Raw genomic sequence first — 70,858 nt, forward strand, 5'->3', positions numbered from 1 at the left:
ATCACAAACGACATTATAAAGATGCATCCATGACAAAACCTCTCTGTAAACAAGAAAAGCATTTAAAACTGATAGAAGGATCTGCAAACGACCTACAGCTAACATCACACCTAACAGAGAAGGGCAAGGGTAGCGTCAGGAGCACCGCAAGGATGTTGGTGCCCGCCAGTCCTACTTCATGTAGCGCTATTGCAATAGGTCCAGGGCGGGGGCGGGGGTGGGGGGGGGAGAGGCATCTTCACTGGAAAGGAAAAAACAAGACTGTCAGTATTCATAGATTCCATGAGTATCTACACACAAAAAATCCGCCAAAGAATCTAGGAAAAAATTACTAGAACTAAAAAGAGAGTTTGGTGAGGTCTTAGGATACAATGCCCACATGCAAAAATTAACTGTTTTGATATGCTAGCCATGAACAACTGGAAATTGAAATATTTTGAGGTGTCATTTACAATAGCACCAAGCCCATGAATAATTAGTTACGAATCACACAAAATACATGCAAAGTCCATATGCTGAAAAGCAAAACACGGTAATAAATCAAAGACCTCAAGAAATGGAGAAATACGTCGTCTTGACGGACGGGGAGAAAACATGAAGATGCCAATTCTTCTAAAACGAATTTCTGGAGTCAACACAACGCCAATCAAACAATTCTCCACGCTTTAGAATCGACCTGTTGATTTCTTAGCCAAAGCCCAAGTCCCCGCTCCACTCCCGGGAGGGGCTCTCCCACCCCGCCCGCAACAAGCACCTGTTGAATGAATGACTGAAGGATGAGTAGACTGTGGTCTTCCTGGGTGTGCTTTTCTGCCTCTTACAATTTTCTTCCTACCATGGAATAGGAATATACTATACAGCGGAATTAGAGAAAAAATTTTAAAAGAGAGAGAGAGAGAGAAGAAACCTGTACCCTGGGAGACCAGAAGTTGTGGGGTGTCAGTTTCTCCTGCTCAAAAACCACACTTTGCTTCTCATTTCCCTCCAGGGAACTTGAACGTTTTCTGGATGAACACTCTGAGTCCAGAGGGAGACAGGGACTCGTGGAGGTCACTCTGGGGGTGAGTGGTTTGTCTGGGCTGGAGCCAGAACTCCCGATTCCGCATGTCCTGCCTCCTCCTGCTCGTTGTCATCGTCAAGGTCACCATCAACACCATCCAAGCACCAAACCCCACGGTTGTGGCTTGACCCGCATCTTCTCACATAGTCAGAATAGCCCCTGGAGACGGCGCAGTGTGGTCCAACAAAACGTGTGTCTCCAACACCAGAAGCACGCTTGTGATGGGGCCCAGCCCCCACGAGCAGAGGCCCATGGGACCTGCGTGCCACCATGTCCACAGTGGGGCAGAGCTCCCCCCATTTACATGTTTTTAGTGTACAGACCATTGAAACCCACCATACTCTCTACTTCCCAGTAAAGCACACAGCCTGCAGACAAAGCAGGAACCGATGGACTTAGGTGGGGCAGGAGCGGGCCCCTGGGATAGGGGACCAGCTTCCACGGAAAGGCCCGCTGGCCCTGGGCGTCTGCAAGGGGTCAGTCAGAGAGGGCAGATGCCCCGCAGTCCCCCTTCTTTCTCTTCACTGGTTCATCCTCCGCTTCCTACGGCATCCATAGGAGGGCCAGGACCACTCACAGATCTCATCCAGAGCCTAAGATTTGGGAGTTCCTGTTGTGGCACAGTGGAAACGAATCTGACTAGTATCCATGAGGATGAGGGTTTGATCCCTGGCTTCGCTCAGTGGCTTAAGGATCCAGCATTGCTGTCAGCTATGGTGTAGGTGGCAGACATGGCTTGGATCCCGCGTTGCCATGGCTGTGGTGTAGACCGGCAGCTGTTGCTCTGATGTGACGCCTAGCCTGGGAACCACCACAGGCCACAGGTTCGGCTTTTAAAAAGCAAACAAAAAAGCAGATGCGATTCCTTTGGTGGGACCTCTGGTTTTCATTTGCTGAAACTGTTTGCTAAAACTAATAATAGCATGCGTCTTAATTTCCTGCAGTTTTGGGGAAACGGGCAAAAAAAAAAAAAATTGGCTTCTGATTCATTTTCTCTCCACCTTCTGTAAATGAAAGAGAAGACGGAATGAATGGTGGAGCTGATGAATAAGAGCGGATGAAACCAAAGCCGCACGTCCCCCTCCGTGACATGGGACTGCACAGCTCCCCAGAGACCTGGAAGCCGGGCTCCTTTCAACAGCGTTCAACATGAGACCCCACCAGCCCCAAGGCACAAGCCACGCCAGCCACATCGGACCCAGGCGCTCACCACCTTGACACTCGGGGGTGAGATTCTCAGGGTGGGGGCGGGGCGGGGGAGGCGCACCCTCACCCCGAGTCCCGGTCACCGTGGCCCTGCACAATCGGGACGCGCTGCTGCGCACTCTCTGAATTCTTTTTCAAGCTACCTTGAGCCCAATGGAACAGGTAAGCTGCCCAGACCTGTTGAAAAAGGCGCATAAATAACACCCCACTGCTTTTATCCCATCCACGCGGCCACAGAGCCGCAAGTGCATGAAAGAGGCGAGACGCAGGCCCTCGTTGCCATCGCATGAAGCCCACTCGATATTAGGAAAGAAAATACCTTCCCATCTTGGGTCTGGTTTAAACTATCAGAGAACAGATTAGAGTTAATTAATGCCATGAACTCGGAAACCGCCAGCCGGGAGGCTCCTGGCGGAATCCGCACCTGAAACGGACCCGATTTCAGGAACTCGAAGGAGACACTGGCGGGCCCTCCCCTCCTCCCGCGTCCCCCGTGCTGGAACCCTAGGTGCCTCATCTGTAATTCCCGAATCTGGATCAAGAGATAAGTCCCACCCCTGAGACAGGGAGTCAGCGGACCCCAACCAGAAAGCGTGCGAAGATCTCTCCAGGGGTTCCAGGCCGCAGGGCGAGACTGCAAAGTTCCTTCTGGCAAGTGGGAAGGCGCTTATCAATTATTCATGCAAGTGGATAAGCAGGGATTGTATCTTGTAGCATGAATCAAGCGATAAAAATTCCATTTCAAGAGGGAGGGTGGAGACTGAATTCTGAATGTTAATTGTAAACTGGGGGGAAAAAAAAACAAGGAAAGAAAAAGTAAGATTTTCTATTGCGGTTGTGCCCTGAGCCACTGTAAGCCTCCCCCATCCCCAAGTTTCTGTCTGTTCCCCTGGCCTGGAGCTCACCCCCACCTGCCGAAGATGCACCGAATTGCTTCTATTGATGTAAGAAACCAGCCATAAAGACCCCATTTGGCAGCTGATAGCAAGGCCCCTATGAATGGATTTTTTTAACCCCTAAACACCACCACCTTCGAGGTATTTCTATTTAAAATCAATTTGCTGCTTCTGGACTGAAATCAGAAGCAGAGGGAAGTTTAGAAAGGCTCCAACAAAACAAAAATAAGAGCAAAGCCAACATTCAGGATACGTGAGCCAGAAAAATATGACTTTGCTTTCTGTCCCCTCATCTCTCCTCACCCACCCCCCACCTTGGCCCCGTGGCCTTGCAGCTGACAGTTCCTTAAAAACTGGAAAATTCAGCCAAAAGATGAAGTTGGGGAATTAGTGGTTTATTTAGACATTCAAATTATTTGATTTGACCACAGGTGGGAAAAAAGATATATAAATGGAGAGGAAAGTCACACTTCCCAACGCCAGCCAGGCTTGTCCTCGCTGTGGTCAGACGTCCAGTGCCTCTCATCTTTATTCTTCCTACTTTGTATTTTCCAAAAAACATACTAGGAACGCTTCTGATGTTATCATGGGAGAGAGAGAATAAAATCTGTCTTTTAAATGCTATGTTGGTGTGGATATTGATTTCTCTAACTGGAGGCCAACCATAAACTATTTTTTTTTTTTCTTTTTAGGGCCGCACCCATGGCATACAGGAGTTCCCAGGCTAGGGGTCGAATCAGAGCTGCAGCTGCCAGCCTACACCACAGGATCCAAGCCTCATCTGTGATCTACACCACAGCTCACGGCAACACTGGCTCCTTAACCCCCTGAGCGAGGCCAGGAATCGAACCTACATCCTCATGGATACTCGTGGGATTCGTTAACCACTGAGACATGATGGGAACTCCAACAACCATAAACTTTATTGTTAAAAAAATATATATATTTTCCCCTTCCAACAAAAGCCACTCAAAACAGAGGAATTGTCACAATAGGTGTGCCTTCTTGCCACCCCGTTGGTAGGTGGCAGGCGGGCCGACAGCTGTGGAAAGACGAGGCTTTGCTCTGGGCAGCTGTCTGCAAACACCTGTCCAGCAGGTGGTCTGAGTAGAGAGGTGCAGGGGGTGGGGCGGGGGTGGGGGGGGGACCACTGAGACCCTCCTCCCTCACTGAGCTGCCGCTGCCTCTCACATTCCGTGGTTTCCTCTCTCATTTGCTCATCTTACTTTCCGCACTCTGAGCAGAAGGTTGCCGTAACATGGCTGGGTTCGTGGCGGGCCAAGAGCCTGGGTCAGTATGAGGACGTGTGTTCGCTGTATTTTATCATTTTTTCCCTCCCCTTCCCCCATCTCCATATCCACCCACCTCCTCTCCTTCCTAAAGGCAGCCTCTCGAATCTGTTGGACGTATTGCCTCACACACACACACACACACACACACAAACACACACACAAACACACACGAAGACCTGTGGCTGCAGGTCTGTGTCTGGAGTGACATGAATGAGCCCATCTGCTTCCGATTTCTTTCCTGAGACACAACGTTTTCTAGATCTCTCTGTGTGGCCGTGTGTGTACCCCAGGGGTTTTGCCGACAGCATCAAGGACCCCCCCTCCCCGACGCAGTCCCCGTGTTTGACAGATACCTGGGGGCCACCACGTTCCCCCACCTCCCCACCCCACAAAGACACCAGGGTGAGGCCGAGGCAGCCTGGGCTGGGCAGCGGGAAAGCCACCTCCCAGGCTCTCCTCCCAAGGATACCCCCAAGGAACCAGTTGAAAATGAGGGAACTGGTTCACCTCCTGAGGCCCTCCCAGCTTCAATGCCCTGAGTACTGAGCCCAGCACGGGTCCCAGGCACACGGGCGTCACGTGTCTCCATGTTCAGGGGACTCGCCATCTCGCCAAGGACCGACAACCCGGCAGGGCCCAGGCTGACAGCTTTACGGGCATCACCTCCCAGGACCCTCCCCAGAGCCTCTGAGGAGTCTCACTCTTCAGATGAGCAGAAGGGCTTAGAGAGGTTGCCCAAGGCCACGCACCAAGCCCTGAACTCCACCAGACGCCAAAGCCAGCCTTCTCCCCTGGGCCAGGCAGCCTCGCCTTAAGGCGGCATCCACAGAAGCCCCCTCTCACACCGAATTTTCGTGCTCCTGGGGTAAAGTGGACTGAACCCACTCGTCTCGCCTCAGTCTGCCTGCGAGCCCCGGTGTGTCCAAATAGCTCCAAAGTGTCCATCAACCCCATCGACAGTGGTAACTGACCCTCGGCGTGTTGTGTTAATTGGCTGCTGGCTGCCCATCTGGTCACTCCACAGCCAACCATGAGCAGCCCTGGCATCAATCAGAGACGCTGGGCTGGGCTGGGGACCCAGAGATTTGAAAAGAAAACCAACCCCACACCTCCCAGGCAAGCAAGCCTGGTGACCTAAGAACGAGTGTTTGCTCCTCACTCAGGAAAGCGTGTAAGCACGACCCCCTATGCTGGCTCTGTGGCTACTCAGGGGGGACATCTGGCCCCACCTGTGTGAATGAGAACAGTTGAGTGCAGGGACTATGATGTGTCACCACAGTTTGGGGACTGGCAATCCAGGGGCGAGTTAGTATATTAGTGAATTATTACTAATAAATTAATAAATTGTGAGTATAAAATCAACAAACCATTCAGCTTGGGTACCACCCAGAACAACAATCATGACAACTGTAATGCTAGTCATTCTGCTCATCCATCCATCCACCCATCCATCCATCCACCCATACGTACACCTGCTCATCCATCCACCCATCCACCCATCCATCCATCCACCCATACGTACACCTGCTCATCCATCCACCCATCCACCCATCCATCCATCCACCCATACGTACACCTGCTCATCCATCCACCCATCCATACACCTGTAATGCTAGTCATTCTGCTCATCCATCCATCCACCCATACATACACCTGCTCATCCATCCACCCATCCATCCATCCACACATCCACCCATACGTACACCTGCTCATCCATCCACCCATCCATACACCTGTAATGCTAGTCATTCTGCTCATCCATCCATCCACCCATACGTACACCTGCTCATCCATCCACCCATCCATCCATCCACACATCCACCCATCCATACACCTGCTCACCCATCCACCCATCTACTCATCCATCCATCCATCCTTCTATCCAAAATATGTCCACCGAACCCCTATGTGTCAGGTGCTGGGTTGAGCCCTCCAGTGCCCGGCTACCCCCACTATCGCCTGATGGGGCAAGAAGACTGAGACTGGTGTGAGGGCTGGTGGAGGAAATTCCTGGGCACCTCAGAGCATGCTCACAATCTGCCTCTTCTTGGGGCAGGTGAACCAAAAGTTATCCGAGACCCAGGCAGTGTAGGGTCAGGCTCAGGAGTAAGACTTTCAAGCCACAGAGCAGGTTCCCATCCAGGCTCCATTGCACACCAGCTGTGTGACCTTTGACTTCCCTCCAGGGGGTCTCAGAGCCTGAGAAGACTGGATCCTGCCCCCAATGCCCACTTTGGCAGACACTGTCTTCCTAGTCCCACAGGCCACCATGGCCCTTATCCCCATTTCACAGAGGAGGACACTGAGACAGCGTGAGATGCAGGGCTGGGACTCTAGGAGGCGAGTGATGTGTCCAGGGCTCAAGATGTGAGGAAGCACTCGCTCGCAGGCCCCCCGCCCTGCACCTCCATAGCCTGAGAGCCCCCCCGCCCCAGCACTGCAGCCTTTGTGCCCCAGCCCTGGGGAGTGGCTACATGGTAGCATTAAGATTTGACATCAAGTCTCCTGAGATGAACCCAGTGCTCATTCTGTGCCAATTCTCTTAATCATTCATTCATTCAACAAAATATAGCAAAGTCCCGTGACACACAAGGCATGAGAGAGGCACGGTGGGCAGGGAAGTGCAGGCACCAGCGCAAAGGGGACAAGACCAACTCCATGGCAATCACCGGAGGGGACAAAAGAGTGTCATTGCCCTCTGGCCGTGGGCTCTCCCAGAGGGAGGGCAAGACCTGGGCTCCATGCCTCCACGTCCCCATCTGGACCACAGGGGTGGTAGGGAGCGTCTAGGTGACTCCAGGCCCAGCCGACGTGATGCTCTGTAGGCAGGAATGGGCTCCATGGGGAATTCAGCCTGCTCTGATCTGTCCCCCGCTTCATCCAGAGCAGCCCCCGCCTGCCTTTCCCAGCCAGAGCGGCCGACCTGGATGTTTATTTGGTTATTAGATAACCAGGCCTGGGCACCACTTCTTTGATCAGACACCCCTGATAACCAGCAGAGGAAACAGACCCTTTTACAGCAAGATTTCACGGGAGATCTTATCTTCCCGTGGTGTTTTAATGGGGCCAAGGATGAGGAAGTAGGTGTTTGGTGGGGAGGGAAAAAGAAGCCCGTTCTGCAATGCGTTCCTAGCAGCCCACCCCGAGACTTTGATTCAGGGGGGAGGGTGGGGCGGGAGAGAAACACAGAGCACGGGAGACTGCCCCCCCCCCCCATCTTGGACCTCGGCCTTGCACAGCCCCAGAAAAGCCCACCCTGGTCCCCACCCTCACTCCCCTCTGCAGCTCTGACTATCGGGAAGGCCCTCGAGGCTAACAACCCAGAAAAGCCCAGCTCCAGAGGCCTAAATGCGGTAATGCCCGTGGACAGGCCTCCTGGCCAGCAGAGCCGGGGCTCAAGAAATAATTTGCTTCTCCCCCAAACAATCTTATAATTACCTCCATTTCAACTGTTCTCAGATGACGGTTCTGTAGGTAAGAAAGAGGTCAGGAATCGTGCCTATACCACCCTCCCTCCAACAAAATGCTAGGTCTGAACAATATAACTTTTTAGCTTTGAAATAGAAATATCTGCGTGGAGTTCCCTGGTGGCCATGGGGGCTAAGGGCCTGGTGTCACTGGTATCACTGCAGCAGCTGGGGTCACTGCTATGACCCAGGAACTTCCATATGCTGCAGGAGCAGCCTAAAGAAATAAATATCTACGTCTGAAGCCAAATAAGTCTTAGCTTTGGTTCCTTCTCCCTCTCTTGTTTACTCTCCTTGTGGCCAGAGGGGAGTCTTGTTCCAACGCAATTTGTTCCTTTTCTTTGCTTTTTCATTGTTTTGGCGTAAAATCTCTACTAAACAGGGAGCTTATCTGCCCCGTGTTTCCATTTTCTCACCTGTAAAACCAGGACAGGACCAGTTGGCCTCCAGGGCCCTTTCCAGCTCCCCCGACACCCCACCCCACCCCGCCCCCGTCCCGCCTCAAGCACCAGAAGCCATCAGCGTGCGGATGGGCGGGCACAGGTCCCACCAGCAACTCGCAGTCTCGGCAGTGGGTTTAGCTAAGACTTAGCACTTTGCACATGCTTTCCTGTCACTCCCAAGCCTCTTGGAAGAAAGGCCGTTATTACAGGACAGGCGTTTCCAGTTAGGGCCTCCAGATTCAGAATGGAGCCAACAGCGCCAGCAGACCCCATGGAGACACGGAGCACCCCAGGCACAAGCAGGGATGCAGGGGGAGCCACCTTCCTGCTGTGTGGCCTTGGGGCAGTGGCCCAACCTCTCTGAACTCAGTTTCCCCATTCTCTGAAACGCGGCCAACAATACTTGCTACTTCTCACCAGGCTGTCCGGATAAAAAGGATATGCATCTAAGGCACCCAGCCCACACCAAGGCCTCTGTAATAATCAGAAATTCCTCTTATTTACAAATAAGCCAGAACAACAGTTCATACACGAGTGTGCCAATGCTCTGAGGTGAGGTTCCCACTTCTAAGAGCAATACAGTTACGTTCTGAAAGTACCGCACCATAGCCCTACCTGAGACTTCAATGTAACGCCCAAGCCATGAAAACTCAACCCCCATCGGCGACCTGGGGCGGCAAAACGCCCACATTCAGAAGCCCAGAGGGTGCAGCCGCTGACAGTCCTGGACAGAAGAAGATGCAGTTTTTCAAACTATCCATAATTGTAAATTTTGAAAATTCAAAGAAACATAATTGCCACACATAATCACAATTATGCCATTATAAATAATCACCCCTCGCAACCCTCCTCCTGCCCCCAAGACACGCCTTTCACAGAAACTTAATATGTGGCACGCGTCTGCCAGGGAGCTGACATCTCAGCTTCAGCAAGGCCACCTCGCGTCTCACGCTGTTCTCAGCAATCCATAGAGACCAGGAAAAAAATGTCATTTTCAGGAAAGGAATTGATCGTTTCTCTCACATTTCCATTTGTGTAAGATCACGCTGTGGCCTCATTCTGCACTTTCTGCTACTCTGGTCTCAGGAGACGAGGAAAGCTGAGGACAGCCTGGGCGGTCCCCGGTCGGGGGCCTCGGGTTGAGGTTCAAGTCTCAGGGCTCCGGAGGCCCCTGGGAGCCTCACCCAAGCTTCTGGGAAGGAACCAAAAGGTGGGTGCTGCCACCGAGCAGCCCACAGACGTGGACGGGTGGGTCGGGGAGCCCTTTGGAGGTCTGGACCTGCACCTGTCCCCAGGTGTCCACCACCCCAAGGGGACAACCTCCAGCTCTCCGCTCCCCCCCCCATTCTTTGATTCCTCCTCTCTTTCCCATCCTCCCCTCTGTCTCTCTCCTCTCCTCATTTCTTTGGTTTTGCCTTTCGCTCGCCCCTTCCCTCCTTCGCTGGCTCGTCCCCCCAGCCTTTCCCATTAATTCTCTCTCTCTCTCTTCTTGGCTCTATCCCCTCTCTCTCTGTCTCTGTCTCTCCCTAAGATAAGGACACCACAATGAAAAGGGCCCCTCCATCTCCGCTTCTCAGCCCCCACCCCCGGCTTTACTCCAGTTGTCCCGACGGTCCAGGCACACGGGGACAGTCCAGCTCAGCGTCTGCAACCTGCGCGTGATTCTCCACCTCTTCTCCATTCACAAATCCGGTGGCTTGGGAGGTCTTCCTGCCCACAGGCTAACTCCTCTTCTCCATGGCCTGCCTGCCCCTCGGGAGCTGCCTGGGGAGGCCCAGGGCCTGGGGACAGGGAGCCAGAGGTGATGGGTTTGGGGGCATCCCGGCCGGTTGGCCGGCCCCCTCCTTCTCCTCCCAGCCGCCTGGCCTCTGAGCTGCTACCCTAAACTGACTCACTCAGATGGAGATTGGGGGGTGGGGGCAGGAGGAGGAGGAGTTGGGGGTGGGGGAAGCCACCCTGGTCGGCTCTGCACAGTTTGCCCAGATGCTCTCTGCAGTGGCAACGAGCTAATTACAGAAAGCGACTGTGGGCTGCTGGGCGCCCCAGACTGCCCACTTTCACTGCGCTCCTGCAGCCCTGGCTCCAAGTTGACACAACTTTTCCAGGAGTATCTGGAAGGCCTGAATAGAAGCCTTGAGGGTCTGAGAGCTGGCGGGGCACAGAAGAGCTTCCCGACTCCCTTGTCCTCCTAGGGAACAGCCTGGATAGGGGTGCACTTTGGCGGGCGGAGCGCACAGAATCGTCTGGCTTGGCCGAGACAGGAGTTTGAAGGAGATCTCCTAGCTCCCTGCAAATATTGGTGTGGGGGTGGGGGCTCAGAACCTGGGCACGGAGAGGGGGTCAGCTGGGGGTTCTGAATGGCAGGAGGAGCTGCGCCAGAGGGCTGGGCGCACGGGGCGCTGGTGTGCGAGCAACGCCGGGCGCTGTCTCCACCTCTTCTGGCAAGTTGGACCTATGAGTGCGCAGCTCGACTTACAACTCTCAACAGCCCAGGAGGGTGAGCGCGTGCGAGCGCCGAGGGGGGCGCCGGACCCTTGCAACTTCTTCGCAGAACCCCAGCCGGACCGCGGGCAGACGCCGCCTGAGAGCCCCGCGCCGGCGCCTCCTGTCCGCGCAGCGCGGAGGCGCCTTGGGGACCGTCCCGCCGCCCCGCCGGGATGCCCGCGGCCATGCTCCCCTACGCTTGCGTCCTGGTGCTTTTGGGAGGTAGGTGCCACCCTGCCCCCACCGGCTGGCCGCCTGACGCCGGAGGGGAGGGAACTGCCGTCTGAGGTTCCTCGGGGCTTTTTGGGGATTTTGCTGGATGGGCCTCTGCACTAGGCCAGCGGTCCTGCGCGCTCTGTGCGCTCTTCTCCAGGCTTACCTGGCCGGCACCTGCCGCTCCTCCTGCTCCTCCCAGGCCCTGTGGGAAGGGCAGGGAGCAGGGGCCTGTGTGCGCGCCTGACTACCAGCTACTTGGACGGAGCCCCACGGATGCCAGCTTCTGGGGTGGCTGGGACCTGCAAAAAGATGCAGGACCATCCCGGGCCCATTGAGACCCTCTTGGCAACGGCCACATTCCAGGTCACTCAGACCAAGGCTGCAGAATCTGGTCCTGCCCACGCAATCCTAGACCTGTTGGTCCTCAGAGCTGGTGTTCCGAGCCCTCCCCTAACTTCTGGTGCCCTAACTGCTGCAGCAGGCCTGGGGCAGGGAGTCAAGGAACCAGGGATCCCCTGGGAGAGGAGCCAGTGCCGCCTCCAGGACTAACTCTTCTTAGGGGTGGGTATGGACAAAACTCTCCACAAAGACAGGCGATTACTCTGTGACACTGCTGGCAAAAATGACAATAAGAGCCACAGTGGTGGAAGTGTGCCCAGCCCCGGACCCAGCCCCAAGCACCCTCACGTGTAAAGGGTGACACATCCTGGCCCTGAAGTCAGACCACGGGCTCAGAAGCCCAGATCAGCTTCCCCACAGCCCGGGTGGCCTTGGCCAAGCATGTCCATCAGCTCCCTTGGCCTCAACTTCCTCATCTGTCAGATGGGCTCGCCTGCTCCCCACCTCTGTCTGAGGATTACAAGGAGAGCAGGAGAAGCCAGCGTGCTGCCCAGGCCCTGCCAGGCACGCTCCGTGAACGGGTCTACCTACAGATGCTCTTCAACCACCCTCTTCCCCACGAGCCCAAATTTCAAAGCAATTTGTGTGGGGAAGAGATGAACGGGGTTGTAGGGAGGTCGAGGGAGGGTGTGTTAGTTGCTTGAAAGGCCGCAGAGACATCCGCCAAGAGGGGCATCTGTCTCAGGGCTCGGGTGAGAGGTCGCTTGGTGGGGCACTGCCCAGGGGGCCTCCCTCAGGGCCCAGATTGGCCACAGCATCCTTGCCCGTGGTGAGAGGGGCCAGTAAGAGTGTAAGGAAAGGGGTGGTGGTGGCTGAGCAACAAGTCTGTGCACTTTCCCTGGGGGGCACGGTGCTGGGAAGGGGAGAAAGAGGGCGCTGTCCCCACCCCTCCTCACCGGTCCACCCTGCGGGGCTGGGGCAGCCCAGGGCAGTAAAAACATCACCCCGAAAGCTGCAGGCTCGGGCCCAGCGTGGAGCTGTTGTCCTTGGCAGGCCCCACGGCCCTCGTCCTGCCAGTAAAATCACTGCAAGGGCAGCCTCAGGCTCACTCTCCAGAGCCCTGCCGCTTCACCCAGGAGACCTCAGGAGAGAAGCCAGGATTGGGTCCAGGCGTGGGGGCCTCATTCAGACACACTCTCCTCGGGGTGACAGCCCGTTCCGGCTGCCAGAGAGGTCCCGCTCTAAGCCGGGCACCATGTCCCTGGAACCTTTTGTCAAAAGTCCTTTTCACCCTGGGCTGCATCACCAGGCAGCAAGATCCCGTCGCTTTAAAGAAGGAACAGAATCCTGATAGTCCGGCAGATCCTGAGATCACGTAGGCAGCCGAGCCCAGGCAGGCCTGGACTCCGTGTCTCCAGGTCCAGGAAACGTCAGCATAGAAGGCACACCAGTGGCTCCACCACGACACACACACACACACACACACACACACACACACCCCAGGCCTTTCAGCCTCAGTGCGGTGGATGTTGTGGTCCAGATCCTTCTCGGCCAGGGGGCTGCGCGGGGCTCTGTGGGATGTTTCACAGCTCCCCTGGCCTCCCCCACCACGTGCCAGTATCAACACCACCTCCCAGTTACAACGGTCCCAAATGTCTCCGGGTTCCTGCCAGATCTCCCCCTCGAGGTCCACGGGTGTGGACAGATCCTATTCAACTGGTAGCTTTTCTGATGCATCCGTCAAAACCACCAGGTCTAGAGGGATTTTGCTATTCATGCTCTGAGCCCTCAGGAAATCAAAGGCATGGTGGTGCCCCAAGAAAAGCAGCTCAGTTGGGGTAGTTTCCAATTTGGACGCTGATCTTTCCTATTTTGTCCTCCTTCCCTCTTGCCTCGGAAAATGTCCCTTTGGGGGTGACAGGAGCCAGGCGGGGGGTGAGCGCGGTTAGCTTCCTGTGGCAGCGAACCCTCCAGCGCCAGCTGTGTCTTGCGCCAGTGTGGCGGCTTCCAGCTTTGGTTTGCTCCACAGCAATTTCTGGCTTTTAAAAATCTCCTTACTCAACAATTTATGCTTGAGGGGGAAAATGAGAAACCACGGCTTCTTTTTTTTTCCCCTCTCTCTCTCATTTGTATTTTTTTTTTCTAATTTCAGTCCTGCTTTTATCTCGAGCCATATACTTTGCAACGGCAAGTTACCATTTAGCGACAGATTAACTAGGACAAAATCACAGGCCATTCCATGATAAATGAGTTGTTGATGTGGGGCTCTGTTTCAAAACTGAGGCTAAAAACTGGGGAGAAAATTAACTTAAGTACACTCATCTGGAAATCAAATGTGAGTAGAGCTCAGTAATTGTATTAGTTATTTTCTTTTTTAAAAAATTGCTCAATGAATTTTATTACATTTATAGTTGTACAACAATCATCACAACCCAATTTTATAGCATCTTCATCCCAAACCCTCCATGCATCGCCCCAGCCCCCAACCTGTCTCATTTGGAAACCCTAAGTTTTTCAAAGTCTGTGAGTCAGGATCTGTTCTGCAAAGAAGTTCATTGTATTTGTTAGTTTAAAACAAAGAAAATTTTGAACAGAAACAACTCGCCGCTTGGCGAGGCACCTGTTGTCGACGGATCCTCGTGACCAGCTGTTCCTCTTATGTTCTAAATGCGGCTGTAAGCGCCACATTCAAAATAACCGGCTCATAACCTTGATTTCAAAACCATCTGGATGGCAAACCAGTAAGAAGCAGCTACACGTGAAGAGCCATGTGGGCGTGGCTTGCAGGTTCACTATGTTCATGGAAGCTGTAAGCCAGAATGAGCCCCCGGTAAGACTTCCTCGACTGAGTCCTTCGCTGCCCAAGTCAGTCTGGAAAATGAAGATCAACCCCCCAGGGCAGAGGAAGGGAGGCCACCGAGCCAATTTGAACTTGAGGACCACGAAGCTGAGCTGGGGGACCCCAGGGAAGCGACTGACTTTGAAGTTGGCGCTGGCGGTGGCCATGAGAAGGGGCGGTGGCAGGGGTGATTGTTCCTCCAACAAGAATGGGTTTCACAAGCTCTTTGGGCAAAGCCAGCCCCTGAGCATATTGAGTGTCTTAAGAGACTCTGATAAGGGAAAGTGGGTGAAACCTGAGAGCACAACCGAGCGGGGAGTGCAGGCGCCACGGTGAACGGGATGTCCCAGAGAACGGCAGTCCTCCCAGCGGGAAGGGCAGCCAGTGGTCCCCTGGGCACCCGGACAAGGGGGAGCAGGGCTGATGCCCAGCCAGGACCTCCACCTGTGCGCCGGGAGGTCAGCTGGGCTTGGCTGCATCCAGAACAGGTTTGGGATGCTGCAGAGGGCTTGAAGCATCATCTTAGGAACTGAGCAGATCCGGGTCCCATCCTAGCCCTGCCACCTTCTTGTTCACTCGCCGTCCTTCTGAACGGGTTGCCCCGGTCACCACCCCCACGCACGGCCTAGGAGAGCAATGGTTTCCTATATCCTCGCGAACCCTCGTCGTTATCATTCTTTTAAAACCTTGGCAACACTGCGTTGTTTAGATTTGCATTCTTTTAATTATCGGCAAAGAGGAACTTCTATTTGTAATCCTCCTTTCATTGATTTTCCTGTGAAGTGTCTGGTCATATCTTTTGCCCATTTTTATGTTGGACTTTTTACCAAATCTTTTCTTCTTACTGATTCATTAGTGCTCTTTGTATAGACAGAAGGAGCTGTCTCCTGGTTACACTGCAGATTTTCCCAGCTTGCTGTTTGTTCACCCAAACTTCCTAAAAAAGGATTTACTGGAATTCCTGTTGTGGCACAGAGGAAACGAATCTGACTAGGAACCATGAGATTGCAGGTTCGATCCCTGGCCTCCCCGGGTTAAGGATCTGGTGTTGCTGTGGCTTGTGGTGTAGGCCAGCAACTGTGGCTCCGAATGGACTGCTGGCCTGGGAAATTCCATATGCCATGGTTGTGACCCTAAAAATTAAAAAAGGGGGGGGGTTACTAATTTTTCCTTGTCTCCCTCACACTTATTCTGTGGAAACATTTGCTATGAGTTTTAAGCTAATGTGCATTTTTTCACCCAAGAGGAGCCCAGGTGGCTGGATATTCTCACCACAAATGACCACATATGGGGTCCAAATGTGAGAGAGACGCAGCCCAAGCGCTGTGCCAAACACATCATCCGGGAAACGCCTTTTGATTCCGGCGACTACCTAGGTGATGGGCACCCTTTTTAGAAGGCAACACCACACACCCGAGGGTGGCCAGCCCGCAGGCCCAGGGGCTGAGATTTGTGGGCCCCCCAGGCCTCATGCCTCGAGTGCCCCATCAGGAAAGCCCTCCCTGCCCTGCTGCCTGTTTGAAGGAAGTGGGGTTTAGAGCAGGGCCTGGGCATCTTGCAAGGAAGATACAGTGCCGGGACCTCAGACCTGCCAACAAGAAGAGCTGTTTTGGCCCCCAGCTAAATGTCAATCTGCAAACTCTTGAGGAGAGAGGCTCTAATAGTTCATCTGCAAAGACTGCAGGGCTGGCCAGGGCTCCGGAATTCCGCTTCCCACATTCAAATTCCAGCTGCTCCGCTGCTCTGCAAGCATTGATTCCTTCCCTGCCTCAGTTTCCTCCTCTGTGAAACGAGCCCCAGGGGGCTGCTGTGAGAAGCAGGTATTACTGTCCCTGTGGGAAGTTCAGCACAGCACCAGGCGTGTCACAAGGGTCTGGTGATGTCACCCACAATGTCACTAAGGCAACAGGACACAACCCTGAGGGTCCAATCTTGGGAGGATGCTCCTTGGGGGCGGGGGAGGCTGCAGGGCATTCTGGGACATCAGGAATGTGGCTGGGGAGGAAGGGTCAGAAGGGGCGGTTGCACAGAGTCAGTGGTCGGAGGGGAGGCAGAGGCCCGGGTTCCTGCCGGCAAAGGCCTGTGGGACCTTGGGCTGCCTCTGCCTGGCCGCGTATCCAAAGGGCCCATCTGGAGGGTGGGCGGTGCCTGCATTTCAGGCAGTAGGGCTTGGGGACGCCTGCATTTGTTTCCCAGGCCTATTGTACAAGGTACCACCAACCAGGTGCCTTCAGACAGCAGAAAGCTACCATCCCACGGTTCTAGAAATCAGAAATCGAGGTGTCAACAGGGCCGTGCTTTCTCTGAAGCCTGTAGCGGACAAGCTTCCTTGCCTCCTGTAGCTTCTGGCGTTTGCTGACAGTCCACGCGTTCCTTAACTTTCAATGCATCGCCGCCGTCTCTGCCTCTTGTCACGTGGCCGTCTTCTCCTCTTCTTATAAGGTGACTGGACATCTTGGAGTAGGGCCCACTCTATTCCACTACAACCTCATTTTAACTGTTTACACCTGTAACGCGCCTACTTCTAAAAAAGGCTCAGGCTCTAAGGTACGGGGCGGGGGGCAGGGGGGTTAGGACTTGAGCATATCTTTCTGGACGATGCAGCTGAGCCCATAACACCTACCGCTGTATCTGAAGGGCCCACTCTGGCGGGTGGGATCCATTCCATCCGGGGCTGGGGATTCCAAGGAATGGGGCTGGGTCTGCAGTCTCCAGATTTGCACTCCCCCAGGCTTACTAGGATCTCAGCAGGAGAGGCTGCTTGGAGAAGTCATGGAGGCTGGGGCTGGGTTGCAGGGTTGGGTTCTGGTGTCAAAAGTGGGATCGGCCCCCCAAAGGCACCATCTCTCCTGGGCAGCAGAGATGTGCTTAGGCCAGCTGGTGTTCCTGGGTATTGATTTGAGGAATAACAGTGTCCCAGCCGTTCAGATCTTTAGACAGGGTCCTGCACCCTCCCTACTACAACGAGAAGGGGATGCCCAAGGTGCCCTGTCTCCAGTCAAGCAGGCCAGACTTGAGAAGAGGGAACTGGAGTCCTAATAGCTGAAGCCAGACCCACAGCTGTGGCTGGCTTGATACCAGCCATAGCCAACGTCCTCCGGAAACCTGCTTTTGTTAAGCACCATAGGGGCATGATGTTATTTCTTTACAATTGCCTTGTGATTTGGGTACTGCTGTTATTGCCGTTTCACACCCGAGGACATGGAGGCCACCGAACCAGGATGCTTCTGAAGCGGCAGAGGCCTGGGAGGGTGCACCCTGGTGGGCTCTTGTCTGCTCAGCATGCGAGATATTGGGCCTAGTAAGCCCAGAACGCACAGCTCCTGGGGACCCTAACATACCAAGAGTCTCTCCACATGAGCCCAGGGGCCCGGAGACCCTCTGCCCATCACATGGAGGGACTGGGGAGGGTGGATCCTTCACCATTGCCAGGGAACTTCACTGTGCCACCTGTTGGTCCCATTAGCAGGGGAGCCTCTGCCCTGAGGAATCCCTGCCCCCCCCACCCCCTTCTCAAGTCCTCTTTGGCTTGAAGCAAGACTTCCATGGACGGTTCTGGGCTTGCCCTCCTAGGCTCCATGCGCCCTTTCTCTGCAAACAGCAAAGTTTCCCTTATTGACTCTCATCCTGGAGCACTTGTTAATCAGGTGCCTCCCCTCCACCTGGGGCGTGAATCTCAGGCCAGGCAAATAGCTGTACCCCCAGTGCTCAACGGGCATTATAAAATCTGAGTGGCCCTCCCCCAGCCTCAATATCAAATTATACAGAAAAGAGGAAGCAAAGCATTAAGTCACACCCAACCCTCCCCTTTCCCCCAAATACATGCAAAAACAGAGAGCAAGACATAGACCTATTTAGCTTGGAATTACCAGGGACCACAGCAAAATGAAAATACTTGTTCCTTAAAATGTACAATTAGAGTGGTTTTCACATGTGTTCTTCGTGGTTGGGTGTGGTTTCTAGATAGTTTGAAACTTAAGTCTACTGTTTGGCCCATCAGCTTTAACCAAATTCTGATGGGCTCTGGTTTCCCGAACAGCAGCCCGCAGTTACTGAGAGGAAAACCAACCTGCCAGGAAGTGAGAGCACATAGGCCTTTACAGCTAATGTTTGGACTTGTGTTTTTTCTCCTACGCTCTTGTGATACTGTTGCATTTCATCTGCCTTTTGGGGGGGGGGCATCAACCAAAAGGAGCCATTGAAATCTCAGAGACGTTTACAAGCTTGTGACTAACTGGCTGCATTTCCCTAGTAACCCATCCCACACTTTCAGGGGCTGTAAACACCTGTTGGAGGCAATTCAGGAATTTATTAGCCATCTCTGCCACCAGTGGTGGTTAGGGGAGGTCCAACTTCCAGCAAAGTCTGAGTGCCAGGTTAGACATGACGAGCTAAGCTCAGGCCCATCCTGGGCATCCGTTATCCCTGCAGACAGGAGCCCCGGGGGAGAGGAGAGGCTAGGATCCTGCGCTTCCAGCATCCAGGAAGGGCTTCAACAGGGGACCACTTGGGATTTGCATATTCACCACCAGAGTGCTTCTCAGAGTGTTTGGGGCCAGAGCTGCTGGAGTTGGTGATTAAGAGGGTGAACAGACGCCCTGTTTACATAGCTGATTTGCTCAGTACATTCTTTTCTTCTTTTACCACTTAAATATAAACTTCGCGCTCTCGCCTCCAAATTCTAATTTGGAAGAATGAAATGAATGAGCAGGCGTTGACTGTGTTTTCAGATAACTCCATACCATTTCAGCTCAATGATGGAAATATTTCTCCATTCAAGTACCCAATTCTTGGAGGGGTGGTCCGTGGGTGCCCACGATGTGCCAGGCGCTGTGCCACATCCCGGGGACATCGTAAGGACCAAGATGCGCCTGGCCTGGCCCTCGTGGGGCTTGTATTCCAGTTGGGTGGTAGAGTTGGGGGGGGGGGCAGAGACAAATAAGAAACAAGTAAATAAATGAGAAAACGACTGGTAGCTAGAGCGCTGTGAGGTGAAGAGTGACTGGGGAGGTGGGGTGGCCAGATGAGATGTCCCTAGAGATGTCACCCCCCCCCCCGCCCCGGGAAGGTGACACTGATGCTTGCATGTAAACGATGGAAAGGCGCCAGCCACGTGACGATCTGGGGTGACAGGGACCTGAGCAGGGGCTCGGCGGGCATGCGGACCCTAAGACAGAAGCCGCTTTGAGGAAAGTGGAGGAAAAGCAGGATGTCTGGTGCAGAAGATGGTCAGAGAGGCCGGCAGAGGAGGGAGCTCTCTCGTGGAGAGCTCGGAGGAGGCTGTGGTCAAGTCTGAGGGCTCTGGGGAGCCAGGGGCCGGCTCAGGGTTCAGAGAGGCTCTCTGGCTGCTGGATGGAGCATGGGTCATAGGGAGGCAGCAAGGAAAGCTGGGTGGCACTGGTGGGGCTGGAGCGAGGGGGCACTCTTTCCAGATATGCCTGGAGGCAGAAGGGTCAGGACCTGTCAGTGGGCTGGACGTGGGGCTGCAGGGGTCTCCGGTGGCTGCCATACAAAACGCCACAAAATGGGGGGCTTAAAACAGCAGAAATGTATTCTTTCATAGTCCTGGAAGCCGCAAGGCCAATCAATGTACGGGCGCCTCCAAGGCTCCACCAGAGCTGCCTGCCTCTTCCAGCCTCTGGTGGCTCCAGGTATCCTTGGCCTGTGGCCACATCCCTCCAGCCTCTGACTCCATCTTTACACGGCATCTTCCCTGTGTCCCCTGTGTCTGTGTCCAAGTTTCTCCCTTCTTCTAAGGACCCCGTCATGAGATGGGGGCCCACCTTCACCGTATGACCTCGTCTCAACTCGATGACCTCTGTCAAACCCATTTCCAAGATCACACTCACAGGCACCAGGAGTTAGGACTTGACGGTATATTTAGGGAGGACACAGTTCACCTCACCACAGGGGACAGAGAGATGACTCCTGCAGGCGTGGTCTGACATTAGGGAGAGACGGGACCTGGGCGGGGGTGGAGACCGGCGGGTCATGTCACCATGTACCGTTGGGTAGGTTGTTCACTCCACAAGAGACAAATGCTATCCGTGCTCCGCGAGGCTGAGTAAGAGGTCGACAGATGGACAAGGGCACGTGGCCTCCAGCCTGGCCCTGAGCCTGGGCTCTGTCCTGAAGCCAGTGGGGAGCTTGGAGGCCAGCCCAGGAGGGACACGCTTGGATCCACGTCACACCAAGATCCCTCTGGCAGCCTGCAAGGACCACGTGTTGGTGGGGCCGGGGGTTGTGTTTGTCGCTGTTTTCTAACTAGGCGCCATCTTTATTTAAAAGCTAAAATATTAGATTTTTTTAAAAAATGTTGGTGTGAGATGGAAATGATGGGTCCATAGTAGCAAGACATGTGTTGAAAGGATAGATGGGGAATTGAGGTCTAGCCAGTTGGCAGTGGGAGGCTGGGAGAGCGAGTCGAGATGGCTTGGCTATTTCAGAGAAGGCCAGAGAAAGGGAGCCGGAGAAGGTACCAGAGAAGCAGAGAGGGGATGGAACTTGGGAGAGGAGCTAGCGGCGGCGGGGTGGGGGGTGGGGGTTTCTGGGCCAGGGGAGGGGTGCCCTGGAGCCTAAAGGGACCCCACGCACCCGGGTCGTGTATGCTGACAAGGTGGGGGCCCACTGTCTCAGTGATGGAGGAGGCAGGGCTGGGCTGTCACCCCCGGAGCGGGAGAGGTTGGGGCCGGGCCAGCGAAGGCTCAGCAGGGATACCCAGGAGGAGGGAACCCAGCTTGTCCAGGGGCAGAGCTGGTCCCCATGCATGTCTGGGGACTTGCCTCTAGCAGTTCGCAAGGTCAAGGCAGGCGGGCCCGGCAACGGACCCTTAAGAAGCCAAATTGCCGAGGTCTAGCCTCCTGGAAGGCTGGCAGCACGACAGACAGACGGAGGAAGCAGAGGGCCGGGGCTTTTGCGGGAGAAAAGCCCTCCAGACAGTGGTGGCGGGTGTGGCCAGGCTGTGGTCAGCCAGGACACCTCCCAGTCCTCATCTCCCTCCTCTCGGTTCCAGAACCCTTACCCTCCCCTAGGCGCGTGGCCGTGCCAGGACGGCACAGCCTCCCCCAGCTTCCCCGGCAGCTGGCGTGGCCCCCCGGCTTGGGAGCAGAAGTGATGTGTGACTTTCAGAAAGGGCACGCCTGCCCCTCCCTCCCTGGCAGAAAGGCAGGCCCACCTGAGCTGTATAGACAGAGCTCGCAGCCGAGGCGGGGGCCGAGCCACCAGGCACCAGGCCCGGGCCTGGGGGACTCTGCCGCGCAGGGCAGACATCCCGGCCCAAACCGCGGGAGACAAACAAACATCCTCCTGGCCTTGGTGACCAGCACCCAAAAGTGGTCCTGACCAGTCAAGCAGATGGAGGAAATGAGGGGTCGAGGGCTCTGCAGCCGAGGGGGGCCCGGCCTCCCCAGTGGACAGTTGATGAAGAGGAGACCCCCCCCCAAAAGGGACAGACTTGTGAGATGGGACACAGCCTCAGCCAGGACAGGGCCACGGCCGCTGGCTGGAGGCGACCATCCAGCAGGAGGCGACAGGTGTGTGGGGAGGCGCCCAGGAACAAGGGCTTCAGCCTGGGGGGAGGCATGATCTAAAAGCAGCACCAGCTTAGGACCTGCCACCAGCGAGGCTACATGCAGGTGGAGGTCAAGTCCACCCCGGGGGCAGAAGGTGGGCGTGGCCGGTCTCCACACCCAGACGGAACTCGGGGGCCCCGTTCAGCCGCACCCCCTTAAAATCCCTCCATCTCCATCCCTGCTGGCCCCTCGAGGCCCTCTTCCTGGTCACGTGTGTCCTGTCAGCCCCCACTAGACCAGAGGCCGGTCCTCTTCCACAAGGGCTGATGCAGGATAACCAAGGATATTAACGGAGTCCTTTTTCCCTTCGAGAAATTACATCCTTGGTAATCAGGAACGCAATATCTGAAGCCGCACTTAAGCATCCTCTAATAGGGCCCCAATTACCGAAGGGGTTCATTTCAGGGGCTGAAATTTCAGCAGCGCCACCCCCAGCCTACACGAGGCCTGATGATCATGCGGCCCCGAACAAATTTCATTACTGAGCTGCACACTTTGCAGGCCGGGTTCCATTGTCTCTGCTTGGCTGGTTTTGGACACTATTGAACTGGAAAATGCGGTTGGTGTTGTAAGGCCTCTTAATAATGAATTTTTTTTTTTTTTTTGAAACAAGGGACTTTTCCATTGCAGATGAGACAAAGGACACCATATTAGCACAAAGGCCGCCTCTATTTCGAAACATCATGTTCATTAGCTGCGTTTGTCACCATAAAGGGGACTTAACATTTTATTTTAAAAACCATCCGCCCCCCCCGCCACCACCACCAACACGTATTTATGTATATTCCACCAATTAAAAAAAAAAAGTCTGGAAAGACAGCACAGACTGATAGTAAGGGTGGCTGCTGAGAAGGGGGAAGGGTTGGAGCGTGGCCCAAAGGGGAATTTGCTCCCCTGAATTATTTCTTGCTATTGAGAATATATTAATAGAGGTTGGACAGGGCTCTGCCTCTGCCAGCGATGTGAGCTTGGGCAGGTTTTGGGGTTTTGTTTTTTTTTTTTTGTCTTGGTTTTTTTTTTGAGGAGATGCCTCGTGGCATCTGGAGCTCCCGGGCCAGGGATCGGATCAGAGCCACAGTCGCGACCTAAGCCACAGCTGTGGCAACACCAGATTCCTAACCCACTGAGCAGGGCTAGGGATCAAACCCACGTCCCAGGGGCTCCCAAGACGACACTGATCCGATTGTGCCACAGCAGGAGCTCCGGCATGTTAAAGTTAAATGGGATCCCCCCCACCCCCCAAAAATTCATACGATGCAGGCATAACCCCCAGAACCTTGAAATGTGACCTTATTGGTAGAAAAAGGGTCTTTACAGAGAGATGGCATTAAGATGGGGTCACTGGGGGGATCCTGATCCAGCGTGACCGGGGTCCTCGTGAAAAGGACAAACTTGAAGACATGCTCACGGGGAAGACGGCTGTCTGCAGGCCAAGGGGAGCAGCCTCAGAAGGAACCGACCCTGCCCGCACCTTGCTCTGGGACGTCCAGCTTCCAGAGCCTAAGAGGACCCATTTCTGTTGTTTCAGCCACCCCAGGAACCGCACAGAGCGAGTCACAACGGGTCCAGTGTCCTCAGGGCCGCCCAGAGCTGGACACCCAGCCCCGCTCCCTGCCTGCCTCTGCCAGGAGCCCCCACCCCCCACCCCCACGGGCCCCTGATGGGTCCCCCCGTCTGCTCTGGATTGGTGGCGATTTGGGAGGGACTACGGCCATCGGATCGCACACCGGCCAGGCTCGGCCCCCGAGTTCCCTTGTTCCACCCTCCAGAGGCCCCCTGAGCGGTCAGCACTGCTGGCCAGGCCTCCCGTGTCCCCACTGGGATCCGACAACCCCCTCGGGGTGGGCCGCTGCTGGCCCCTGCCCACCACCCGCCTCTCCAGGACATCCAGGCTCGGGGGCTCCTTCTGGGCCTGCCCGCCTCCAAGCCCATGCCACCCTCCCCTCCTCCCTGCCAGCTTCCCGGAGGTCCCGTCAACCCAGCCCAGCCAGCCTCTCCCCCCTCCAGACACCCTCCTTCCTCACCAAACATCCCCCCTCGTCTTTCCACAGGGTTCTGCCACTCAAATCAGCACCAGCCAATGGAAATTAAATGCCAAACACACACATGATTCTAAATTTTCTAGTAGCCACACTTTTAAAAAGTAAAGAGAGTGAGGTGAAATTATGTAACTATGTACTTTGATTCATATTTAAGGATATATTTATTTAACCCAAGAGATCCAAAATGTTATTATTTCCACATACAATCAATATTTTAAAATTATTGAGTTCACATTATTTTTATTTTATTTTATTTTTTTGTCTTTTTGCTATTTCTTGGGCTGCTCCTGTGGCATATGGAGGTTCCCAGGCTGGGGGTCGAATCGGAGCTGTAGCCACCAGCCTACGCCAGAGCCACAGCAACGCGGGATCCGAGCCGCGTCTGCAACCTACACCACAGCTCACGGCAACGCCGGATCGTTAACCCACTGAGCAAGGGCAGGGACCGAGCCCGCAACCTCATGGTTCCTAGTCGGATTCGTTAACCACTGCACCACAACGGGAACTCCCAAGTTCACATTATTTTTGAAGCAATGTGCGATAATATTCAAAATCTGGCGTGTGCTTTACCCGGAGAACACATCCCATTTTGGACATAAAATTTCCATCAGAAACACTCAGCCTAGAGTTAAGAATCTGACTGCAGTCCCTTGGGTTGCTGTGGAGTCTCGGGTTCAATCCCTGGCCTGGGAAACTTCCATATGCCTCAGGTGCAGCCATTAAAAAAAAGAGAAGAAGAAAGAAAGAAAGAGAAAGAACTACTCAATCCATATTCGGGGTTTATAAAGTTTACAGTTGCAAAAGACGGGCGCTGGCTCAGGTTATTCCAAAATGCAAAAGTTTTCCAATAACTACACGGAATTTTAGTTTTTCAATGTAATTTTAAATCCCATTTCTCAGAAAAGGGACTTCTGCTAAAAACTAAGAAAATTGGAATAAAGTGTGGACTTTAGTGAATAACGATATACCAAGATTGGTTCAGTAATTGTAATAAGCGTGCCGCGCTGGAGTTAAACACTAACAACGGGAAGTGGGGCCAGCGAAGATGGTCTAGATGGGGGGATGGCGGGGATGGCAGGGATGGGGGGATGGGGGGTTGGGGGCATGGTGGAGCTGGGGATGGCAGGGATGGGGGGATGGCAGGGATGGCGGGGATGGGGGGATGGGGGATGGGGGGGATGGCAGGGATGGTGGGGATTGTGGCTCCCGGAACTATCTCCCCAACTCTTCTGTGAATCTAAAACTCTCCTCGACCTTCCTGAAACTCCCCTGCAGTCTCACTCCCCAGAGGACCTCCGAGCAACCAGGTCTTCGAGTTCAGACGTCATAACACACACTTGCAAATTCCCATAGTGACTTCTGTTTTTCACAGGGTTCACATAGCCGACCTTTTCGTCCCTCAGCAGTAGATGAGAGCTTATTAATGATGCATACGAAGCTCCCGCCTGCACCCCCGCCCCACGCAACTCAGGCCTAACCCATCCTTACCCAGCCGGCCGAGGGGTCCCCTGCCTCTCCAACCCTCCGTCCCTAGCAAACCCCGTGCTCCCTCAGCTGCATCTGCTCATAGTACCTCTGGGGCCCCTATGTCCCTGGATATATGATCCCTTGGGGCCTGCTCCACCCAGGCAGCGTCCCTGGCCTGTGGGCGCCTCCACACCCCGTCCCAGAGGCAGAGCTCCTGCCCCAGCTCCTTTCTGTCTTCTCCTGCCTGGGGCCAGCTCAGTCACGCTCAGGGCCTTTGCACATGCTGTTCTCCTGCCTCAGTTTACTCCCCCCGCCCCTCGCTTCCCCGCATTCCCCTGGACCCCCAGCCTCGGGGAGCCCTCCTCCTCCGTTTGCCTCTTCACCCCTCATGCTCTCGGCACGTGTTGAGCAATTTCATCCCTGAGCTTATGTGAACGCTGTCCGCATCCACCGTCAGAGGGCAGGACCGGCTGTCCGCTGCACCCAGCAGAGCACCTGCCCCGTGTGTCCCCCCGCCCCCCGCCCCCCCCCCCCCCCGCACCCACCTCCCCTCCCTGCCGACAATGACCATGTGTCTGGGCTCTGGCTCCCAGCCAGGGCTGTGAACCCCTCGGGGACACAATAGGCCTTTTTCCTCCCCGCACCCCCTCCCACATCTGACCCGGGGTTGGGAACAGATTATTGCTAAATAAAAGCAGTACTTGTATCTACCAACATCTCTTTTCAGGATTCAGAAAACCAACCTGAACTCATTAACCTCGGGGCCCGCAGGACTGAATAGAAATGCCCCTCGCCCTCATCCACTCATAAAAATATTCATAAAGCACGAGCCTGGCTGCAGCCCGCAGCGTGGCCGGCCCCGTGCTCAGCTCGCCACCACCCCCACCTCCTCCCCCAGCCCCGGGTCTCAGCCTCCGGCCCAGGAATGGGAAACAGAAGTGCCCACGGTCACACAAGCACTGACCCCCGAGCTGGGCATCCTGATTTCTGCTGAGGCTGGGGGAGGTCAGGGAGGCAGCACCCCTGCTCGGCTGCGGGCCCCGTCCGTGCCAAGGCACCTGGGGCCCCCTTGGCTGTGTGTGGCACCACAGCCCTGCATTTCCTGTTTGGTGTCACAGCAGGAAGCACACACGGGGCTGGAGCTTTTTCGGGCACAGGCAGGACCTCCACCCAGCAGCCGAACGAACGCATTGCTCAGATGCAGAAACTAAGCTTCTAGGGTGAAGCACCAGCATCCCACCCAAAGCCACCTCACCCGATTCCACCTGCATCTGCCAGGTCCAGTGTGGGCTGCAGCCACGGGCAGGATGGCCGGGGTCCTGCCTTCAAGGAGCCCCGGCAGAGGGGGCAGAGAAAAGGTGTGTGGTGGGTGTTGGGGAAGCACAGAGGCCCCCGCCTGCCCCCCCTAGAGGCGTGCCTTCTGCACGGCGGCTGGCACATGTGTGGTTAGGCCACACAGTGGGACTTCGGGGCCCTGCCGTGTCTTCCCAAGGTTGCAGCTCCTTCACGCACAGTCTGTGGGGGGCCTGTGGGCTGCAGGCTGGGTGTTTACACAGGGCCCTGTGCTCAGAAGGGCCCTGCCTGGGGTGTAAAGATGCTCTCACTGGCCTGAAATTCTTGGCACTCTGTGAACGGGGCCCTGCTTTTCCATACGCGCCGGGCCCTGCAGTTCATGTGGCTGGTCCCGGGGGCCAGTGTTGGTGGGTGACCCTGGCAGGAATGGCACCAGGTCGGCAGATAAGCTGAGCAAGACGGAGGTGTCCCAGCCCTCCCAGAGTCCACAGAAGAGGTGTGCGATCGCCAAGTGCCCCGATCTGCGTGGGCTTCGGTCAGTGCTGGGGAGGTGGTGCCCAGAACCTCCATTGTTCTCTAAGGAGGCAGTGAAGGGGGCAGCCGGCTCCAGGGGGCACTGCAGGGCCCAACTTGAGACAATATCGGGGCAGGGGAGTTCTCACTAAAGAGGGGACCCTGGAGCTGAAGGATGGGGAGGAGCTGGAAGGTCCAAAAAGAGCATTCCCGGGATGCGGAACTGCCGTGCAAAGGTCCTGGGGCGAGCACAAGCTGGGAGTCTTAGTCTGCTGGAACAGATACCACTGACCAGGCAGCCGAAACCATGGACCCGTACTTCTCACGCTTCTGGAGCCTGGAGGCCCAGGATCAAGGCGCCAGTAAATGGCACGTCTGCTGAGGGCCGTTTCCTGTCTGTCGTCTTGCTGTATCCTCGCATCAGTGAGAGAGGGGACGGAAGGCTTTCTCTTCCTCTGAGGGCACTAACCCCATCCTGGGGGCCCCACCCTCACGACCTCATCTGCAGAGGCCACTGCACTGGGGAGCATGAGTGGGGGGAAGGCGCACATCAGCCTGCAGCGCTGGCGCGATGGAAACTGGACCGTGGGGTGGTGGGTGCGAAATGCTTGGTGCAGAGAGGAAATGAGAGGAGAATCAGAGGCAAAGGCTGGATTTTGTAGGACTTGGAGATGGAAACGGTTTTAAATAGGAGAGTGGCTTACTCAAATGTACATTTTAATCACATAATCGTTGATAACTACAAAAATATGTATCCTCTGAAGTGTAACATAAAAGATACTGGCTGTGTCCTGTGCCTGTTTTCCGATGATGCTGTCTCTTCCCTGAGATGTGTGGGGCTTCTTTACATATCATGAACATGAATCTTTGGCCGGTTATGTGGGCTGCAGGTGCCCCCGGTTTGTGGTTTTCCTTCTCATTCCCTTGATGGGGTCTTTCGAGTAACGGAAGTTCCTAATGCTAATGCATTGATTGGCGGGGCTTCCAGGGGTCATGCTGCCTGCGTCTTGTTTAGGAAACCCTTCTCTGTCCTGAGGTATCGAGCCAGGCATCCACAGTTTCTGCTCAAAGTTGCAGCACTCTGCAACGTACACTTTTATCCAGACTGGGCTTGGCTCGGGGGGGGGGGGGGGTGTTGAGGAGGGGGTAGGATTTCCTTCCATTTTCCGTGTGGCTCACCCATCATCCCAGCCCCCTGTATCGAATAGCCCTCCCTTTCCCGAGATCAGCAGTCCTGCCACACATCAAGCTCATAAGCTTCAGGAGATCCTATCCCGGCTCTCAATTCTGCCTTTCTGGTCAATTTGTTTGTCTCGTCACCGAGTATGGAATGCTACAATGACTCCAGCTTTCTATAAATCTTGGTGTCTGCCACCACACGCCCCCAACTCTTATTTTTCTTCAGTTTCTGACACCTTTGCTCTTTCATAGAAATTTTAGAACCATCTTGTCAAGATCCCAAAAAAGAAAAGAAATTGAATCCATTGTGTCTCTGGCTCCATTTGCGGAGAACAGACCTACGATTTCCTACCCACGAATTTATGGCCTCATTTATCTGCATCTTCTTTAACGTCTTTCGATACGTTTTTGCATTTTCTCCACATATGTCCTGCTTATTTTTGTGAGGTTTATCCCAAGGCCCTTACACCTTTTACTCCTATTGTAAACGGCATCCCCCCCACCCCCAACCTACCTGCGGCTGTTAGAGGCTCCAGTCGGCTTTTACCACTGACTTCTTTCATCCAGCCACCTTGCTAAACACTCACTGTTTCTAATAATTTGTTCTGTAGATTTTGAATTCTGTTCAAAGATAATCATATCAGTACAAATTGTAATCATTGTATTTCTTCTTTAATCCTTAAACCTTTGATTCCTTTTTCCTCTCTCCCCGCTAGGACCTTCAGTGAACGTTTTAAGTAATTGGCACCCATTGTGATGGCAGCGTCTCTTATTTCTGATCTCAATGGTTCAGTATTTCACCCTAAGAAATACCATTTAATGTCGGATTGCAGTAATACCCTTAATCAGCATACGAATATTTCAAACGATTTCTTTTGATGAGGTATTTTTTTTTCAGATCGTGGACGGGGGTGGAATTTTACCAAAGGCTTTTTCTGCTTCTATGAGTCACGCATCACATAGTGTTTCTCACCAGACGGAACATGGTGAATGACGTTTACAGCTTCTTCCAATATTAACCGCTTTTGCGTTATCGCCGCAGACCCGACGGGGACGTCACGCGTGGTCTCCTTATATGCCGTGTGTCCCACCTGCTGCTATTTTATTTAGGACCTTTGCAACCGTGTCCCTAAATGAGGCTGTTCGGCAACGTTCCTGTCTCACGTCGCCCTCGATTTCCCTTCCTCACACTTGTCCTCAAAGGCTTTAGGGTCACTGTCTTGTGAGGGTCCCTTTCAAAACCCAGACGGGAGCAGGAGCCCAGCAATGTCCTCACAGGCCACTGATTTTTGAGGACACGGAAGTGTAAGCTATGTTAGCAGCGGTTCTTTAGGACACGGTCTCTTTCGTTGTTCACTGCCCCCCCCCCATGACCTTCCATCACTGCCTCTTTTTTTTTTTTTTTCCCTTCTTTTTATGGTGCACCTAAGGCACATGGAAGTTCCCAGACCAAGGGTCAAATTGGAGCTGCAGCTGCCCCTCTACACCACAGCTCACAGCCACGCCAGATCCCTAACCTGCTGAGCGAGGCCAAGGATCAAACCACATCCTCATGGATACGAATCGGGTTCATTACAGCTGAGCCACAGCGGAAACTCCCTGTCACTGCCTCTTGTGATGTGTTAGAGCGACCACAGGCACGCAGGGATCCGGCTTAAGCAGAAGCTGAGCTGAGAATTCTTTCACTTAGTGAGATGTGTCTGTGTGTCCCGCAGCCAGGTCCCATGTGGTTATCGCTGGCTGAGCAGGTGGGGGGCTGGCTTCAGGAAAGACTCGCTTCTGGCTGGACTCCCTTCCTGCCATCAGGACATGAAGGGACGTGAATTTGTCCTCTGGCACCGGTCACCAAAACCGTGGGGATGGAGGAGAGGCCAGGCCCGAGATGCCCAGAGCTGGGGCAGCCTAGTGGCGGTTGCTTCACGGCACATCGCTTCTCTGAGGAAGAAGCTCCAGCCAGGTTTTCCAGAGCTTTGACTTCCGAAAAATGCCTGACATACTAAGGAGGTGTGGCACTAAAAAGAGACATTTCTAAATGATCAACAACCACAGATACAGTCAATCAAAAGATGCAGGAAGAAACTGCTGCAGAAGATTCAAGCAGTTGATTAATAAAAAACAGTACTTTCTGGATTTTGTAATGTGCATAATATGTGTCAGCTGTATACGATTTGTCATTTCCTATCATTTTGAGTCTCATTCTCAATCAATATTTACTTTGAGGCCAATTTAGAATTTTCGTATAAAATTTGCATCCTTTTTTCGGATGGTCTCCCCAGTTGAATAAACTTCAGGCTCCACAAAACCCGGACGTGACATGGTCACAGAGGATCCCCAGAGAAGCTGGGGAGGGTCCCCTTCCACCCCCGCTCTGTGGGGGAGTTCACGTAAAGTTGGGATTATCTGTTTCTTTAGAGTTGAGTGGAGCTCATCTGTAAAACACCCTGGTCTGGGTTTGTCTGTTTGTTTGTTTTATTTGGGGGGTGGTGCAAGATTACTGCTCAGTTTCTCAGTTAGAGAACTATCCACATATATATACCAGTATGTATATATATACTAGATTATAAACTTCTTTGCTTATTGAAATATAGTTGATTTATAATGTGGTTGGATCATAAACTTCTTTTCTTTAAAAAAAAAATCTTTCTGGAGCTCCTGTCGTGGCACAGGGGAAACAAATCCGACTAGGAACCATGAGGTTGTAGGTTTGATCCCTGGCCTCGCTCACTGGGTTAAGGACCCGGTGTTGCCGTGAGCTGTGGTGTGGGTCGCAGACGCTGCTTGGATCTAGTGTTGCTGTGGCTGTGGTGTAGGCCAGTGGCTACAGCTTCGATTAGACTCCAAGCCTGGGAAGCTCCATATGCTGCGGGTGCGGCCCTAAAAAGACAAAAGACAAAAAAAAACCCACAAAAAACAAAACTTTCTTCTGGGTCTGTAGCTGTGTCTCCTTTTCATTCCCAATATTATTCATTTCTTTCTCTTCTCTTCTCCCCTGGCCCCAACCCACCCACTCTGCTGTTCTGTTCTTTATTTTTCCGATCAGTCTCACCAAAGGTTTATCTGATCAGTCTCACCAAAGGTTTATCCGATTCTTTATTTTTCTGATCAGTCTCACCAAAGGTTTATCCAATTCTCTATTTTTCTGATCAGTCTCACCAAAGGCTTATCCAGTTTATTAAGGATTTCAGAGAACCAACTTGGGTCCTGTTAAGTCTGTCTTCGTAGCTCTGTTTTCTAATTTAGAAACGTCTGCTTTTTTTTATTCTTATGATTAGCTCTTTCCTTTTACTTTATCCCTACTCTTTTTCTTGTTCTAACTTTTTAGGTTGGATAAATAACTTTAATTTTCAGATTATCTCCTTTTAAATGTAAGCCTAGAAGCTCACCTAGAAGGCTCACTTCCTCCATGTTTCACCTGTCTTCATGCGGGCTATTTTCACTTTTTGCTTAGCTCCAAGTTCCTATTTTCTTTTCTTTTATTGTGATTTCTTCCTTGGTGCCTGAGTGTTTCAGAAATTTTTTTTTGGCCGGTCCCAGGGCATGTGGAATTTCCCAGGCCAGGGATCGAACCCGCACCACAGCAGTGACCTGAGCCCCTGCAGTGATGATGCTGGATCCTTAACCCGCTGTGCCACAAGGGAACTCTGGAAATACTTTAAATTTCCAAACACAGAAAATTATTAAAGTCAATTTTATTCCTGACTTTTAATTTAGCTGAGTCTTGGTCAGAAGTGCCACCTGTGTGATACCAACTCTTTAAGTTTGCTGAGCCTCATTCTACGGCCTCATATAGGGTCAATTTTTTTTTAAATGTTGCAGGCGGACTCAAAAAATGTGCATTCTCTAAGTGTTGGATATAGTAATATATTTATATATAATTGTGTATATATTTAAACAAGTACAGGGGCACACCCACAGGCATATGTGTGCCCATATGTCTACAAAAAAAATTACCTTTGTTCATTGTGTTTTTTAAATCTTCTGGATGATTGACCTATAACTACTTGGAAGAGCTGTGCTCGAATCTCTCATTATGTTTTTTTAACCTGTGATTCCTTTTTTTTTTTTTTTGGCTTTTCTAGGGCCACTCCCGTGGCATTATGGAGGTTCCCAGGCTAGGGGTCTAATCGGAGCTGTAGCTGTCAGCCTACACCAGAGCCACAGCAACTAGGGATCTGAGCTGCATCTGCAACCTACACCACAGCTCATGGCAACACCGGATCCTTAACCCACTGAGCGCGGCCAGGGATCGAACTGGCAACCTCATTGTTCCTAGTCGGATTCATTAACCACGGCGCCATGATGGGGACTCTCGAATCTCTCATTATGATGATGGATTTATCAATGTCTCCCTATAGCTATAGCAATATTTGCCTTGCATGTTTCAATGCTACTTTATGGTTATCTTCTGGGCATACGGGGCCCCCTGCGGCGTGACCGCGCTCCTCAATAATGCTTCTTTATAGCAGCTTCTATTTTATCTGATTCAGTATTTGGTAAGGATCTTTCATCCTTTTACTTTCAAGCTTTCTGTGTCTTTACACTTCAAGTATGTAAGTAACATATAGCAGGAGTTTTAAAAATCCAATTTGATACTATATAATATCACTTATGTGTGGAATCTAAAATACGGCACAAATGAACCTGTCTATGATACAGAAACAGACCCACAGACATAGAGAACAGACTTGTGGTTGCCAAGCAGGGAGAGGGAGGGATGGACGGGGAGTTTGGGGTGAGTAGATGCAAACGATTACATTTAGACTGGATCAACAACGGGTCCTACTGCATAGCACAGGGAACTATTCCGTCTCCTGGGATAGGCCATGATGAAAAAGAATATTTAAAAAAGAATGTCTGAATCACTTTGCTCTATAGCAGAAATTGGTACAACCTTGTAAATAAACTATAATTTAAAAACTTTTTTTAAAAAATCCACTTTGATAATGTCTGTTAACTGGCAAATAAATAAGATTTGTTTCCATCATTTTTCTATTTTCTATAACTCAAGCTTTCTTTTCCTTTTTCCTACTTTATTGTGTTTTTTTTAAAAATGAGGGATTAGTTCAGTTATATTTATTCTTATTACTTTTTCTTATTTCTTCTGGTGTAGAAGTTATATGATACTTCCATTATTTTAGTGGTTACTTCTGAAATTATAGCATCTTAATATCTTCATATCTTTCTTAACCCTCTTCCTGATAATGCAAAAGAATTTAAAACATTAACCTAATTGTTCCTCTTCCAAATGACATGCAACTGTTTTCCAATATTTGAGTCAATGTCCATTTTTTAAACTCCACAAAATTATAGGTCATCAGTTTGTTCAATATTTTTCAGATTTACATTTTCAAATTTTTGCTCATTATAATCTTAAAAACCAGACCCTCCTTCATCATAAATTCTTTCACAGAGAAGGTCATTTCGTACAGGTTAACACTCTCAGTATCATTTATCTGAAAATGTCTTGCTTTCGTCCTTGATCTTAAAAGGTTGTTTGGCTGGGTACAAAAAAAAAAAAAAAAGAAAAAAAAAATCTAGGTTGATGGCTCTTTTCTCTTCTTTTTCTCTTTGATAGTCTGCAGGTTCAAGTGTTGGTTTATTATTTTTAATCCTGCTTAGTATTCACTGTCTTTCCTGGTACCAATGGTTTGGCGTCTTTTATCACTTCTTGAAAATGATCAGACATTTTTTCCTTCATCTACTGCTTATCCTATAACTTTCTTTTCTCTCCTTTTGGGCCACTCTCTCCTTTTGGGTTTTCTCAAGATATATGCTATGTCTCTTTGCCCCTTTTTCTTACTTTTCAGCCCCCCTCTTTCTTTCTTGAATTTTGGATAATTTCTTTACATCTATTTTCCAGTCCATTAATTCCCTTTTCAACAGTATCTAATCTACCCTGTGATCTAAACACTTAAGTTTTTATATCCACAATTATATATTTTTATTTTTTTAATTTGTATTTGATTCTTTTTCAAATCTGCTCCTTTTTATAGGCTTATGTTTGTGGTTCATTTTTTATTTCATATTTTATTTTATTAAACATTTCATACATTTCTTTATCCTGTGATAGTAATTCCAATATCTGAAGCTCTTGGGATATAAGCTTTTCCTTTCTGCTACTCTTACTCCACAGTTGGTTGTTTCTCTATGTATTTGGTGGTTTTTGATGGGGAACTCATGGAAAACTTTGGAACTTAAAATGATCATGCTTTCCTCAAGAGAACATTCATATTTGCTTCTCCAAGGAGTCAGGGGGCACCAGCAACCAGGGGGCCCCTTAAACCCTGGTCTCCCCAGCCTCTGACCACAGGCGAGGCCATCACTGACTTCTGCCCTCAAGAGGGTCTCCACAGATTCCAGTTCAGCTCCCTTTGGGGGCGAGGGAACTCAGAGGCTTCCCTAGTTTCTGGAAAATTATACTTTACCTCAAATCTAGTTGTGCAGAGGAAGAGTGTCCCTGAGAATACTCAGAGTCACCCTGAAGAATCAAGACACCGATGTACATTATTTTTAAGATCACACTTGCTGCTCCATGGAGAGTGGATTACAGGGGGGCAGAGTGGAATCTGGAGAAACAGTGAGGGGCCAGGGTCAGTCTTTCAGGGAAGAAACGACAGTGGCTTTACCCAGGATGGTGGCAGTGAAAATAAGCAGAAGAGTATGAATCCAAGTTCATGGAGTATCTGCTTCTTAACTTATGCCCCTTTACTTATACATATTTTATAAGCATACAAAAATGTGTGTTTCACCACAGACTTTCAGCTTGTCATTTCGCTTCCATTGTTCATATGTTAAATTTGCAAAAAGAAAATTTGATGATACCCAGTGTGGCCAGATGCGTAGGGACAGAAATAGTCTCATATACCGCTGGTAGAGAGTAAATTGAGACAGCATTTCTGGAGGGCCTTTGGTCAACGCTATCAACATGTTAAATGCATGAACAATTACTTTCTTAGGAATTTCTCTAAAGGGCACACACTGAATTTATACCGAGATACATTAAAAACATGTCCGACATCCTGTTGTATATAAAAGAACTGACCAGTCTACTTGACCATCCACAGAGGGCTGGTTCACTCAGTCAAGATTCAGCTACATCATAGAATACGGTTTTGTCTCTTCCACAAAAAAGATAAGTCTGAGAGGGAAAGATATCCCTGATAATTTAAGCGTAAAAGGCAAAATGCAGAACGATATGTATAGAAAGACTGCATTCATAAAAAATTTTAATAGCCAAATAAAAAACATACACATTTATATGCAGAGATCAGCACGAGAGCATTTTCTAGGAGGATGCCCAAGAAACTGTGAAAATGATTCACTCTGGAGGAGCAACTAAGGCTCGAGGGTAGAAAGCAACTTTCACTTTTCATTTTACACCTTTTTTATACATTTTGAACATTCCACTGCAAGCCACATATTGCTTTTGTTTGATGAGTTCAGCGTGTTTTTATGGGACTCTTTTTGATGAGGGCACCTGCTTACCCTCGTGATTACAGCTCCTGTTTCTGCCACTTCATCATTTTCCCTCTGGTGCTTCCTTCAAAGACCCTGAACATGCCCGGTCGGTCCCTCCAGTCCTAAAAAGCCAACCTTCCTCAAGGATTTCCAAAATCCACTGTTAACTTAAAACAGATTTCAAGTCATGTGCATAAGGTGACCCCCATTTTTCTAAAAAAAATAAAATAAAATAATAATAATAATTGAATCAATGCATGTATGTATGTGTGAAAAGAAAAAAAAAAAAGTCTGCAAAGATTTATTCATTCATTCGCCAAAAATGTACGGTGCGCCTGCCACAGGCCAGATATTGTCGTGGAGATGGCAGTTCAAAGGGCCCCCTCCTGGCAAGCCAGCCTCCGGCATCCAGAGGGCAGGGGGGACCAGCAGGTTAATGGCATGCACTCTTGGGTGAGGCGATGTGGGTGCGCTTGATAGCATCTTTGTGCTTTCCTCTGTCTTCTGATTCATTTTTTTCCCTCTGTGTATGGCATGAAAGAACTTACATAAAAATAATAATTAAGCTATAAAACACACTCTCTCTAGCCCTCCGGTTTTGTCTGCCTTCTCCAACTCCTACGCTGCTCCGTGCAATAGTTGAGACACTGATACTGAAACAGACACTGATGCTAAAACATCCTTCGCTCTGTACTTGGGTATCCAGCGTCAGTGGGCGTCTCATGCGGCTTCTGCAGCCCTGCTTGGGTACAACCTGCCCCCAGCACTTCTGCGGCTTCCTGAGGTCCCCCTGGCCTCTGGCTGGCCCTTCCCAGGGCTGCTTCCTCAGAGTTCTGCCTCTAGCTAACTTCACTCTCAGTCCTTGCCCCCGGGGTGCAGTGTGGACGGACATGTGGCCCCAGCCAGCTCCTCACCACTGGCTCTTGCTGGATGTCCTCGAATTGTAGACAACCCCCCCCCCCGCCCCACCCCAAGAGTAACTCTCCCCGGGTCCCATCTCAGGGGCGGCACCACCAGCTCCCCAGTCTCCCAGCAGAGACTGGCCCAGCCACGCCGCCCCCCGCCCCACCTTTCCCCGACATCCCAGCAGCCGGGGCGCCTTTGCCAACTCCATCGCCCCACTGCCCCAGCCTGGCCTCCACGCCCGGATCTCAGGTGGTCTCCTGGGTCGCCATGAGCTCCCACCCCCCCCCACACACACAAGATCATCGTTAGCACAAGCCAGCAGGGCCTTGGCGCCGTGGCCCCCGACCGCCTGTCACCGTGTCCCACCAACAGCGATTTGGCCACATCTGATTGCTACTCTCCTCTAACTGGGTCAACGCTTCTCTCCACATCAACTAACTCATTTTCACTTGTTTTTAAAAATAACCCATCCCTGTATGCTTTAGCCTCATGCTAACAGAATCCCAGGCTGGATGTGTCAGGTATCGAGCGGAGTCAAAATAGACACGTAACTAACCAGGCAAACACAAACTGTCCACTTGGGACCCCTGGGATCAACGCCAGAGCCATCCAGCTAGGCTCGGGGGCCCCTGGGAAAGCACTGCCTTTCAAAAGGCCCCCAGCTCTCACCCGTGGCCTGAAGCACACTCGGCACACCCACTAACAGGGCTCCCGCCTCTCCACTCTCCAGGGCTAATTACGCTCCCTCAGCCCTGGCGGCCGTTTCCCGTCCCTGCTACCTGCCCAGCCTCTGCCGAGTGCCCATTACAGCTCTCAGCCACCTGTCAAGCAGCTCCTTGTCCCCCTCCAAGATGCTTGAGGAACACCAAGGCGGCCAGGCCCCTCCTAGCGCCACCCCCCTCCTTGGGCCTCCTTCCAGCAAATCAGACCAGCATCTGGCAGAACACCTCCAAGCTTCTATTGCGCTGGCTCAGAACATCAGACCCTGAGCGCCTCTGCCATGCTGAGGCCAGGCGCACCATAGGTGCTCAGTGGATGTGGAGCAGAGACCAGGGGCTGTGTGTGCAATCGGAAGGAGAGTGGATTTCACAGGGAACAGAGCTGGTTTGGAGTTTGGGCCTTTCCACCAACCGACTTGGGTGACAGACACCCGGACCCCCTTAGACACGCCTCTTCTGAGCCTCTATTCCCTGGTGCATAAGTGGGGGGCAACCCCAATCCCTACCCCAAAGCTTCTCCAGAAGGCCCAGCGAACAGTAAACGCGGGCTCTGCAGACGTTAGACCTTCACTGAAATGCGCGACTTATTATTGGGACGGTGACAAGACGCCCGATGATTAATCCGCTGCGGTCAGCCAGTGAGCGCCAACGCTGTCCCCGTGGCGGGCTGCGTCCACTCTCCCCGGAAGAAGAACGCCGCACTCCAGGGTCGCCAGGGAAGGCAAGAATTACAGGCCTGTTTATTTAACATTTACGAAGCCGGTGCATTTTCCTGCACCTTGTCTGCAACACTTAAGCCAATATTTGCGTCTTTGGGATTCTATTTGTATGGTAATTTACAAATAGGGTTCGGACTTACGGCCGGCCTTTCTCCGGAAACTCCGAAAGCACATTAATTTTCTAGACAGTAAAATAATGCCGTAATTAAATATTACCATTTCTTTTCAAATAAAATCTGGTAGCTCCTAACAAAATAGCTTTTTCGAAACATGATGTAGGTTTTCTCACAAAATTGCACTCGAGGGAAATTCCTTATTTTGAATGTATGGAAGCGACCATGAACTTAATCTCAACACAATGTAAGAAAAATTGACTTGTTAAATTGCAATAATTTCCTTGCATTTAAAATTTCCATGCTTCCTGTGGCGGCTGACCCCAGGGCTCCCCTATGTATGTCTTTGGGGAGAGGCCCAGGACCCAAGATGGTTTGTTTCATTGTTTATGAGGCCTCCCAGATCCATTCTCTTGAGGTTCCAACTGGAGGGTTTGTTCTGTGTTGCAAAGTTCTGCTAAAGGAGGCGAGGCCTGGTGACCCCATGACCCTGGCCCTTGGGTCTCGCAATGCGCGCTCCGAGCGAGCAGAAGCCAAGATCGCCCACGCGGAAGAAGGCATGGGCCCCCGCGCTGGCCTTGGATGGGCTCCCTCTTCACCTTGGCCAGAGCGGACGGATGGAGCGAGCCTGGCGGCGCTGGGCTGGACGCTGAGGCCGGAGGAGGTGGTGCCGGGTTTCACCCGGGGCCGCCCAACCGCCCCAACCAAAGCTCAAGAGGGCCCCCTTGTGGAGGCTCCCAAGAACAGCCCCGTAAGAGGCGTGCGTGCCCCCGACCCGCGACCCCCGCGCCTCCCCGCGCGTCTCAGACCTGAAGGCGCTCAACGGCCACCGACGGGATCCGCTGTCATCGCCTCGAAACCCAGGTGTTTCCATGCGACGAGGAGATGCGTGGCCCTTCGGGGAAGACCTGCGGGAGACCCAGCTCCCAAGGCCCCCTGCGGAGGGAAGCGGCTCAAGGGCGTCCCCAAGACCCCTCGGCCTGCGCGCTTTGCCGGCGGCTTCACCGAGCTCACGCCCGCGTCGTCTTATTGAGTGTGTCAAAACCTTGCCATCATCTTGCCAAATTCCTGTTCTACAGAACAATAGAAGCTTCGGTCTTCTGCCAAGAGAGTGAATAAGGGCTCAATCCAACGGGAGTCTTCTAGAAACGCGTTCTGTTGAGCAAACACGGACTTGGCACTGCACCCCGCAGGGCAGGCACCCCCGGAGCCATTCGGAAGCAGGGAGAGACCCCACACGCTCCCTCTCCATGTCCCCCCGCCCCCCCCCCCGCCTTGGCCCCCCCCCCCAAAGCACAGGACCCAACGCTGGTATCACTGGTGGCAAGCGTGGACCAAATTCGGCATAAACTACGACCATCCAAGGGGCCAACGCGCAGGCTGGGGACACAGGCGTGCAAGTGGAGCTGAGGAGGCCTCATCTCCAAGACACCAAAACATCTGGGTGAAAAGGGAGACCCTCTCATCCATCACCCTGATGCCTTGGCTCTGTGGAAACAGCTGGGCTTTGGCTGGAACTTTCCAGTGTTCATCTGGGTGGAAGCCCCAGCCAGATCGAAGAGTGATTAGCATTAATTATTCATGGGGCTGAGGGGGTTTTGGTGGGCTGGATCATTCCTAAGCAAACAGAAAGGAGAAGCCGGCTGGGGAGCCAGGCCTGGGTGGCCAGACGGTTGTCGCTGGGTTCCTTCCCATCGCTGGAGCCAGTGGTTTGCTCTTCCCTGAGCAGCAAACGCTCCACACAGGCCCCAGGCAGAGTCCGCCGCTCCCCTTGACAGAGGCTTTCAGTGTTGGAAACGCAGTCGTGGAACAGCCACCTTCCCTAGGTGCGGTCAGCAAGGCCCACGGCATCGGCGGATCCCTTGGCTCAGCCCACTGGGACTTTCCATGGAGAACTGGGGAAACGGGGGCCGGTCAAAGCAGGTCCCTTCGCGGGCGTTTCAACCCACGGACGCCTGGGTCCGATGCCCTCCTGGATGTCACCAGCTCGGGATCCACTTTTTCCAGACGCGCCATCCCTCCAGACGTCCTCAGGGCATCTTTAAATTCTCACCGCGCAAAGGAGGGCACGGGTCAGAGCCCTGGGATGCTGGAGGGGCGGGGAGGGGCTGTGACTTTCCTCAAGCACTCCATTTCTGAGTTTCCCAAGAATGCAAAGTCCACTTGACCCCCCCAGCCACCCCGCCCCGGCCTTGACTGCAAAGGCCCTGGGATTACATGGATAATGAGATTCAATCATGGCCAAATAAGGCCCATATGAGGAATCTGAGGGGACGTGTAGGCTCCTTAGAATTCAAAGTCTGTCTTCATATTTCTGTGAGGTACCGGGACTGTCACAGCATGCCAATCTGCAACCTTCTCGGGGGAGCGAAAATGGAAACGCTGCGTGCCTTTTGTGCAATGACTTCATCACAAACCATATCTCTTGCTGTAGCAACGCGCTGACGGCTGCCATTGCAACAGCCGGTGTCTGAAGCTTGTTGGCGAAACATCCGCTGAGACCCGTGTGTGCCAGCACATGGCAATTTGTAAAAGGCGGCCGCCTCTCCTCAGGAGATGTTATTTGGGGGGGGGGGGATTTTTATTTAAAACATGCATAAACATCCCAGTACAAACATTCGAGGTGAATTACCTCAAGCCGAGGATTTGGAAATAAACCAGAGGGTTCAGACCTGCTTTTCAGCAGGAGAACACTTTTTTCAAAGCGAACTCTAATTAGCATCCTAGGACATAAGCCAGAACGAACGGTGAGGGCTCTGGGGGCTCCACTGAGGGCAGGAGGCCAAACCTCCTCCCTGGACCTCCCTTTTTCTGCTAAAAAAAACCACCCAAGATCTTGAGAAACCAGCTTGAGAACTTGTGATGCGGGACATGCACATCCTGCTCTCGAGCGGGGCCGTGCTGTCCAACAGGGCCACCACCAGCCACACGCGGCCCCAGGTCCCAGAAATGTAACCCATCTAAACGTAGCTGTCCTCTGAGTGTGAACACCCACCTGATTTCAAAGACTCGTATTTTTAAAGGCATATAAAACATCTCATTAACAGTTTTCATATTTATTACATGTTGAGATATAATCCTGTGGCTGGATAAAGTATCATTAAAATTAATTTCACTTGCTACACGTTACCTTTTTTTTTTTTTAATGTGGCTACTAGAAAATGACAAATCATGTCCTGGCTTACAGATGTGACTCACATTCTGTGACGACTGGTCACTGTCGTGGCGCCTTCCCTGGGGATCGAGAAACACATCTGGGTCCTACTTTGGCTGGGGCAGCGCCAAGGGTCAGCAGAGACTTTAAAGCCAAGCTCTGAACGTCAGGATCTCAGGCCAGACCCAGCCCATCCTCCAAACGCTCAGCAGGACCTGATGCTCACACTTAAATCTCCCTTTGCCTACTTCTCTCTCCTCCTCCACTTGCTTGGATCAACCAGGGTCCCCAGCCTGTTGACAGCGCCCTCACTGACCATCCTTTCACGCAGAGCCAGCTTCTCAGTGATTCCAAAAGCTGCACGCCTTCTCTTTCTCCCTTTCATTTCAAGCCTGACCCCTAATAGCCACACTCGATGGAAATCACCAGCTCATTTTTAGGAAGGGAAACCCAAAGGGGTGGGGGACGTGTCAACAGGGAACTCGTCTGCACTGGTCTCACAGAGCGCAAGTCATTCAGCCATCCATCCGGTGCAAAGTGGCAACCACGACTAGCATTTATTGAGCACCGACCTTGTGACGGCATTGTTCTAAGTGCTGGGAAGTGCTTGACACAACAAATAGTATCCACGGGGCGTTGTGCTGGGGGCTGGGGAATCAGCAGGGAGCAAGAGAGATGAGGAGAGGAAAGGAGGGAAGAAGAGAAGGGAAAGAAAAGAAAGGGAGGAAGAAAAGAAGGGAGAGGGAGAAAGAGAGAGCAGGTGGGAGAAGGAAAAGAAAGCGGGGAGGAAGGAAGGCGAGGAGCCTAGAGTGACGCCTCAGGAGCAGTGAGCACCCAGCAGCCAGATCTAGGTTTCTAAACACCTTTCTCCAAGAAAAGGAACCACGACTCCTTGGAGAAATGGCTGATTCCAGGGCTGGGCCGGGAAAGTACAAAATGAGCCTGGGAGGTCTTCTAGTGCCAGAAAATGAGGAAAGTACTAGTACTGAGGAAAAAAAAAAAAAAAAAAGCCCCAGAAACTAAGCAGGAGTGCCCAAGGGCCAAATCAGGGCAATTTGAGCAACAAACTAAATAATGATAGCAATGGACTGTAACCTATACAATGAACATCCCTGAGTCCCTACTAATACAAATAATAATTGAATAAAGAAATAACTAGGGAGAAGGGACTATGCATCCTTATAGCTCAATTCCAATCCACAAATTCAAAAAGAATGACGGCGCCAGAGAGTGACCAAGGGGAAAACACCACAGTAATAACTGCTTAAAGTAAGAATCTTCAGTGATCTGCAATAGACGCTAAAACGGGTGAGGAAAAGTAAAATGAAAAACAAGATATTTTCATGATCTGTAAGTATATTCCCACAAGATAATTTTTTTTTTTTTTGTCTTTTTAGTGCTACACCCGCGGCATACGGAGGTTCCCAGGCGAAGGGTCGAATTGGAGCTGTAGCCACTGGTCTACACCACAGCCACAGCAACAGGGGATCTGAGCCACATCTGTGACCTATACCACAGCGCATGGCAATGCTGGATCCTTAACCCACCGAGCAAGGCCAGGGTTTGACCCTGCGTCCTCATGGATGCCAGTCAGATTCGTTTCCGCTGAGCCACGACGGGAACTCCCCCATGAGATAATTATTAATTACAGAGAGGAAAGTGGTCGTTTAATAGTCAAGGAGCCTGGCGGATGCCCCCTTCAGCAAATGACCCTGGTCAACGTCACCGGTGCTGGGACACGCTGACACTGTGTGCCTCCAGAGATGCTGCACCAAGAAGGACACAACATGGCTTCTCTGGGGTCCGTCCCCAGATGCACATGCTGAATTCAATCCTGAGGAAACATCAGAAAATCCCAACTTGAAGAACACACGCCAAGAGAGTTGGTCACTTCGCAGCAACATGCGTGGACCTAGAGATTCTCATACTCAGTGAAATAAGTCCGACAAATACCATCTGCTATCACTTGTGTATGGAACCTAAAATATGACGCAGGTGAACGTACCTATGAGACAGACTCACAGACACAGAGAACACACTTGCGGTCGCCAGAGGAGGGAGGGATGGATTGAGAGTTTGGGGAGAACAGATGCAAACTATCACGTAGGGAATAGATAAGCAAGGTTCTGCTGTACAGCACAGGGAACTAGATTCATGTCCTGGGCTAACCCGTGATGGGAAAGAAGATTTGAAAAAGAATCTACATAGCTCTGGATAACTGAATCGCTTTGCTGTACAGCAGAAATTAACATTGCCCATCGACGGTACCTCAATAAATTTTTAAACATAATAATAATTGGCCCGTACTCTTCTAAAGTGTCAGGGTCGTGAAGGACAAAGACCAAAGCAGCATCTCTCTGATTGAAGGTGACTGAAGAGATGCAGCAACTACATGTGATGTGTGACCCTGGACTGGCTCCTGGACCCGGAAGGAGGTGTCTTGGACCACTGGTGAGGTCACCGTAGGATCTGCAGAGTGGGTTCTAGCATGACCTGGATGTCCTTAATTCCCAGGGTTTGATCACTGTACTACGTCTACGCGAGACGTCAGCCTTTGGGAAAGGGGTTCTCCTAGAGCTCTTTGTGCTGCTTTCGCAACCTTGTTGAAGGTCTGAAATGATCTCAACTCGCCAAGTCAGAAATGCTGGGAGACCTGGGCTCCGGGCGGCCCTCGGTGTCTGTGGTGAGTTGAATCGACATCCCCCAAAGATAGGTTCAGATCCTAACCCGATACCTTATTGAGGAATAGGTTCTTTGCAGGTGTAATCAAGGCACGAGGAAAGTCGGCTGTGAAGACGGAGGGGGAGGCTGGCGGGATCCTCCACCCCCCACCCCACCCCCGTCAACACACACACACACACGCACACACACACGCACACACACACACGCTGAAAGAGGCAGGGAAGACGCACCCCGAAAGCCTTGCGCCCCACCCACAGCTGGATCCCAGGCTGTGAGGGAATCAGTTTCTCCCTTTGAAGTCCTTTGTTGTGGTGGCTCCAGGACACAGAGCGAGAGCAGAGGTGAGGGGTTACCCTCAGTCACCTCCTCATGCTGTGCACCCCCTTGGGCCACCGACCACATTTACTCACTCAATATCACTTAAAGTGCGACCCAGCCATTTAAAATCCAGTTCCGGCCAAGCCCCCCTTGAAAACTCAGGCTCGTCCTTGGCCATGTGCGCTCCGAAAGCACAGCTTTGCTACCAGAGCGGCCGCTGCTTTTCAACGCCCTGTAAAATCCATGCATAACCACTGGAATAAGAGATGCCCTCCACCGCACCTCAGCTCACCTGGCACGCCTCCCAGAACCTCGCAACAAGCCAATTAGGAGAAAACAGTGCTTTTCTCTTGCTTTTTGCCCCCAAAGAAGGGTATCTGAAGACTTGATGTTTCTCCATCTGTTCTGGCTACAAACCCACATCTTCTCCCCCGCCACCCCCCCCCCACCCCCGCCCCCGACTGGTTCACATCTACTCTTTTCACCCTCTTTGAAGAAAACATGGATTTTGGACCAGCTGTCACACCTCTCCCAGGCGTCTTTGTGTTGGGGGGTTTTTTAAATCTGGAAAAAGGATAATCGCCTCCACCCGACAGAAGCATCGTGAAGGCAGATGAGAGCGAGGAGGGCACATAGTTCTTATTCCATTTATCTCAGCATCCCAAGAGGCTGGTCCACCGGGACAGAACGCGGGTGCCTGGCTGCTAGGGTTTGAGAGGAGAGAGCAGTGGAGAGTGACCGCGATCGCACAGGGCCCCCCCGCCGGGTGGTGAAAACCTTCTGGAAGCAGACAGTCCTCGGGTTTGTTCGCACAGCCCAAGGACGGTCTTGAGGGCCACTGAATTTTGGGTTGTTGCTTAAAGCGTTTTCATTTTTACGCTAATTTTAAAGGTTACTTTCCATTTCCACTTATTACCGAACACTGGCTCTCTTCCCCGGGGTGTAAATACATCCCTGAGCCTGTCTGCAGCCAACGGTGTGCTGCCCACACCCCACCCCAACATAGCCCCTTCCCACCTCTTGCCCCTGCTGGTCACCGGTCCGTTTTCTGCATCTGAGTAAAGCTTCGTTTATGTGATCTTGTTGGTGGTTGTATTTTTTAAGATCCCACGTGTAAGCGAGAGATCACACAAGTTTATCCTTCTCTGACTGCTTTACTTAGCATCAGAAGTGCCACTGAAATTTCATGGTAGGCTTTAGAATCGTTAAAAGGATGACTTTTATGTTGGCTGTATTTTACCATATTTTGCTTTTTAAGTGGATAAGAAGCATCTGCCTGGGTTAGAGTGACGGGGGCCAGCTCTCCTCTCCACACCCCTTTTCTCGTCTGCAAAGCGCGGGCATCGACAGCACCGAGGCCGTGGGAGGTTGTGCAGGTCACACCTGCTGGTCCGTAGGAGTGGCGGGCGCTCGGACCTCGGCGCGCTGACAGGCTGCCTCCCCCGGGGTGGCCCGGTGGACTCACCACCAGAACGCAGACAGAGCCACTGTCACGAGACAGCCTCAGCCAAGCATCTGCACCCAAGGGACGTCGCAGTGTCCTTCCCCTTAAGGCCCCCCCGCGGGTTGGGCACGATGCTTGTCGAGGTGCCCACTCCTGGCATTCGGACTCGTGAGCACACATCAGGCTGGAGCAGATCATATTTTAAACCCCAGTAGCCTGGTCTGAGTAACTGGAGGCTCTGGATTTAATTCTGCAGGTAATTTGAACGATGTGATCTAATTTCAAATGTCCTGCTCTTATGAGTGCGAAAGCAGCATAATTTTTAATTAGTGGGGAAACAGTAAATAATGGATGGTGGTAAGTGGACACCACTGTTAATTAAAAATCCATGGGTGATAAAAATCAATTTGGCCCACGCATTTAACTCCGTCTATCAGGTCCTCGCGAAAAGTTGGGCGAGCGGCCTGCAGCCCCAGCTGCTTTCGGCTGTGGTTCCCTGAGCTCCGACTTCCCCAGGGAAGAGGAAGGGAGAGAGAGAGGGGAGAAGATCTACAAGCGCCTCCAAAGCGGCGGATGGAAGCACTTCACGTGTGCATTTCTGAGCAGCTGGTTTCATTTTGCAACCTTGAAGTCAAAGCTTCACGAATGGCCGAGAGGCAACATTAGGCTCCACGCGGGCGTTTTTACAAAGAAGGGCTCCAGTTGTGTTGTGTGTTTTGTGTGCGTGTGCTCGGAATATGGTGAGGTTGCACGGTACCTTGTCATCCCCTGACTTAATTAAATCCCAACTTCTTTCAGAAAAACAAAACAGGCTAAGACACACTGAGCAGGAATGCGCTGAGGATTCGTGTCAAAATACGATGCTGTTGGAGGTCCCATTGTGGCACGGCGGAAACGAATCCGACTAGGAACCATGAGGTTGCAGGTTCGATCCCTGGCCTCGCTCAGTGGGTTAAGGATCCAGCGTTGCCATGAGCTGTGGTGTAGATTGCAGACATGGCTCAGATCCTGTGTTGCTGTGGCTGTGGGGTAGACTAGTGGCTACAGCTCCCTAACCTGGGAACCTCCATATGCCTTGGGTGCAGCCCTAAAATGACAAAAGATCAAAAAAAAGAAAAGAAAATACAACACCATGAAGGCAACGTCCCATGACGATGCCTTTGGAGAGAGTACGAAGCCTCACTTCCTTTGGAGAAAACACTTCCTCAAGAAAGCCAGCTTTGTGGAAACAGCCAGTGTCATTTTCGGGGCCCGTTCCGTTTTGCTCTGAGACGTGAGCTTGATTCTCCTGCCAGGCCAGCAGCACCCGGTCCCTTTTGATCTTGTGTCTCGCTTTGCTCCCGTCCGTTCTCCAAGTCGACACGTTTGGACAGGTTTCACTGACAACCAGGGATGTTCACGTGAAGCTGCAAATGCGATGCTGGGGACCCGGTGTTTCCAGGGGAAGCTGATTGCAGGGGACGGTGTGAGGTGCAGACGCTGACGTGCGCGTTGCCAGTCAGGGTTAGAAATGGGGCCATGCTGGGCATTTGGCCCAACCTGGGTGCCTGCCCCTGGCTCTAGTCCCTGAGAGACGAGATGAGCCCAAGTTAACCCGGAGCCTTTGGCATGGACTTGCCCCACAGAGTGGCAGCCAAGTGCCCACTGTCCAGCTGTGTCTACCTTCAGTCATCTCGTTGGGCTGGATAAGGCTCATTCACTCCCTTGCTCAGCCCCGTCCCCTGCCTGCGATGGGGAAGCCATCAGGCCAGAGTCCCCGAGCTGGCTCGAACCCCAGCTGTGTGTCGTGAGGCAGCTCAAGGCGCCGGTAAGCTGGGCCCAGGTCGCCAAGCCCGTCGCTCTGCCCACCGAACACCGGCTGCTGGGATCTGTTGCGACGGCGAGCCAGCGCACAAAAATGTGGACCAAGGGATATGATAAGAACGCACGGGGTCGGTGCTTAGTTATCAGGAACCGCTGTGCCGTCATTGCCCCCCCCCCGCCCCCGCACCAGGGACTGTCCAGTTTTCTGCACCCATCCCTGGGGACCCCGAGTCTCCCGATCAGACCCCCGACCTCCAGGAAAGTGAGGGATCCACTCAGAGGCCACTGGGTGGGCAGAGAACTGGGGGGCCAAGTGCTCCATCAGCCAGTCGTGAAGGGGTGGGTGGGGACCCGAGCCTCCCTAGCCGAGCCGCCTTTCCTTAACCTCACGCGAAGACCGCGTGAAGGTGCGATGGGAACAGGACAGAGGGACCATTGGTTCACCCCTCGCCCTGCCCACCCGGGCCTCCTGGACCAGCACAGCTGGTCTCCCCAGCATCACCGCCAGGCCTGAGCCCCACTGTCCCCTTACGGAGCACCACGACGTGCCCGGCTAGCCCGGTCCCACAGGTGCGGGGATAGGCAGCCGCACCAGGCCCCCCCGGGGGGGACCACCCCCGGCTCAGCGGGAGGAGGTTCCCTCGGAAGGGCCTGTTGCTGGAGCCCGGCCAGCAGATGGAGGCCGGCCGCCCTGTGCGCGCAGCCTGTGGCTGTAACACTTGGACGCTGCTCGTGGCCGTGTTCCCCTCAACATCCCGCCATCTGGGCTGTGTCAGGGCCGCCTCTCTGAGTGGGGACAGCCGCTTCCAGGGGGAACTGCTGCCTTTGGCAGCTGAAGGCCCCAGTGCTCTCGCCTCTGAGCTGCTCCTCTGAGTGAAGACCCCGCGGCCAGGCCTGGCTTGTCTCCATAAGACGAGCCCATCTGGGGCAGGGGGTGGGGGAGTGTCACTGGAGAGGGCCAGGGTCTGGGCCCTGCCCGTGCTGTTCACACCCACACTCCCCAAAGCCGGAGCCCCAGCGCACACTCACCGAGCACCACCACGTGGCCGGCTAGCACGCTCCCACGGATGCGGGGATGGGCGGCACATGGGCCTGGCACCGAGGAGGGACCATGAAGGGAGCGGCCACGAAGGCCGGGTGCAGGTGCAGGTCTGGCCTGCTCCACGGGGCAGAGGTCAAGCAGAACCTGGGCTCCTCCGGGAAGTGGGGCGAGTCCCGCTGCCCAGCGCCCCGGCTGAGTCCATGGGGCCTCCTGCCCTAGAGCGTAGGGCCCCTCTGCTACCGCCCGGCGGCACTCGGCCCCAGCAGGCAAGTGCGGGTAAGGGCGATGCCTCAGAGGCTGATTCCCCAACCTGAGGGCCCATGGCTGTCCGGAGAAGAGCTAAGGTGGGGGTGAGGAGGGCAGACCCCGCCCGGCTCTCGGCTGCCTCCAGGGCTGTGGCCCAGCCTGGCTTGGGAGCTCCCAGTGTCTGAGATCACTAACCGGGGTCCATCTGCTTTGCAGCCCACACCGCAGAGGCGGCCGACACGGCAGGGGTTGGCCACCTGCGCTGGGAACCACGCTGCCAGCAGCCCCTGCTCAACAGAGCGCCCGTCACGACATTGCTGCCCCCACGCCTGGACGGGCCCTGGATCTCCACTGGGTAAGACCCCGAGATCACCCTGACCACAGGCCTTTGGGCTGGGAGACCTCACCCTCTCTGAGCCTCAGTGTCCACACCCGTGAAAGGGGCACAGTTCGGTCATGTGTCCAGAGGCCTGCTCCCTGCCAGGCATGTGCTTGCTTGTCCCCCCTTCCAGGGCGGACCTGGGAGGTAGACTGCCAGGCACCCGCCCTGGCCACAGACAGCAGACAGATGAAATCCACTTGGTACATCGACGGAGCACCTGCCGTATAAATACCTATCAAGCAGCTGCTGCGAGCTAGGGGCAGCGGGAGCTGCGGTGGGGACAAGCCCTAAACGGAGAAATAAGAAATAAACTTGAGATGGTGCTACGCTCTGTGATGAAAGAAAGAAAGTGGAGGATGTGGGGGGGCCATCGGGGAAGGTTCTTTGGAGGTGGTCAGAGAAGGCTTCTCGGACACAGTGACCTCCATCCAGAGAGTGGGGGCGGCGGAGGGGGGGGGCGCTGGCCAAAGCCAGCGCGGGTGCAGAGGTTCTGAGGCCGGAAGGAACAGGCCAAGGAGGGCCCAGGGTCCGGCCTGCCCACCTCATCTCCTTCTGGCCTGACAGGCTCACCTGACATTGCAGAGACCCCCTTGCTGCTAGAGGGCGACGAACGGGCTTTGTGCTCTGCTCTCACCTGCGGGGCACAGACAGACAGCAGCCCACAGAGTCCTCCTCACATGGCCGGGGAGGAGGAGGCAGCATCCGCCCCTCCCCCCGCCTCCCCTCCTTCCCGCCGGTCCCTTAGGCCAGGCCACTAGAGGGTCAGGGACTAGACCTTCCCATCCTCCACGTACCTCCCCAGGTCAGGGGAACAGCCAAACATCTGCTAGTGCACTGGGGGCGGGAGGGGCCTGAGTCAGCGAAGCCACTCTTTCTGCATCTCTAGCCTCTGCCCCACATCAGCTCCACAGGCCGGGGGCGGGGGATCCAGGCATCCTGGCTGGGGGTCCCTTGGAGACAGAACTGGACATGGGAAGGACGGAGACTGGTTGCAGGCTATTCCTGCCCCAAGACACAGCATTCCAGAGAGTTCTAGAAACGTCTAGAATTTTCTTCCTAGAGTGCCCCCCATCGTGCTCCTCAGGCAGGGCTTTGCAGCTTTCTGGGAGTAGTTTAGGGAAGGACCCAACGTCTGGGAACCACTGAGACTGTGACCTTGTGTCCCCTTGGGCAAATCTCCCCACCCTCGGGCCTGGGAGTCACTTCCCTCCTTTTTAAACTACTGTCTGTACTGCTGTTTGCTTGCGATTTTTTCTTTAAGCCAACTTGCATTTGTTGGTGTAAATATATCCATGTATTTTTACGGCTTTATTGGCGGATAACTGGTAGACTAGTACACATTTCCAGTACGAGGACTATTTTTGCAGAAGTATAATGTCACTATGGATGTGGCGAGCTGAGCCCCTTGCCATACATAGGAGGGGACCTTACAAAGAAAGTCAATGAAGACACAACCGCACCATTAAATTCTTACCTGCCTCCGTGCCTGCCTACAGACCTGAGTCTGTTCTCCCTGGGAGAAAACAGACGTTGGCGTTAAGGACACATTAATTCCAACACAGATGTTCTCCTTGACATAAGCGGAAGATGGTAAGAAGAGGGTGAGGGAGAACCTGCTTCTCCTGCTCCAGCAGCCCCGGTAAGAAAAATGGCAAGAAAATGCAGTACAGGTGGTGCCCGGTCAGAGTAACATCGTTCGGGCACTGTGCTGCCTGCTCTTTCTTCCCCCCAGAATTCGTCCACCATCCACCCCATCTGACCATCTGAGCCCCAGCGGGAAAGGCCCAGAGGCTCCCTGCCCCCAGCCCAGGGTGTGACTGTGGGTCTAGGAGTCGTGTGGCTTCCCTATACCCCCAGCCCTACCCTGGGAGTGTTTTCAGCAGCAGCAGAATAGGGCCTGGGGGCCAGGGTCAGCCTGATGCCTGATTTTATAAATAAAGTTTTATTGGCACACAATCACACCCACCACGTGCATACTGTCTCCCCGTACCTCAGCTCCAGAACCACAACCTTGAGTCACTGCAACAAAGTTCACCTGGCCACAAAGACAACAATATTTATTATCTGAGCCTTTACAGGAAAAGCTCGCTGACCCCTGGGTTCGACAGCAGACCTGTCACAGAGGCGGGTGACAGGTGGTCAGAGGGCCGCGCTTAGCAAAGAGAGAGGCAGAATGTACGCCCCCATCATCCGCAATTGACTTCGTGAGGACCGAGGTCAGGGAGCTCAGTGTGTGCCAGGCCCTGGGCCGGGTGCCAAGAATCCAACAGGGAACGAGAACAGGCAGGACACGGCCTCCCAGACCCCGGGCACAGGGCTCCCCAAAGGCTGCGAGGGAGTCCCTGCTTCTTAAGCGCCTCCTAGGCGCCACCCCTGGGCTGCTGCTTCCTGGGCACCCTGAAATGGCATCTGCACCAGGGTGCTCTCGCTGCAAAGCCTGGGAGCCACGGGACCCACAGGGACTGACGCCTGGAGGCGAGATGCCGGCTGAAGAAGGCAACTGGGGTCGAACGGAGGCAAGGCCTCTATTGCTGCCACCAGGCCCCGGGGGGGGGGGGGGGGGAAGCCCCCAGCCCCCAAAGGCATCAACGGAGGCGGCCAGGGAGCCCGCAGCAGGGGGGGGGCTCCCCACGCAGGTGCTCACTGCGCTGCCCACCCCCCTTCCCCGCAGCTGCGAGGTGCGCCCGGGCCCCGAGTTCCTGACGCGCTCCTACACCTTCTTCCCCAACCGCCTCTTCCGCGCCTACCAGTTCTACTACCGCGACGCCGCCTGCCGGGAGCCGGCCCACTCGCTGCTCATCAAGGGCAAGGTGCGCCTGCGCCGCGCCTCCTGGGTCACCCGGGGCGCCACCGAGGCCGACTACCACCTGCATAAGGTGGGCGTCGTCTTCCACAGCCGTCGCGCCCTGCTCGACGTGGCCGCGCGCCTGGACCAGAGCCGGGCCGGCCGGGCCTGCGCGCGCCGGCTGCCCGCCGCCCGGGCCTGGCTGCCCGGGGCCCTGTACGAGCTGCTGAGCGCCCGGGCTGAGCGGGACTGCGCGGCCGCCCTGGGCTTCACCATGCACGAGCTCAGCCTGGTCCGCGTGCAGCGCCGCCTGCAGCCCAAGCCCCGGGCCGCGCCGCGCCTGGTGGAGGAGCTCTACCTGGGCGACATCCACACCGACTGGGCCGAGAGGCGCCACTACCGGCCCACCGGCTACCAGCGCCCACTGCAGAGCGCCCTGGTGAGTCTGCGGCCCGGGCCCCCGCCCCCCTCCCCCCCACTCTGGCCTGCTGGCCTCGGGACACTTGCACCTGCTGGAGACATCTTTCCTTGGGTCTGGCCAGGACCGGCTTTTCCCAGGAGGAACTCCCGGTGAGCCCTCTGACATCCCAGCGTCCTCCTCCCTCAGTTCTCAGCTCAGAGCCCCCTCCAGCCCCCACCCTGCATAGCTCCAGCCCGTGGCACCCCTGGTCTGCACTGATGACTGCTTTGTTGCCTTCTCCCACTAACCCTAGACCCCTCTCTGTGTCCCCACACCTGGCCCAGGGTCTGGCACTCGGGCAGGGCCAGGAGACGCTGAATGAACGAGGGAGCAGCCTCTGCCAGGCCCCTGCCAGGCAGCGGTGGCCCTTGGAGGCCCACTTAGAAGCTCTACGCGGACCCCACTGCCAACCCGGGGCCAGAGGCACTGGGCCTGCCCCTCCATGCTGACACTAGGCAGCGCAGCGCCTGCTCTGACACCGAGCGCTCTCAAGATGTCACCACCTGGGCATCTTCTAGCAGGCACAGTCTGGCCTGGGATTCTGCATCTCTAACAGGCTCCCGGGGGGGTCCACGGACCTCTCTCTGAGCAGGAGGCCGCAGTTCAAAGGGAGCTGGCCTCTTTGAGATGTACCGCCTACCCCGCCCCGGGGTGAATTTCTCTTAAGCTGATTAACCTATAGACTTTACATTAACGACACCACAGACACACTTCCCCAGGTGGAGGAAGATCTCACAGCCCTTTTTGGTCCGATGAGCACTCAGGCAGGAAGAAACTGAACTTGATGTGTGCAGTACTCTCCTGGCACCAAGCACAGAGTCTGCCAGCCACTGCTAGGGCCTGGCGACTTCTCCACTGAGGCTGGTGAAACCCCAGGACCTCGCATCAGAAAAATGTTCGTAAAAGCACGAAATAAAATATATATGGGATTTAAACAGAAACCAGTGCAATGAAAACAGTTACCCAAGTCTTTAAACACTCACTTGTGACACAGGAACACTGCGAATGTGGATTGTGTTACTCTCCCTAGTTTCAAAGTAGCGACGTGTGTCAACAGTACTTATCCACACGTGACTAGATATGCATCAAGGTGTATGTTAAGATATAGATATTGTAGATGTTATATCTACATATAAAAGACGTGAGATCAGCCGCAAAGCAGAAGGTTCCAGAGGAGCTACTGGGGTTTGTTGCCGCTCTTCACAGTGAGAAGAAACTTTCACCTTCAGATAGAGATTAGTCAAGGTGAAGTTGCGGTTAGGACCCCAGGTTAAGGATGCCTGTGAGGGACGCGCAAGGAGCGGTTTTCAAAAGGGAGAATGAATGAATGGAGGACGGAGGGGTTCAGCATGTATTAAGTACCTGCTGCATATGAGACCCTCAAGGAATTAAACCAGCCTAGCGCAAATCTCACCCCTGAGAGCAGCCGCTTGTCGAAGCACCCCCAGTGTGTGTGGCGCAGGGGTGGGGGCGCACTAGGCTTGAGCCCATCTGCTCTCTCTCCTTCTCCCACCGCCCTCCTCCCAACCCAGGATCTGGGCAGCAGAGAAGCAGCACGGCAAGACATTCTCATCAGAAAATCAGCCCGAGTTCTTTCAGTGACCTCGAAACAATTCCCTCTTGGCTGCCAATGCCCCAGACTGGTCTGATGTTCATTCTCACAGCAGAGAAGGTGCTGGCGGTGGGGTGATCCCTGGCACCCACTACCGCAATGGGAGGGCACCCTGCTCTGACGATGACAAGGTCGTGTCTCCCCGGGGAAGGACTCTGGGGCCACGGCCTCCTGCTGTCTGAGCAGCCAGGGCGGCCGGGACAACCGGCAGTGCAGTCGCCAAGCAGGACACACAGAAATGTGAGCCTGGACCAGCAGGGCCACGTGTACGGACGTTAAATTAAATGTCCGCTCACCAACTGCCCCTCCTCAGAAAAAAAGAAAAAGGACGATAATTTCAACGGAGGCAGCGCTGCAGATGACCCCCCAGTAAGGGATCAGTCACTGCCTCATGCTCTCGGGGCCCAAGCCTTGTCCACGATCCGAACCAGATGGTAAAAACATGAGCGTTGTTGGAAGTTAATTTAAAACCAATTTGATCCCCAAATTCACTGCCTGGATATAGACTCCTCATCAATCAGCCAACACTCGACCAAAATCATCTAAGGCTGGTGTCACCTCTGGGGGTTAATTAGAAATGGTTATGTGCTGTTTGAGAAACAACTTTATGTAACAGGCTTGAGCCAGCAAGGGCTTGGCTTGCGCACAAGTGTGAATTCTGCTGGCCGGGGCCTTGTTTAGGAACACGTGCAGCTCTGGACCCGTGCTCAAATGAGGCCTGGAAGCTTTTCCCAAAGAGGCGGGTCCTTCATCCCCTCCCAAAGCATCAGAGAAGGAAATGCTTTTTTCTCTTCCCTCTCTCGCCTTAACATGTGGCCAGCTCTCCATTTGTGTTCCGCCAGGCAGCAAACTGCCGGCCCCAGGTCCCCGGCCAGCACCCCTGAGGTCCTCCTGTCCGCAGAAGGCACCTCCTTTGAGGAAGAAAGGCAGCCCCGAGATTATTTTGATGTAATGCATCATGGCCTGTCAATACACATTAGCGTGACGACAGTTGGAACGTGGGTTAAAATGCCTAAATTAGAGAAGACTCTTATCAGCCAGCATTCCCATTACTGGCACTCCAGCTAACCATGCCGATTTCTTGCCTCTTCCCATCACAAACATTTCTGTAGCCATTTATTCGCATTTATTTGCAAGCGCCTTCGAGCTCTCTGGGTCAGAGTCCCCCAAACCAAAAAAATAATTTCGTTTTCTATGGTATGGAAATCAAGGCGACTTAGGTGCATCATAGAGATAAGAGCTTTTAGTGTAGCAATACAAAATAGAAAGAAGAAGAAGAAAAACTGTTCTCAATCATCCAATATTTTCTTTCTAAACCAGAACTCCCAAACGCCCCTTGTTTGGCATGAAACTCATCCATCAGCAATCTGTGGAAATCTTTTGTTTTTGCAAGAAAAAAAATCAGAGCTGTTTTTTCTTTTCTTTTCTTTCTTTCTTTTTTTTTTTTTTCCCAGCTGGGCCCTCACGATGCCTCTCCCCCTGCCTGTCTTGTGTGCATCCCTGGCCCCCAATTTCCTTCTGGAATGGCAGAACCTGGGCTGCTTGCTTTGACAAGTGGCTGTTCCAGGACATTTATCTTTCAGAATGATGCTCTGAACTAAATTCTGGGCAGCGTCTCCCTTAAAAAAAAAAAAAGAAAGAAAGAAAGAAAAAAAGAGAGAGAGAGAAAAAAAAGCCAAGATGTGTGTATCTGGTTTCTTTTTGGCCTGGACTGAGCTTTTTCACTCCAAAATGCAGACCGACTGCTCCCACGCAGTTTGGTTTAGCATCTGCTTCCTGTTGACGTGTTTTGCTGTAAACCTAGCTCATGAGAATTTATAAGGCAGTGGCACCTGTAAATAAGGCCAAAGCGAGAGGAAAACAAGACCACAGCCGGGGCAACTGAGGACGTGGCCGCACCTGACACGGCAGCGCGGGCTGGGTTCCCAACTTTAAATAACACACGAGTGAACATCTCTGTGCAGAATCTCTCTGCAGCTTTTTCCAGCAGCTCCTCAAGCACAGACCCTGAGCCCAGGGTTCCCAAGGCATGAGAACTGTCGTGGCTCTTCACCCCGGTTCCACATCCACTTGCAGGAGTGGAGGGGGTGATGCGTGCCCTCCAAGGTGAAATTCTTTCTTTCTTTCTTAGGGCTACACCCGCAGCATATGGAGGTTCCCGGGCTAGGGGTCGAATCAGAGCTACAGCTGCCGGCCACAGCCACAGCCACGCCAGATCCGAGCCACATCTGCGACCTACACCATGGCTCACGGCAATGCTGGATCCTTTAACCCACTGCGCAAGGCCAGGGATCAAACCTGCATCCTCATGGATATGAGTCAGGTTCATTCTCCCCTGAGCCACAACGGGACCTCCCCGAGGCGAAATTTCTGAAGACAAAAGCCTCTCTTGTTGACCCACCGTGGAGACGCAGGCCGATGTGGGCAGAGGGAGGCTTTTGACCCCGGGGGTCAGTGGTTTTGGCTCGAGTCTGCCATGTCCAGAGTGGAGAGCCTGGCGGGCTCTGTTTCAGCCTCAGCTTCTCAGTGCCTGAGGAGTGCCCAGCCCAGCCCCCGTCCTTGGGAAGCACTTGGGGGGTGGGCTGGGGGTGGGGGCGTTAACGGCACGCAAGGAGAAAGACAGAAAATGTCCGTGGTGCAGCTTCAGGACCAAGCAGGCCGGGCGGGGAACGGGCAGCATCATTCAACTCCCAGGAGACATGTTCGGTCTCTCCTCCCTTCACCTGGCACACCTGCTGCAACCTGGCCCTGGAGATGGGCAGCCCCGGAGGGACGGGCAGTTGGGCTTTCTGGAGCTTTCTATCCCATGTTGGGCCGGGGGAGGGGGGCGGGGGGGGGCAAAGACAGCAGGACGCCGGAAGGTCAGGAAAAGCCTCGCTAAGGCCCGGCTCCGAGCGGTCACGTGGCCCCTAGGAAGGAGATGGCCAGGTGATGTCGGGGGTGGGGGCAGGGGGAGGTGGTTGCAGGGAGAGGCAGGTGCAGAGGCTGGAGGACGGAGCCGACTGAGGCCCAGAAAGAGTCAAGCGGCCACTGGGGCTGGAGGCAGGAGTGAAGGAAGTGACGGTGCCTGGGGGGGGCTGTAGACCACCTGTCCACCTCGGGCAGTCACCCCCTCTCTTTGTCTCGCCAGCACCACGCTCGGCCCTGCCCGGCCTGCAGCCTCATCGCCCGCTCCGACGAGCACCACCCACCCGTGCTGCCCCCGCAGGTGGCCCTGCCCCTGCGCCTGGGGGGCCGGTGGGTCAGCCCCGGGTGCGAGGTGCGCCCCGCCGTGCTCTTCCTCACCAGGCTCTTCACCTTCCACGGGCACAACCGCTCCTGGGAAGGGTATTACCACCACTTCTCTGACCCCACCTGCCAGCAGCCCACCTTCACCGTCTACGCTGCCGGCCGCTACACCAAGGGCACGCCGTCGGCCAAGGTTCGGGGCGGCACCGAGCTGGTGTTCCAGGTCACCCGCGCCCGCGTGACCCCTAGGGACCAGGTCACCACGACCATGCTCAACTTCTCTGAGCCGAGCAGCTGCGGGGGCCCAGGGCTCTGGTCCCTGGGAGCAGAGCGGGATGTCACGGCCACCAATGGGTGCCTGCCGCTGGGCATCAGGCTCCCCCACGTGGAGTACGAGCTCTTCAAGATGGAGCGAGACCCCCTTGGGCGGAGCCTGCTCTTCATTGGGCAGAGGCCCAGCGACGGGTCAAGTCCAGACACCCCCGAGAAGCGGCCCACGTCCTACCAAGCGCCCCTGGTGCCCTGTGACGGGGTGGCCTGGGGCCTCTCCAGGGCCCCTCAGCACCAGCCTCTGCCACACAAGCCTGTCCGTGCCAAGGGGCCATGTCCCCAAGAGGCCCCTCTCTGCCCTCTGCTCCTGGCTCTAGGGCTGGCCATCCTCCAGTGGCTCTGAAACTGGCCTTTGATTCCTGGACGGCACTTTGGGACCCTGCCCACCCCATGGACTCCCCCCGGCACGGCCTCCTCCACCCAGGCCTCTGTCCTGGCCGGTTCCACAGCCCGGCTGGGTCCGCTCGGCCCGGGTCCCCGTGGCTTGGCACCCTCCAGATCCACACCAAGGCCAGTAAATTCGCATCATGACCATGAACTTGGGCATCGCAGCAGCGTCCAAGGCTCTGAGTTTCCTGATGCTCGCCCCTCTTTTCCCCGGGTTGTCTGAGGATCAGTGCTGGGGAACAGACCACACAGCCTCCCCGCCTGGCTGCGCCCCAGTTCTCTTCCTACGCTCTTGGGGTTCAGCGACATGGGAACGTGGGTCTGCACAGGCATATGCTGCCGCGGCTCTCCCGAGTCTGGGGGTTGTTGTTTAAAGATTATTAATTCGAATTTAGCAATATGAGCTCAAAGCAGAGCCATGAATTAAAGATGCTGCTTCGGGCTTTCCGAGCGCCTCAGCTCGCTGGAAGGGGCTCGGCTCTTTGGGGGCAGCTCGGCTTTCTTGAGTTGTGACTGCCGGCGTGTGTCTGCGCCCGCCTGCGCTTCTGCAAGTTGGGCCTCAAGCTGTCAACTCCTCGTGCGGGTAAATCCAGCCCTTTGGGGCCCGCACACGCGTAAAGGCGGCCCCACCCGCGCCGAGCAGCTCGGCCTCCCTGGCCCACGCCAAACACCCGTGCGCGGGGCTGGGGACACATCTGTGGGGGAAAGCGGCATTTCCAGCCTTGGACGGTAATTCACACTAAGGACAGCGTGATACTAACGTGCTCTGTGATTAGCCCTACACGGGTGCCCTGGCTTTTCAATACTCCCCGGACTCGGCTGACAAGGAGGAAGAGGAACCTCTGGTGCATCTTTGGGACCACCGTCCAGGGAGGTCGGGCCACCGGCTACACGGGATGTCTGGCGGAGGAGACGGCCTCGCCTGGCCCGGCCTGCTAGCCACCACGCCGATGTGCTGAGGTCTCTGCGCAGAGGGACTCAGGTGGGCACAGGCGGTGCCTCTCCAGGGACCCCTGCCGGTGCTCCCAGGGCCTTGTCTGTCCGCTGTGAAATTAACTAGCACCCTGGTGGGCTCACAGGTTTCCGGGCCACTGTGCCGATGACTCAAACTGCCTCCCCCACCGCGCCCTCCTCCGCCCGAGTCCTATCTCTGCCTCTTCTCACAGATCTTGACCAACAACTGTCTGGGAAGCTAATGATGCTTTTTCAGAGGGAAGTCCTTGTCCTCCCTTGGACTGTGTGGGGTTCAATCCGCCCGCTGAAATTGCCCGAGCTTATCTTCCCATTCTTAAAAACAAAAAAATCACCAAGTAACTATTCTCTGTAGGTCTCAGAGAGCTATGAGTGTTTCTGGCATATTTACCAAAGTACAAGAAATAATTAGATTATTTACGGGCTGCGACTGCAAGGGGGGGCGGGGGGGGCGTGTTCCCGGTGGGGATGAATGAGGGTGGGTGGCGAGAATGCGTCCATGGCTGAGCAAGTCTTGTATCTGAGGCTCGAGGCAACCATACCACCGTTTATCATCAAATTTGAATCTTTTAATAAAATTAAACAGCCTGAGAAACGTTCCCGCTGGTTATTAAAGTCAACCGAGGGGATTATGGTTCTAAAGAAAGGAACTGAAGTGTCTTGCCGAGAATGTGTGAGGCAGCACAGACCGGTGGAGGTAAAGCCCGCTGTCTCTGCGACACACCTTCAGTTCAGCTGAAGAGTCTCTGGGGGCGTCAGGTGCACAGGGGGTGAGATCCCTGCCCCCGTCACACGTCCATCAGGTCCAGCCCCCCCCCCGCCCCGCCCCCAACTCGCCCCAGCTGCAAGGGCCTGTCCCCTGGTCACCCCCCCGTCAGGTCCAGCCCCCTCCTTGCCCCGGCTGCACTGACCTGCCTTCCTTTGCTTGATCACACCAAGCTCTCTCCTGCCTCAGGACGTTTGCACATGCCATTGCTGCTGCCCAACCCCACTTCCCCCAGATCTCCAGAGGCCTGGCTCGCTCTTTCCATTCAAGCCTCAGACCCATTGTCACCTCCTCAGGGAGCCCCACCATCAGCACCCCCCCTCCTGTCTCTCCATCCCACCACTCTGCTTCAACTTCTTGCTCATGCTTACGGATCACGGACTTATTCACGTTTTTTCTCTGCTGGTTTTTCCAGCAAGTTCAGCCAGGCCTGTGAGTACAGCCGGCTAAGCCAGGGTTCGTGATCCCGGTGAACCTTTGCCAATGAAGAAGTCGCTGCCATGTGCCAGGTGTGGTGCCCTGTGAGGCGGCCCCGCCGTGTAGGGTGTGACCTTGCAACATGCAGAGAGAACAGAGGGCTCAGCTGAGCCTCGGTCGTGGGCACTCCCTCCAGGGCCTGGTCCCCTGGCAGGGGTGGGATTCGTGGCTATATTTGGGGAAAGCCATTCAGAGCTGCTTTCTGGAACGTGGCTGAGCCTCTGTGAATTAGGAGGTTGGCGCTGAAGAAGAAAGACACTGCCTGGCACCACTGACAGGACCAGGTGCCCCCCCATCCTGGGCTTCTTGGTCCTGGAGCAGGCGATGCTGCAGAAAACACCAGGTCCCTTCTCCCAGGCAGGAAGCCACGCTGCCCAGGTCCTGGGCTCCCGTGAGGAGTGGGTCTGGGGCCAAAGGACTGACGGGCTGCCGCAGGGATGGAGAAGCTCCTTATCTCCGCAGAAAACCCAAGACAGCTTTAATCAGAAGAGGAGAGGAAACCCCACGGTCCTCGTGCAAAACAAAACAAAACAAAATTAATGTTCTCCATTGTATGTTCAGTCACGTTTAGAAGGGGAAGAAAAAGAACCTCGCACAGTTTATAATTTCATAGCGCAGGCTCCCAGGAGGGTAAATGAGCTTTTTTTTTTTTTTTAATAAAAAGTTTAAATTGTATACAGCTCTCAGAGGCCCATTAACTAACAGATGCTGGTTATCAAAAGAAGTTATTTCTTTGCTTTCTCTAAGTGAACCTGTTCAATCTCCCAGCAGTGCTGCTGGCCTGAGCGACAGCGGCTCCAGGTGTCGCGGGCTGTGCCACCCTGGCTCTGGTCCCTGGGGCTGGTGACTCAGGCGGGAGGTGGGGGAGGGGCAGAGCCTCCTGTCGCTGGAGGCCGGGCACAAGAGCCGTGGCCTGGGCCTCCTCTCGGCCACTCGTGGAGCCGACGGGGAGGGGCTGCTTGGCTCATGGGGGGTGGCGGGGGGGGGAACCTGGGCCCCAGCGTGTGAGCTCCAATCCGCCCGTGATGGCCTTAGGTGACAGACAGCTGCTTCCTCGTCGCACATAACCCCCATCAGATAGAGTAATTGACCTGCCAGGCTCGCCTGCTCAGCTTTCAGGCGGACCCTCCTGCAAACCCCGATGCCCAGAAGCCCCCACCTGCCGTCCTCCCCAGCCAGGAAGGCCCCCTGCAGTTGGAAATCACACGAATGTGGTTCCCTCCCAGGGCCCCTGCCCCCCGCTCTCTGCCCACCCCAGGCCCAGCGCCCACGGCAGCCTCCTTGCTGTTTCTCCACTTCAGTTTTCAGGGTCTCAAACGCCCTCTTCGTCTGCTTCCCTCTTCCTTGTCGGCCCTTTTGTCCTCTAGATCATGGGTCCCTTGATGTCCTCCTGGCTCCCCCTGTGCCCCTGGGTGTGGAACGGAGCCTGGCACAGAGTAGGGGCTCAGTAAACACGGATTAGAGGAACGGATGCTCTGAGAACTGGCTGGGATGGCTCTGAACTCAAGCAGCAAGATGATACTAACCGCATACCCAGTGCCAGCTTGGGACGTTGATGTTCCTTTCCATCAGATGGCAGAGCAGACCCAGAACCGCGAACTTGATGCCTGTTGCCTCCTGGCCAGGCTCTCTCGGACACTAGGGACAACTGCCATCCCAGGGAGGGGGCCGCGGGGCCCCCGAGGCCGTCTCAGGCTTCTCACACTTAACAGAGGTCAGGGAGACGGGGACCCGCAGCCTCACACAGACACCAGGTCTCTCTATCCTCTCGCTGCGGAAGCCCCAGCTTCAGAGTCCCCACCACCTGAGGACTCCTGGAGCCGTCCAGCATCCACACCCAGAAAGGCCGAACTGGCGCGTGATTCAAGAGGAACCAAGGACATATTCTAAGAGGAATGGCTTTAAACCAGGACTCTCTTGAGAGGATGGGTCTTTTCTCAGTGGTGTTGTGTTTATTTCCTAATGGTTATTCATGAATAACCCACGACTCTTCCTCTCACATTTGTTTTGTTTTGTTTGCTTTTTTAAGGCTGCACCTGCAGCAATGGACGTCCCCAGGCTAGAGATCTTATAGGCCTACGCCACAGCAATGGCATATCCAAGCTGCGTCTGTGACCTACACCACAGCTCACAGCAACAAGCAATCCTTAAACCACTGAGTGGGGCCAGGGACTGAATCCACAACCTCATGGACTCTAGTTGGGTTCATCACCACTGAGGCACAATGGGAACTCCCAGCCATGTCAGTTTAATAAGACTGACATATAACGACTTAGCACACACACCATGAGCCAAGGACTATCTTGGGTGCCTTGGGAGGAAGAGCTTCCAAACTTCTGGCTAAGATGTCCAGGTAAAATACATGCTTTTACTTCCACTCCCTTCTGGGAGTGGGAAGAGAATAAACAGGCATAAAACCATATGGATAAACAAAAAAGGGAAAGAGGACACAGCCAACAGGAGATGTCAGCAAAATTCTGGAATCTGGAAAGCTGATGGTCACCTTAGCACTGACAGCAGGCTACAGAGAGAGGGAAGGAAAGGGCTTGCAGGTGGGTCAAGGGGAAGAGCTCAGAGGCAAGTCCACTCGTGCCTTGAGGGCTTAGAATCCGTGGCCCACAGCCCCTCCGAGGTGGGAGAGCATTAGGGTGGAAACAGGAGGACCGTTTGCAAGTCTATAAAAGGAGTTTTAGCCCCAGATCCTCTCTCTAATCCCTCCAACAATCAGCAGTTGAATAAGGGACCTTTGGATGCAGAGATCGTCCAGGGCAAGGTTATCAAGCTGAAGAAAGAGGTAGTGAAGACAACGCTAGGTCTGAAACAGTGAGGCTGCAAAGTCTCCTCCTTCCTGAGAGATAAGACTTAGACTTAGGTTACTAGGTGGGAGACCGGAAGATTGGAGGCCAAGCTAAACCAACCACAGATACTGAAAGCTAGAAAATTCTCCAAGGAAATGTCCCTTAGGTCCCCACCCAGTTAGCTTTCAAGAAAGCCACCAGTCAACAAACCCAACCTACAGCTTCCCATCACCTTTAAGGTGCTTCACTGATAAATACCTAAGGACAGTCAAGGATCACCAGGCCTCTGAGGAAAGCCTTTAAAATATGGAGACACAAACCTAGTACAAATCGGCTAGTAGGCAGCAGATGACACAGGTGACAGAACAACAGAAATACATTATCCTCAGTGAAGAGAATGTTAACCTTTAAGAGACCATCATCACCTTTTAGTCCCTCTTACTGAACAACAAAACAAGCCTTTCTAGAACAACACCTAGAGAACTCTAACATCCTCTGTGAAAAGAAAATAATATACACATCTAGCAAGAGCAGGTTGCTGCAAACAAGTGGTAGTACCAGGGCGAAAAAAAGAATTCTTCAAAATGATAAATATGCTAGGAAAGAAAGAAAGAAGGGAGGGAGGGTGGGAGGGAAGAAAGAAAGAAAGAAAGAAAAGAAAGAGGAAAGGAAAGGAAAGAAGGAAAGAAAGAAAGAAAGAAAGAAAGAAAGAAGGAAATTATAAAGCTGAAGAATTTCACCAGAAATAGAAAAAAAGGATCAGGAATTAAAATGGCCTTAGACTTCTCATGGGCAACAGTGGAAACTGGCAATCAGTGAACGATGCTTCAAAATCCTCTGAATGATTTCCAACCTTTATTTTTATACCCAGTACAACTGTCAACCAAGTGGGAGGGCGGAATCCAGATCTGTAAATTTCCTCCCACGCACTCCTCCATCAGAAACCCGCTAAAGGCTGTGCACCCCCAAAATGAGGTCATAAAGCAGGAAAGAGAAAGCTAGAGATCCCAGAAGAGAAGAAACCTAACCCAGGAGAGAACAAAGGGATTCCCAAGATGAAAGTGAGCAAAAGGCTCTCCTAGAATGAAAACCACACAGCTGGTCTGGGGAGCAATCAGTCCAGGGAGTTGCAAGAGAAGGCAGAGCTCCAAGGAGTGGCCTTTCTGCAAAAAAAAGACGTCAAAATCACAGGCTACCAGATGTGTAAATGTACAGAAGAGAGTGGCAATGCTGTCAGCCCCAGTCTGGGGCTGGATCGGTAATAGCTCCATATTAAACTAAACCAACAAAACACTGTGATTTAGTTGCTCCGGGGGAGAAGCATGAGGGATCAAAGGGAAATATAATCAAAGAATACACAAGGTAGAGCTGTGAGCGATATTTACGTAGTCTTTTTGTTTTGGCCGCACCTGCAGCATGCAGAAGTTCCGGGGCTGGAGGTTAAACCGGCACCACAGCAGTGACAACACCAGATCCTTTAACTGCTAGGCCACCAGGGAACTCCCAATTATAAGCAGTCTTAATCAGGCAAAAGGATGCTGACATCGCCAGAAATGATGACAGAACACTCTGAGAGGGAGAAGGAAGGAGAGGTGCTTCCGATAGGGGCGGAAGGGTTACTGGAGCTCAATCCTTATCTTCCTCAGAAGGAAATCAATAGATAATATCTAGACGTGAAAAAATCAAGAAAAAGTAATAAGCACATTATTCAGAAATATAGAGGTTAATACCCAGAAGAAATTAATGCTAAAATGGCTGCCTCTAGGCAGGGGAAGCCTTAGTGCTGGGGGTCTGCTGGTTTTCATTATGAGCCTGTTAGACCTCCGGCTTTTTATACCACAGACATGAAACACTGGGGTTAAACAATAAAACTAAAAATACCACAAGACCAAATCCAAGAGCAAAACCTAGAACTTCCTCCTCAAATTGCTTTTACTCCAGTAAAGGGCTGGCTGAAGGGTTTCAAATGCATTATGGGGCGGGGGTGGGGGGGCCCTAGGGCGGCCAGTCCCAGCTGGTGGACAATGGCAACATCATCAGCCTGCAAACCAGGCTTTCCTCAATGGCTGGGACGGAGAGGAAACCAACCACCCAGAGTAGGACAGGACCACAGGGACACACAGCTACTCTTTGATGGTTTTATCACATAAACTAAAGGGAGGTCCTGTCTTCTGTCCTGGAGCCCCTGCAAGGAGGAGCTTCAAATACAGCAGCGGATCTTGGCCTCGCTCTGCAAAGCCTCCTGGTTCCGTGCACATCTTCCTGGCATTTCTGAAGTAACATCAAGGTCTATTTGTCAGAAAGCCCATAACACTAATTCTGTGTTTCTCCAAAGTTTTCCTATTTCTTTTCCCCTCTGGAGTGATCATAGTGGTCAAACATTACTAAGAAAACAGACGGTTCTTAAAAACTCAAAACAACAACAACGACAAAAGAAAACAGGTCTCTACTGCACGTGCACTTTCCCAGGGGTACCCTCAGTTGCTGGTGGGGCGTGTCACTCCCGTGACAGGACCCTGGCAAACCCTGAGGGAGCAGATCTATCTTCTAAAGCACGAATGACAGATGATGGTGAATTGGTGTCGTTACTTCCTCACAACAGCACCTTTTGCTGTGGTGTAGAAGGGCCTCTATTTCGAGGCTTGGCTTTTAACCCTTTCAGGATCACCACCATTCTCAGTCCCTCTTAGAGAAGCTCCCCACGGCCTGGGATGTGAAACGTGCCTGCACGTTTGCATCCTCTGTGAACCCCTCGGCAGAGGACCCCAGGAATGCGGGAGACACAGGCGTTTAGACTAGTGTCATGGTGAGGCTGCTGGCACAGGTCAAGAGTAGAGGCACGGGCCCCGGGGAAGACCCCACCGCCGCCCCCCAATCCACGTCTATACCCTTTGCTGCGCATGTCGTCACGCAGAACCCTACTGGCACACTCACAAACGTGTGCCCTTGGCATCTTCATTTTTGTTGTTGTGTTGGCCCCTGCCTTCGTGGGGTGCGCCTTTCTCCTCTGACCTAACTTCACGGCAGATCCTTCCCCGTGGGAAAAGCGGCTCCACCTCCCCGAGAGAGACTGCAAGTTAAATCTGGGATGCCAAGTGCACTCTGCAGACGAGCAAGGGCCAGAAAGGCGGGCCAGGCCACGTGCTGGTGAGGAAGCAGGGACAGCGGCAGTGCCGGGACCACGTGGAGTCACGTGACTCCGTCTCACACGCAGGTGCCCTTTCTCTTCCAGGAACCCTCACGACGGCCTTGCCCATTTGCAGGGTGCTTGCCGGAGCTGTGCTCACCGCAGCAAGATCGGAAGTGACTTCAGCGACCTCCGCGGAGCGCTGGTTCAGGAGATTGTGGGCCCATCACACGGAGGGGAATCGGAGAAACATTAAGATGCGCATGGCCACGGAACCACCTCCACGATGCCTTACGAAGCCAACAGTCAGCGCTCAGGACAGGGCGGGGAGTGTGTGCTGCCACTTGTGTGCAAGAAAATGCAGAGGCTCTCCGGGGAGCAACTAGGAATGGGAGGTGGGGAGTGCCTGGAGCAGGGAAGCGGGTTTGCTGGGCTTGGTGGATAACTGACTTGGGGCTGCCCATCCCCTGGTCTCGGGCGAGGTCGTGCTGTTTGCACGTGGAAACTTCCAAGAGGTTAAAACACTTTAACGGATAAGAGTGTGAGATGGAGACTGCCAGCCCCTGCTTAGAGACAGAGGCCACCCCACCTTGTGGACCTGGAGGCAATGGACCCCAGTGAGCACAATGTAAATCAATGACAACTGCCCCCTGCCCCCCAGGAAAACACGGGGATGCCGGCCTGGCCCCTCTGCCCGAGCTCTCTGGGCCCACATTTGCTCATCAGTAAGATACGCTGACCTCAGTCAGCCCGTCCGTCTGCATTCGGGCATAGCATGTCAGATAGTTCATTTAAACCAGTTTTATGTCCCTAAGAAGCAGTGAGAGAGTCAGGGTGACGTTTGCTAAAGCACAGCTAACTGCTCCTAAACCATCCATTCAAAATAATTTTACACTGAAGCATCCTTTAAATATGTTCAGAGCACAGAATTTATTGACCATAATATGGAGACAGCTCGTACAAAGGTCCACGCCTCGGCAGGGCGGGTTCCATCCGGCTGGCATGCAACGTGTGCGGACATGCTATGGATGAATGGCTCTTTCGAGCTGGACACTGCAGACAGACCCCCGCCTTCCCTCTGGGAAACAAACACTTAGCCATGAACCCGTGAACCTGTTACCTATCAGAGAACCAAAGCGCACGATGGCAGAGTCCTTTCCTAGACCAACTTTTAAGCAAATTCCAGGTCAAAACAAATAATACAGCTTAAGATACATCAAAGAAAACACAGGAAACCAAAGCATTCTAAGACATCTCTTAAAATACTCGCTCCCCAAAACGTTAATGCATGCGGGAGTCAGAGTGAAAACACGCATCCCAGGACCGCAGAGATCTTTCCTCAAGGCAGGGAGTGCGATGCAGAACGCTGTAGGAACAGCATGTGTTACTGAAACAACCTCTTTACTCAAGAAGGAGAGAGGCGAAGGGAACATTTAAATAAAAATAGATCATTTTGAGTTTCTTATAAGAAGTGCCAAATGGCAGCAGTTTATAAATTGTCTTTAAAAAAGAAAACGCTGGCAGCAGAAATGAGAACCAAATGTATTTTGCGTTTTTCTCTCTCTACGTAGAAGCTTGAATCACCTCACCGAGGCTGCTGGCAAAGGAAAGCCACAAAAACACAATCACTCCCATTGAGCAATTTCTCAGCATCTCATTTGGTCTCTGACAGAGAGAAGGTAAACTGGACCCACGTCTGCTGAATGAGTGATGAAAAGCAAGAAGCGGTTCTTGTACACGTGGTCCCAGCACAACAATGAACTCTGACCCCTGAAGCCAAGGAAAATGGTCAACGGGGGGAAAAAAAAAGCATGTTTAAACGAATGCTGCCATGGAGGTTAACAGCTGGATTTAGTTCTCTCCTAAAATACAAAGGGGAGATGGAAATGCAAGCGGCCAGTTCATCAAAAACAAAAAACAAAAAAAACAAAAAACACCCAGGCCTTTCCATGGGCTGACATGAGAAACACGCACGCTGGCTCATGGCCTTCTTAATCATGAAAAGCTATGCAGTCTCGTTAGCACTAAGCCTTAATGAAATTGTGTGAAAGATATCTGATGTTGTCTCCCCTACTTGGAGCTGCTGAAGGGGAACCAAAAAAGGCAGCCTGTTCTGTTGCAGCCAGATTCAGCCTCGGGTGTGTGTGTGACACAAACCGTCCATGGCAGAAATCGCAAGAGGCAGCACGGAGGACCGGGAGCCAGCGCCAGCCCCGCACCCACCTCCCTTAGCTGATGATTAAATATACATCCACCCTGCAGAAGAATAAAGTCATGGGAATAGGGCCCTGTCGTGGGATCAATGTTTCCTGGTTTAAAAACAAACATTAGCATTTACCTAGCAGCAGAAAACTATTATCCCACGGCACTGATTCACTCAACTGACGACTTTGAATCAAAGCGATCCATGCCGTGGCAACATTCCAAGGCATCATAATTGCAAATATTCATGGCAAGTTAGATAATAGCTATATATTTTTCTTTTTTTTTTTTTTGCTTTTTAGGACCGCACCCGAGGCACACGGGAGGTTCCCAGGCTAGGGGCCAGATCGGAGCTATAGCTGCCGGCCTACACCACAGCCACAGCCACGCCAGATCCGAGCCGTGTCTGCGACCTACACCACAGCTCACGACCACACTGGATCCTTAACCCACCGAGCGAGGCCAGGGATCGACCCCGCAACCTCATGGTTCCTAGTCAGGTTCGTTTCTGCTGCACCACCACGGGAACTCCAATAACAGCTATATTTTTGTTAGGAGTTTTTTCTTCCTTTTCTATTGATCAGATGCAGGCATTTTCTAATGAATCATTTCCATTAAGAAGAAAACCTGAAGTAATTATATTGAGACAACTTCTTATCCACCTCCACCGGTTTCACAGTTAACTGTTATACACAACTGTTGACATGAGTGGGTATCTTCTAAATTTTTCAAAATTCCTCTGTAATGAAAAGAAACTAGAACGAAACCCTGCTTTTCAGCAGCAGATCTGCAGCTAACAGGGAGGTCTGGGATCCCTGGCATAAGGGCGGCGGGGTGGACTTGTGCACCCCAGCAAATGTTCTCGGAGGCCGAGCCTCGTGTGCCAAGTTGGCGGCTGATGAGACTCAGGCACGGGAGTGAAAGGGTGAGTGAGTCCTGCCGGAGATCCATTTCCACAGCCTCCCAAGCTGGCCTCCTTGGCAGGGTGTGCTGTCACCCAGCTGCACTGCGATGCCCTGACGTGCAGCACTAACTTGGGGAGAGGTCTGAGACCCGCAGCTCGGCGGCTTTAAACCTCGGCAGGCCCCTTCTGTGATAGCAATTTTAAGGAACTGCACCCGCTTCCCAATTAATTCACAAGTTATATGCAGGCTCCACAGAAAGCACCCTCAGCACCGCGCTGGGACAGACCAGGAATTTTCTTTCTTGAGCCCCCAGATGCATCCCCCAGGAGCCTCAGGCAATGAGAAAATGGAAAACGCCCATGTCTGCACTGGCTTTAGTGGGTTTATTTTCTTCCTTTCAAAAAGAAAAATAAAAGGCATCTAAACGAGAGTCCCGACGCCGTCTGCTTTGTCTTTAAAGTGACCGCATGGAGGCATGAAGACAAACCTGCACAAGGCGGACAAGGGCTCAGCGTTTGGGCCCCGTTACTTCACCGCGGCCTTTCCCGCTGCTCCTCCGAGTGGGTTTTTGCGGTTGCAACGGCCTTAGCCGTTTGAGGCCTGGCAGCAGCCTTCTAGAGTCTGGTTTCGGCCCAAATGAGAGGGTCTAGGAAGGTGCCCAGTTTAACCTCGTGGAGGCTTCATGCCTTCGGGTGCAAAACAGAGCCCTCAGGCCGGCACAGCTGTCGTGAGGAGTCACCAAAAGGTCAGGAACACCCTGCGAGGGGAGGACAGCACCCTAACAACAGCAACTTTCTTAGAAAGATGATGTCGGAGCCGCTAAGGAAGCCTTAAAACACAAAACAAGACGCCTCCACACCCAGACAGGTGGGAAGCCCAGCCCTGAGCTGGAGTCGTCCGTCTACACCACAGGGACTGTGGAAATCAACTCCATTCCTGCTCATCTTTGCAAACGTTGCTGGGCAAACATGGCCCAAGCTTTGCTGGGGCAGGTCCCCCCTGAGTGGGGATGGGATGAGTCCGTCTGTTGGTGAGCCTCCTGCTCTAGCTTCAGGGTCTCCACAGGAGGGGCCATCCAGCCTGTGACCTGGCCCCCGCCAGCGGGAGGGGCTGGGGGGGGGGGCTCCCCACGTTCCAAGATCTGGGAGGTTAGCCCCTCCTGACTGGTCAAGGTGACTTCAAAGCTCAAGTCACACCTCTTGGTATTTTCTTTTAAATCAGGAATTTCACAGACAAACCACAGCCAGAAACTTGTAAATGGGCCAGTTCTTTAGAGGAGGAAGTGAAAATGACATTTTATTTTGGCACGGGCTCTGAGTTTGCAAATACAGAGCTTTGTGTGTGCAAAAAACAGAGGCGCCATTTGAAAAATGTTATGCTACTTACATATGTATGGTGCATATGCTACACACACACACACACAACACACACAGAGCTTGTTTTCAAATTAATGTGAAAGGCTATTTGGCTCTGAGCTAGCACCACATTCAGTTATATCTGACTCAACACAGCCTCC

At 53.4% G+C, this 70,858-nt stretch overlaps 1 protein-coding gene across 1 annotated transcript; it reads left to right on the top strand.

The window, feature by feature from the left end:
* Window positions 1-48,865: 48,865 nt before the first annotated feature.
* Window positions 48,866-59,482, top strand: APCDD1L (APC down-regulated 1 like). The gene is made up of 4 exons (XM_047770543.1): window positions 48,866-48,941; window positions 49,128-49,266; window positions 51,965-52,517; window positions 57,281-59,482. Exons 1-4 carry the CDS (start codon window positions 48,866-48,868, stop codon window positions 58,049-58,051), a joined length of 1,539 nt encoding a protein of 512 aa, XP_047626499.1. The 3' UTR covers window positions 58,052-59,482.
* The last annotated feature ends 11,376 nt before the right edge of the window (window positions 59,483-70,858 follow it).

Source organism: Phacochoerus africanus, chromosome 3 (assembly GCF_016906955.1).
Source record: "Phacochoerus africanus isolate WHEZ1 chromosome 3, ROS_Pafr_v1, whole genome shotgun sequence".
NCBI lineage: Eukaryota > Metazoa > Chordata > Mammalia > Artiodactyla > Suidae > Phacochoerus > Phacochoerus africanus.

What these genes read in the sequence shown, in the direction of transcription:
- APCDD1L (XM_047770543.1), top strand. Translation starts at nt 48,866, where the DNA reads ATGGGGCCTCCTGCCCTAGAGCGTAGGGCCCCTCTGCTACCGCCCGGC. An exon ending in GCCCCAGCAGGCAAGTGCGG is followed by an intron (nt 48,942 to 49,127) that starts GTAAGGGCGATG and finishes TCTGCTTTGCAG; the next exon opens with CCCACACCGCAGAGGCGGCC. An exon ending in GCCCACTGCAGAGCGCCCTG is followed by an intron (nt 52,518 to 57,280) that starts GTGAGTCTGCGG and finishes TTGTCTCGCCAG; the next exon opens with CACCACGCTCGGCCCTGCCC.